A 53,535-nucleotide genomic window follows, 5' to 3' on the forward strand; every position below is an offset into this window, starting at 1 on the left:
AAGGCTGGGACTAGATGGTCTTCGGAGATAGATGGGAGGGGTTGAGGGGAGCTGAAGGCTGGGACTAGATGGTCTTCAGAGATAGATGAGAGGGGTTGAGGGGAGCTGAAGGCTGGACTAGATGGTCTTCAGAGATAGATGAGAGGGGTTGAGGGGAGCTGAAGGCTGGACTAGATGGTCTTCAGAGATAGATAAGAGGGGTTGAGGGGAGCTGAAGGCTGGACTAGATGGTCCTCAGAGATAGATGGGAGGGGTGGGAGGCTGGACTAGATGGTCTTCAGAGATAGATGGGAGTGGTTGACGGGAGCTGAAGGCTGGGACTAGATGGTCTTCAGAGATAGATGGCAGGGGTTGAGGGGAGCTGAAGGCTGGGACTAGATGGTCTTCAGAGATAGATGGCAGGGGTTGAGGGGAGCTGAAGGCTGGGACTAGATGGTCTTCAGAGATAGATGAGAGGGTTTGAGGGGAGCTGAAGGCTGGGACTAGATGGTCTTCAGAGATAGATGAGAGGGGTTGAGGGGAGCTGAAGGCTGGACTAGATGGTCTTCAGAGATAGATAAGAGGGGTTGAGGGGAGCTGAAGGCTGGACTAGATGGTCCTCAGAGATAGATGGGAGAGGTGGGGGGGGGAGGCTGGACTAGATGGTCTTCAGAGATAGATGGGAGTGGTTGACGGGAGCTGAAGGCTGGGACTAGATGGTCTTCAGAGATAGATGGCAGGGGTTGAGGGGAGCTGAAGGCTGGGACTAGATGGCCTTCAGAGATAGATGAGAGGGTTTGAGGGGAGCTGAAGGCTGGGACTAGATGGTCTTCAGAGATAGATGGGAGGGGTTGAGGGGAGCTGAAGGCTGGACTAGATGGTCTTCAGAGATAGATAAGAGGGGTTGAGGGGTGCTGAAGGCTGGACTAGATGGTCTTCAGAGATAGATGAGAGGGGTTGAGGGGAGCTGAAGGCTGGACTAGATGGTCTTCAGAGATAAGAAGGGTTGAGGGGAGCTGAAGGCTGGACTAGATGGTCCTCAGAGATAGATGGGAGGGGTGGGGGGGGGAGGCTGGACTAGATGGCCTTCAGAGATAGATGGGAGGGGTTGACAGGAGCTGAAGGCTGGGACTAGATGGTCTTCAGAGATAGATGGCAGGGGTTGAGGGGAGCTGAAGGCTGGACTAGATGGTCTTCAGAGATAGATGGGAGGGGTTGAGGGGAGCTGAAGGCTGGGACTAGATGGTCTTCAGAGATAGATGAGAGGGGTTGAGGGGAGCTGAAGGCTGGACTAGATGGTCTTCAGAGATAGATGAGAGGGGTTGAGGGGAGCTGAAGGCTGGACTAGATGGTCTTCAGAGATACATAAGAGGGGTTGAGGGGAGCTGAAGGCTGGACTAGATGGTCTTCAGAGATAGATGGGAGGGGTTGAGGGGAGCTGAAGGCTGGGACTAGATGGTCTTCAGAGATAGATGGGAGGGGTTCAGAAAGTATTCAGACCCCTTCAATTTTTCCATATTTTGTTACTTTACAGACTTATTCTAAAACTGAATACATTGTTTTTATCCTTCATCAATCTACACACGATACCTCATAATGACATCACAATACCTCATAATGACATCACATATGGATACAAGCTACAAGCTTGGCACACCTGTATTTGGGGAACTTCTCCCATTCTTCTCTGCAGATCCTCTCAAGCTCTGTCAGGTTGGATGGGGAGCATCACTGTACAGCTATTTTCAGGTCTCTCCAGAGATGTTCGATCTGGTTCGAGTCCGGGCTCTGGCTGGGCCACTCAAGGACATTCAGACACTTGTCCCTTGCTCAGGTCTGTGTACTTAGGGTCGTTGTCCTGTTGGAAGATGAACCTTCACCCCAGTCTCAGGTCCTGAGCGTTCTGGAGAAGGTTTTCATCAAGGATCTCTCTGTACTTCGCTCCGTTCATCTTTCCTTCAATCCTAACTTGTTTCCCTGCCACTGAAAAACATCCCCACATCACAATGCTGCCACCACCATGTTTCACCGTAGGGATGGTTCCAGGTTTCCTCCAGACATGATGCTTGGCATTTAGGCCAAGGAGTTCAATCTTGGTCCCCCGATTGCTCAGTTTGTCCGGGCGGCCAGCTCTAGGAAGTCTTGGTGGTTCCAAACTTTTTCCATTTAAGAATGATGGAGGCCACTTTGTTCTTAAGGACCTTCAATGCTGCAGACATTTTTTGGTACCCTTCCCCAGATCTCTGCCTCGACACAATCCTGTCTCTGAGCTCTACGGACAATTCCTTCAACCTCATGGCTTGGTATTTGCTCTGACATACACTGTCAACTGTGGGACCTTATATTGACAGGTGTGTGCCTTTTCAAATCATGTCCAATCAATAGAATTTACCACAGGTGGACACCAAGTTGGAGAAACATCATAGCAAAGGGTCTGAATACTAAATAAATATGTATGTAATATAATATATATATATGTATTATAGTATTCTTATTATTATAGTATATTATATATAAATAAGGTATTTCTGTCTTTTTCACTTTGTCATTATGGGGTATTGCATGTTGATAAAGATTTTTTTTAAATTAATTTCAGAATAAGGCTGTAGAAAAAATAAATACTTTGCAAATGCACAGTGTGTGTGTGTGTGTATACATACATAGTATATATAGTGGGGAGAACAAGTATTTGATACACTGCTGATTTTGCAGGGTTTCCTACTTACAAAGCATGTAGAGGTCTGTAATTTTTATCATAGGTACACTTCAACTGTGAGAGATGGAATCTAAAACAAAAATCCAGCAAATCACATTGTATGATTTTTAAGTAATTAATTTGCATTTTATTGCATGACATAAGTATTTGATACATCAGAAAAGCAGAACTGGATGCAGTCTATCACAGTGCCATCCGTTTTGTCACTAAAGCACCTTATACCACCCACCACTGCGACTTGTATGCTCTAGTCGGCTGGCCCTCGCTACATATTCGTCGCCAGACCCACTGGCTCCAGGTCATCTACAAGTCCATGCTAGGTAAAGCTCCGCCTTATCTCACCTCACTGGTCACGATGGCAACACCCATCCATAGCACGCGCTCCAGCAGGTGTATCTCACTGATCATCCCTAAAGCCAACACCTCATTTGGCCGCCTTTCGTTCCAGTACTCTGCTGCCTGTGACTGGAACGAATTGCAAAAATTGCTGAAGTTGGAGACTCTTATCTCCCTCACCAACTTCAAACATCAGCTATCTGAGCAGCTAACCGATCGCTGCAGCTGTACATAGTCTATTGGTAAATAGCCCACCCTTTTTCACCTACCTCATCCCCATACTGTTTTTATTTATTTACTTTTCTGCTCTTTTGCACACCAATATCTCTACCTGTACATGACCATCTGATCATTCATCATTCATCACAAAATTGTAATTATTACAGAGATCATACGTTTCCTGTAGTTCTTGACCAGGTTTGCACACACTGCAGCAGGGATTTGCCTATATACACTTGTTCTCCCCACTGTACACACAGTATATATACACATACAAACATACATACACACAGTATATATACACATACACATACACACATATACACATACAAACACACAGTATATATACACATACACACATACAAACACACAGTATATATAGACATACATAGTATATATACACACACATATACACAGACATACACACACACACACACACTGAACAAACATGTAAAGTGTTGGTCATATGTTTCATGAGCTGAAATAAAAGACCCCAGAAATATTCCTTACCCACGAAAAGCTTCTCAAATTTTGAGCATTGTCCTGTTGAAAAACAAATGATTGTCCCACACCTCCTCCTCCATGCTTCACGGTGGGAACCATGCGGAGATCATCCGTTCACCTACTCTGCGTCTCACACAGACAAGAGTCGGAACCAAAAATCTCAAATTTGGACTCATCAGACCAAGGAAGGACAGATTTCCACCTGTCTAATGTCCATTGCTCGTGTTTCTTGGCCCAAGCAAGTCTCTTCTTCTTAGTGGTGTCCTTTAGTAGCGGTTTCTTTGCAGCAATTTGACCACGAAGGCCTGATTCATGTAGTCTCCTCCTGTGTCAAGAGAGACAGTTTCATCATAGCGCTTGATGGTTTTTGCAACTGCACCTGAAGAAACTTTAAAAGTTCTTGAGATTTTCCAGATTGACTGACCTTCATGTCTTAAGAGTAATGATGGACTGTCGTTTCTCTTTGCTTATTCGAGCTGTTCTTGCCATAATACGGACTTGATCTTTTACCAAACAGGGCGATCTTCTGTATACCAACCCTACCTTGTCACAACTCAACTGATTGGCTCAAATGCATTAAGGAGGAAAGAAATTCCACAAATAAACTTTTAACAAGGCACACCTGTTAATTTGAATACATTCCAGGTAACTACCTCATGAAGCTGGTTGAGAGAATGCCAAGAGTGTGCAAAGCTGTCAAGGTAAAAGGTGGCTACTTTGAAAAATCTCCAAAAATATTTTTTATTTGTTTAACACTTTTTTGGTTACTACATGATTCCATATGTGTTATTTAATAGTACAATTAATTAAAACCCTTGAATGAGTAGTTGTCCCCAAACTTTTGACTGGTACTGTATATATTTACAAAAAAATATGGGGTATTGGAAATGATGCAATTACATTGTTAGAACAAAAAACATGATTAGAGGACAATGGAATTCAATAATAGTGGTGTGGGGCTGTGCTTTGGCACAAGATGGTAAGTTGGTGGTTGAAGATATCCCTCTAGTGGTGTGGGGCTGTGCTTTGGCACAGGATGGTAAGTTGGTGGTTGAAGATATCCCTCTAGTGGTGTGGGGCTGTGCTTTGGCACAGGATGGTAAGTTGGTGGTTGAAGATATCCCTCTAGTGGTGTGGGGGCTGTGCTTTGGCACAGGATGGTAAGTTGGTGGTTGAAGATATCCCTCTAGTGGTGTGGGGGCTGTGCTTTGGCACAGGATGGTAAGTTGGTGGTTGAAGATATCCCTCTAGTGGTGTGGGGGCTGTGCTTTGGCACAGGATGGTAAGTTGGTGGTTGAAGATATCCCTCTAGTGGTGTGGGGCTGTGCTTTGGCACAGGATGGTAAGTTGGTGGTTGAAGATATCCCTCTAGTGGTGTGGGGGCTGTGCTTTGGCACAGGATGGTAAGTTGGTGGTTGAAGATATCCCTCTAGTGGTGTGGGGGCTGTGCTTTGGCACAGGATGGTAAGTTGGTGGTTGAAGATATCCCTCTAGTGGTGTGGGGGCTGTGCTTTGGCACAGGATGGTAAGTTGGTGGTTGAAGATATCCCTCTAGTGGTGTGGGGGCTGTGCTTTGGCACAGGATGGTAAGTTGGTGGTTGAAGATATCCCTCTAGTGGTGTGGGGGCTGTGCTTTGGCACAGGATGGTAAGTTGGTGGTTGAAGATATCCCTCTAGTGGTGTGGGGCTGTGCTTTGGCACAGGATGGTAAGTTGGTGGTTGAAGATATCCCTCTAGTGGTGTGGGGCTGTGCTTTGGCACAGGATGGTAAGTTGGTGGTTGAAGATATCCCTCTAGTGGTGTGGGGCTGTGCTTTGGCACAGGATGGTAAGTTGGTGGTTGAAGATATCCCTCTAGTGGTGTGGGGGCTGTGCTTTGGCACAGGATGGTAAGTTGGTGGTTGAAGATATCCCTCTAGTGGTGTGGGGCTGTGCTTTGGCACAGGATGGTAAGTTGGTGGTTGAAGATATCCCTCTAGTGGTGTGGGGCTGTGCTTTGGCAAAGTGGGTGGGGTTATATCCTGCCTGTTTGGCCCTGTCCGGGGGTGTCATCAGATGGGGCCACAGTGTCTCCTGACCCCTCCTGTCTCAGCCTCCAGTACTTACGCTGCAGTAGTTTGTGTCGGTGTGCTAGGGTCAGTCATATCTGGAGTATTTCTCCTGTCCTATCCGGTGTCCTGTGTGAATTTAAGTATGCTCTTTCTAATTATCTCGGAGGACCATGCCTCAGGACTACCTGGCATGATGACTCCTTGCTGTCCCCAGTCTTCCTGGCCATGCTGCTGGTCCAGTTTCAACTGTTCTGCCTGAGGCTATAGAGCCCTGACCTGTTCACCGGACATGCTACCTGTCCCAGACCTGCTGTTTTCAACTCTCTAGAGACAGCAAGAGAGGAAGAGATACTCTCAATGATCAGCTATGAAAAGCCAATTGACATTTACTCCTGAGGTGCTGACCTGTTGGCCATTTATGAAGATTTGAACATCTTGGCCATGTTCTGTTATAATCTCCACCCGGCACAGCCAGAAGAGGACTGGCCATCCCTCATAGCCTGGTTCCTCTCTAGGTTTCTTGCTAGGTTTTGGCCTTTCTAGGGAGTTTTTCCCTAGCCCCCGTGCTTCTACACCTGCAATGCTTGCTGTTTGGGGTTTTAGGCTGGGTTTCTGTACAGCACTTTGTGGCATCAGCTGGTGTAAGAAGGGCTTTAAAAATAAATTTGATTAGAATAAAAAGGCATATTTGATGGGTGCAGGATTATGCTCCAGCCAAGCAGTAGTAATACCTGGATGAAACTAAACTACACCCAGGTATATAAGTCCCTCCCATCCAATCATGTGACAAACACATCTAAAACAGACACATGGGAGTCAGGATTCATGTTTAATCAAGGCATCATTTGAAACGAGCATCTGTCTGAGAATGTCCCCGTTCAACATAACACAAATGGAAATCGAGAGGTGGGCATTACAGCATCAACAGTCATTATTCATGCCAGATAGATACACCCAACTGGCAGAACCGGCCAATACAAGGCCAGTCATTATTCATGCCAGATAGATGCACCCAACTGGCAGAACCGGCCAATACAAGGCCAGTCATTATTCATGCCAGATAGATACACCCAACTGGCAGAACCGGCCAACACAAGGCCAGTCATTATTCATGCCAGATAGATACACCCAACATAAGGCCAGTCATTATTCATGCCAGATAGATGCACCCAACTGGCAGAACCGGCCAACACAAGGCCAGTCATTATTCATGCCAGATAGATACACCCAACTGGCAGAACCGGCCAACACAAGGCCAGTCATTATTCATGCCAGATAGATGCACCCAACTGGCAGAACCGGCCAATACAAGGCCAGTCATTATTCATGCCAGATAGATACACCCAACTGGCAGAACCGGCCAACATAAGGCCAGTCTTCCCTTCCACAGTTTTCATTATACCGCTTGAATAGAACAGGACAAATAAACACATTTGTCAAACAACATTTCAACCAATCACTTTCAACCAATCAATTTCAACCAATCACTTTCAACCAATCAATTTCTACCAATCAATTTCAAAGGGCAAACGTTTCCATAATGCTTCAAATGTCAAACTACAATCCTCATTATTTAGCAAAAGGCAGTTGTATGTCTGAGAAAGCCTGACAATACTTTAATCTCATTGTTTTAGAGAGAAAGACCCTGTTTTAGAGTCACAGTAAAGAAGTTAGAAAACAAACTAACTAGAATTCTAGTTTTAGAACAATGTAGATGTGTAGAGGTGTTCTGAAACTATCATTCTAGAACACAGTTAAAACAGAGCTGTTCTAGAGGTGTTCTGAAACTATCATTCTAGAACACAGTTAAAACAGAGCTGTTCTAGAGGTGTTCTGGAACTATCATTCTAGAACACAGTTAAAACTGAGCTGTTCTAGAGGTGTTCTGAAACTATCATTCTAGAACACAGTTAAACCAGAGCTGTTCTAGAGGTGTTCTGAAACTATCATTCTAGAACACAGTTAAAACAGAGCTGTTCTAGAGGTGTTCTGAAACTATCATTCTAGAACACAGTTAAAACAGAGCTGTTCTAGAGGTGTTCTGAAACTATCATTCTAGAACACAGTTAAAACAGAGCTGTTCTAGAGGTGTTCTGAAACTATCATTCTAGAACACAGTTAAAACAGAGCTGTTCTAGAGGTGTTCTGAAACTATCATTCTAGAACAGAGTTAAAACAGAGCTGTTCTAGAGGTGTCCTGAAACTATCATTCTAGAACACAGTTAAAACAGAGGTGTTCTAGAGGTGTTCTGAAACTATCATTCTAGAACACAGTTAAAACAGAGCTGTTCTAGAGGTGTTCTGAAACTATCATTCTAGAACACAGTTAAAACAGAGGTGTTCTAGAGGTGTTCTGAAACTATCATTCTAGAACAGAGTTAAAACAGAGCTGTTCTAGAGGTGTCCTGAAACTATCATTCTAGAACACAGTTAAACCAGAGCTGTTCTAGAGGTGTTCTGAAACTATCATTCTAGAACACAGTTAAAACAGAGCTGTTCTAGAGGTGTTCTGAAACTATCATTCTAGAACACAGGTAAAACAGCTGTTCTAGAGGTGCTCTGAAACTATCATTCTAGAACAGAGTTAAAACAGAGCTGTAGAAGAGACAGTTTGATCATTCGTAAGGCACTTCCCTGTACCTTCAATATGTCCTGATTCAGTGCAAACAAGCTTGTCAACAACAATATGTACATATCAGTATCAATAACAACAATCACGGATTATTATCACGAAACTCCCCAAAGACACAAACATCCATCTCACCCCATTCTAGTCTTGTTCTGAGGGAAAGAAAAGTTCCTCTCCTTTTAATTGCACATCTTCACCTTTCCTCTGAGAAATGAAAACAGCTAAATAAAAGTTGGCTCTTGACTGTAATAACGACCAGTGGCAGAACGACTAGACTTCATATTTTACTACCTAACCAGTAAAATACACAGGAGGCCTTTCAAAACTAATGCTGGCATCTGGCTCACGGTTGAATATTTTCAACGTATTTCACAAAATGTTCCATCCTGAGAATAAATCACTTTCCTACCGACTAAACTGGCATTTCCAGTCCAAACTGGAACGGTCCTTCAAAAGCATTATAGAGCATAAAAACAGGCCTGTCTGGATTTGATTAGAGCTTTGATTAAAAAATTCAAGCCTGATGAGCCCAACATTAAAGACATTTACTGAGCCCTACATTAAAGACATTTACTGAGCCCTACATTAAAGACATTTACTGAGCCCTACATTAAAGACATTTCATGAGCCCTACATTAAAGACATTTCATGAGCCCTACATTAAAGACATTTCATGAGCCCTACATTAAAGACATTTCATGAGCCCTACATTAAAGACATTTCATGAGCCCTACATTAAAGACATTTCATGAGCCCTACATTAAAGACATTTAATGAGCCCTACATTAAAGACATTTAATGAGCCCTACATTAAAGACATTTCATGAGCCCTACATTAAAGACATTTCATGAGCCCTACATTAAAGACATTTCATGAGCCCTACATTAAAGACATTTCATGAGCCCTACATTAAAGACATTTCATGAGCCCTACATTAAAGATATTTAATGAGCCCTACATTAAAGACATTTAATGAGCCCTACATTAAAGACATTTAATGAGCCCTACATTAAAGACATTTAATGAGCCCTACATTAAAGACATTTCATGAGCCCTACATTAAAGACATTTACTGAGCCCTACATTAAAGACATTTACTGAGCCCTACATTAAAGACATTTACTGAGCCCTACATTAAAGACATTTAATGAGCCCTACATTAAAGACATTTCATGAGCCCAAGCCCCAAAACAGTCCAAAATATTGTGCCGTTATCCAATACATACATGCACGACAGAAAAACAGAAAAGCCCATAGATGTAGCCAGCTATGTCCTCTGTTGGGTAAATAAATGAAACTCGCTCCAGGAGGCTTGTTGAGTGTGAACTGTATTACTATACTGTATATTATATGGACTGGAATCACATTGTTCAAACCATGATACAGCTGGAAGAGACATGCAGCTAGTATACATATATATATAGTAGAGGCGAGCTGATTTTATTCTAACTTTGGTAATATAATAATAGGGCCTTACGTATAATTAACAGGCTGATAAATACCTTTCATAACATTTAGTTGATTTAAAGCAACGATATTCGAGTGACAAGCGGTTTTAAAACTCTGCAGCCGCAATAAAAATGACAAATCTTTACAATTAAAAAAACAAGGTGACCCTGAAAGCCAGCTAGAGATGGGTCAATGAGACGCTTATTCAGTCTTTATATTACTGTAGCGTAGGCTGTGCCTCAGTAAATGTAGGCCTACCTGTCACATGGGGGAAAAAAATACTATCACCACCACTATAAAGCTTCACAGAGACTATACCTGTCCCAAATGGCCCCCTATACCCTATATACACAAGGGCCCTGGTCATTAGTAGTACACTATAGGGAATAGGGTGGTATTTGGGACAGACTATTTTTGGCAGTTACAGCAGACAGGAAGGAAGTCGTCCCCTAGACCAGGGGATCGTCAACTAGATTCAGACAGGGAGGAAGTAGTAGTCCCCTAGACCAGGGATCATCAACTAGATTCAGACAGGGAGGAAGTAGTCCCCTAGACCAGGGGATCATCAACTAGACTCAGACAGGGAGGAAGTAGTAGTCCCCTAGACCAGGGGATCATCAACTAGATTCAGACAGGGAGGAAGTAGCCCCCTAGACCAGGGATCATCAACTAGATTCAGACAGGGAGGAAGTAGTCCCCTAGACCAGGGATCATCAACTAGATTCAGACAGGGAGGAAGTAGTAGTCCCCTAGACCAGGGATCATCAACTAGACTCAGACAGGGAGGAAGTAGTAGTCCCCTAGACCAGGGATCATCAACTAGATTCAGACATGGAGGAAGTAGTAGCCCCCTAGACCAGAGATCATCAACTAGACTCAGACAGGGAGGAAGTAGTAGCCCCCTAGACCAGGGATCATCAACTAGATTCAGACAGGGAGGAAGTAGTAGTCCCCTAGACCAGGGATCATCAACTAGATTCAGACAGGGAGGAAGTAGTAGCCCCCAGACCAGGGATCATCAACTAGATTCAGACAGGGAGGAAGTCGTCCCCTAGACCAGGGATCATCAACTAGATTCAGACAGGGAGGAAGTAGTCCCCTAGACCAGGGATCATCAACTAGATTCAGACAGGGAGGAAGTAGTCCCCTAGACCAGGGATCATCAACTAGACTCAGACAGGGAGGAAGTAGTAGTCCCCTAGACCAGGGATCATCAACTAGACTCAGACAGGGAGGAAGTAGTAGTCCCCTAGACCAGGGATCATCAACTAGATTCAGACAGGGAGGAAGTCATCCCCTAGACCAGGGATCATCAACTAGACTCAGACAGGGAGGAAGTAGTCCCCTAGACCAGGGATCATCAACTAGACTCAGACAGGGAGGAAGTAGTAGTCCCCTAGACCAGGGATCATCAACTAGATTCAGACAGGGAGGAAGTAGTAGTCCCCTAGACCAGGGATCATCAACTAGATTCAGACAGGGAGGAAGTAGTAGTCCCCTAGACCAGGGATCATCAACTAGATTCAGACAGGGAGGAAGTAGTAGTCCCCTAGACCAGGGATCATCAACTAGACTCAGACAGTCTAATGGTTCAGGTTAGGATTGTAGGAGGGTAATCTGGTCCTAGGTTAGTATCTAATGGTTCAGGTTAGGATTGTAGGAGGGTAATCTGGTCCTAGGTTAGTATCTAATGGTTCAGGTTAGGATTGTAGGAGGGTAATCTGGTCCTAGGTTAGTATCTAATGGTTCAGGTTAGGATTGTAGGAGGGTAATCTGGTCCTAGATCAGTGGTTAGGTTGGTATCTAATGGTTCAGGTTAGGATTGTAGGATGGTAATCTGGTCCTAGGTTAGTATCTAATGGTTCAGGTTAGGATTGTAGGAGGGTAATCTGGTCCTAGATCAGTAGTTAGGTTAGTATCTAATGGTTCAGGTCAGGATTCAATCCCACCCGGAGCAACATATAGTGTGTCCTACAGTGAGCGTGTTTTGAGCCCTGGTAGTACACTATATAGGGAATAGGGTGCCATTTGGGTCACGGACGTGGGGCGTAAAGCAGTAGAGACGGTCAGGGAAGGAAAAACCATCAACATTCCAAAAGGTCGGAATTCCCAATTTTGGGGGAAAAGCTGCTAGATCCAACTGATGGTGAAGTTCTGGCTGAGATTCAATCCCAGATCTGTTACAGTCAACACCTAGAGGGAGACGAACAGGAGAAACAGAGATACATAAATAACAAAGCACAGATGTCATTTCCCTCTAAACATGGGGAGACTCCACTACTACCAGTCAACTCACACATTTCCCTCTAAACATGGGGAGACTCCACTACTACCAGTCAACTCACACATTTCCCTCTAAACATGGGGAGACTCCACTACTACCAGTCAACTCACACATTTCCCTCTAAACATGGGGAGACTCCACTACTACCAGTCAACTCACACATTTCCCTCTAAACATGGGGAGACTCCACTACTACCAGTCAACTCACACATTTCCCTCTAAACATGGGGAGACTCCACTACTACCAGTCAACTCACACATTTCCCTCTAAACATGGGGAGACTCCACTACTACCAGTCAACTCACACATTTCCCTCTAAACATGGGGAGACTCCACTACTACCAGTCAACTCACACATTTCCCTCTAAACATGGGGAGACTCCACTACTACCAGTCAACTCACACATTTCCCTCTAAACATGGGGAGACTCCACTACTACCAGTCAACTCACACATTTCCCTCTAAACATGGGGAGACTCCACTACTACCAGTCAACTCACACATTTCCCTCTAAACATGGGGAGACTCCACTACTACCAGTCAACTCACACATTTCCCTCTAAACATGGGGAGACTCCACTACTACCAGTCAACTCACACATTTCCCTCTAAACATGGGGAGACTCCACTACTACCAGTCAACTCACACATTTCCCTCTAAACATGGGGAGACTCCACTACTACCAGTCAACTCACACATTTCCCTCTAAACATGGGGAGACTCCACTACTACCAGTCAACTCACACATTTCCCTCTAAACATGGGGAGACTCCACTACTACCAGTCAACTCACACATTTCCCTCTAAACATGGGGAGACTCCACTACTACCAGTCAACTCACACATTTCCCTCTAAACATGGGGAGACTCCACTACTACCAGTCAACTCACACATTTCCCTCTAAACATGGGGAGACTCCACTACTACCAGTCAACTCACACATTTCCCTCTAAACATGGGGAGACTCCACTACTACCAGTCAACTCACACATTTCCCTCTAAACATGGGGAGACTCCACTACTACCAGTCAACTCACACATTTCCCTCTAAACATGGGGAGACTCCACTACTACCAGTCAACTCACACATTTCCCTCTAAACATGGGGAGACTCCACTACTACCAGTCAACTCACACATTTCCCTCTAAACATGGGGAGACTCCACTACTACCAGTCAACTCACACATTTCCCTCTAAACATGGGGAGACTCCACTACTACCAGTCAACTCACACATTTCCCTCTAAACATGGGGAGACTCCACTACTACCAGTCAACTCACACATTTCCCTCTAAACATGGGGAGACTCCACTACTACCAGTCAACTCACACATTTCCCTCTAAACATGGGGAGACTCCACTACTACCAGTCAACTCACACATTTCCCTCTAAACATGGGGAGACTCCACTACTACCAGTCAACTCACACATTTCCCTCTAAACATGGGGAGACTCCACTACTACCAGTCAACTCACACATTTCCCTCTAAACATGGGGAGACTCCACTACTACCAGTCAACTCACACATTTCCCTCTAAACATGGGGAGACTCCACTACTACCAGTCAACTCACACATTTCCCTCTAAACATGGGGAGACTCCACTACTACCAGTCAACTCACACATTTCCCTCTAAACATGGGGAGACTCCACTACTACCAGTCAACTCACACATTTCCCTCTAAACATGGGGAGACTCCACTACTACCAGTCAACTCACACATTTCCCTCTAAACATGGGGAGACTCCACTACTACCAGTCAACTCACACATTTCCCTCTAAACATGGGGAGACTCCACTACTACCAGTCAACTCACACATTTCCCTCTAAACATGGGGAGACTCCACTACTACCAGTCAACTCACACATTTCCCTCTAAACATGGGGAGACTCCACTACTACCAGTCAACTCACACATTTCCCTCTAAACATGGGGAGACTCCACTACTACCAGTCAACTCACACATTTCCCTCTAAACATGGGGAGACTCCACTACTACCAGTCAACTCACACATTTCCCTCTAAACATGGGGAGACTCCACTACTACCAGTCAACTCACACATTTCCCTCTAAACATGGGGAGACTCCACTACTACCAGTCAACTCACACATTTCCCTCTAAACATGGGGAGACTCCACTACTACCAGTCAACTCACACATTTCCCTCTAAACATGGGGAGACTCCACTACTACCAGTCAACTCACACATTTCCCTCTAAACATGGGGAGACTCCACTACTACCAGTCAACTCACACATTTCCCTCTAAACATGGGGAGACTCCACTACTACCAGTCAACTCACACATTTCCCTCTAAACATGGGGAGACTCCACTACTACCAGTCAACTCACACATTTCCCTCTAAACATGGGGAGACTCCACTACTACCAGTCAACTCACACATTTCCCTCTAAACATGGGGAGACTCCACTACTACCAGTCAACTCACACATTTCCCTCTAAACATGGGGAGACTCCACTACTACCAGTCAACTCACACATTTCCCTCTAAACATGGGGAGACTCCACTACTACCAGTCAACTCACACATTTCCCTCTAAACATGGGGAGACTCCACTACTACCAGTCAACTCACACATTTCCCTCTAAACATGGGGAGACTCCACTACTACCAGTCAACTCACACATTTCCCTCTAAACATGGGGAGACTCCACTACTACCAGTCAACTCACACATTTCCCTCTAAACACGGGGAGACTCCACTACTACCAGTCAACTCACACATTTCCCTCTAAACACGGGGAGACTCCACTACTACCAGTCAACTCACACATTTCCCTCTAAACATGGGGAGACTCCACTACTACCAGTCAACTCACACATTTCCCTCTAAACATGGGGAGACTCCACTACTACCAGTCAACTCACACATTTCCCTCTAAACATGGGGAGACTCCACTACTACCAGTCAACTCACACATTTCCCTCTAAACATGGGGAGACTCCACTACTACCAGTCAACTCACACATTTCCCTCTAAACATGGGGAGACTCCACTACTACCAGTCAACTTACACATTTCCCTCTAAACATGGGGAGACTCCACTACTACCAGTCAACTCACACATTTCCCTCTAAACATGGGGAGACTCCACTACTACCAGTCAACTTACACATTTCCCTCTAAACATGGGGAGACTCCACTACTACCAGTCAACTCACACATTTCCCTCTAAACATGGGGAGACTCCACTACTACCAGTCAACTCACACATTTCCCTCTAAACATGGGGAGACTCCACTACTACCAGTCAACTCACACATTTCCCTCTAAACATGGGGAGACTCCACTACTACCAGTCAACTCACACATTTCCCTCTAAACATGGGGAGACTCCACTACTACCAGTCAACTCACACATTTCCCTCTAAACATGGGGAGACTCCACTACTACCAGTCAACTCACACATTTCCCTCTAAACATGGGGAGACTCCACTACTACCAGTCAACTCACACATTTCCCTCTAAACATGGGGAGACTCCACTACTACCAGTCAACTCACACATTTCCCTCTAAACATGGGGAGACTCCACTACTACCAGTCAACTCACACATTTCCCTCTAAACATGGGGAGACTCCACTACTACCAGTCAACTCACACATTTCCCTCTAAACATGGGGAGACTCCACTACTACCAGTCAACTCACACATTTCCCTCTAAACATGGGGAGACTCCACTACTACCAGTCAACTCACACATTTCCCTCTAAACATGGGGAGACTCCACTACTACCAGTCAACTCACACATTTCCCTCTAAACATGGGGAGACTCCACTACTACCAGTCAACTCACACATTTCCCTCTAAACATGGGGAGACTCCACTACTACCAGTCAACTCACACATTTCCCTCTAAACATGGGGAGACTCCACTACTACCAGTCAACTCACACATTTCCCTCTAAACATGGGGAGACTCCACTACTACCAGTCAACTCACACATTTCCCTCTAAACATGGGGAGACTCCACTACTACCAGTCAACTCACACATTTCCCTCTAAACATGGGGAGACTCCACTACTACCAGTCAACTCACACATTTCCCTCTAAACATGGGGAGACTCCACTACTACCAGTCAACTCACACATTTCCCTCTAAACATGGGGAGACTCCACTACTACCAGTCAACTCACACATTTCCCTCTAAACATGGGGAGACTCCACTACTACCAGTCAACTCACACATTTCCCTCTAAACATGGGGAGACTCCACTACTACCAGTCAACTCACACATTTCCCTCTAAACATGGGGAGACTCCACTACTACCAGTCAACTCACACATTTCCCTCTAAACATGGGGAGACTCCACTACTACCAGTCAACTCACACATTTCCCTCTAAACATGGGGAGACTCCACTACTACCAGTCAACTCACACATTTCCCTCTAAACATGGGGAGACTCCACTACTACCAGTCAACTCACACATTTCCCTCTAAACATGGGGAGACTCCACTACTACCAGTCAACTCACACATTTCCCTCTAAACATGGGGAGACTCCACTACTACCAGTCAACTCACACATTTCCCTCTAAACATGGGGAGACTCCACTACTACCAGTCAACTCACACATTTCCTAGGGGGCAAAGGTCAGGATGGATAGTGTCATTTATCAGCCTTGTCGGTGTAGTAACAAACCCCCAGTTCACAACCCATGCGACCCTAAACTGTTCACACACTATTTGATTGGTGAACACACACACACACACACACACACACACACACACACACACACACACACACACACACACCATTTGGTTGGTGGAAACACACACACACACCATTTGGTTGGTGGAAACACACACACACACACACACACACACACACACTCTCTTTTTTAATGAGTGGATTTGGCTATTTCGGCCACACCCCTTGCTGACAGGTGTATAAAGGTGTATCAAGCACACAGCCATGCAATCTCCATAGACAAACATTGGCAGTAGAAAAGCCTTACTGAAGAGCTCAGTGACTTTAAACGTGGCACCGTCATAGGATGCCACCTTTCCAAAAAGTCTAAATGTCAGCCCTGCTAGAGCCGCCCCGGTCAACTAACTGTAAGTGCTGTTATGGTGAAGTGGAAACATCTAGGAGCAACAACGGCTCAGCAGAACGGGAGCACCGAGTGTTGAAGCGTGTAAAACAGCATCTGTAACACTCACTACCAAGTTCCAAACGGTCCTCTGTTGCATCACTACCAAGTTCCAAACTGCCCTCTGTTGCATCACTACCAAGTTCCAAACTGTCCTCTGTTGCATCACTACCAAGTTCCAAACTGTCCTCTGTTACAACACTCACTACCAAGTTCCAAACTGTCCTCTGTTACAACACTCACTACCAAGTTCCAAACTGCCCTCTGTTGCATCACTACCGAGTTCCAAACTGCCCTCTGTTACAACACTCACTACCGAGTTCCAAACTGTCCTCTGTTGCATCACTCACTACCGAGTTCCAAACTGCCCTCTGTTACAACACTCACTACCGAGTTCCAAACTGTCCTCTGTTGCATCACTACCGAGTTCCAAACTGTCCTCTGTTGCAACACTCACTACCGAGTTCCAAACTGCCCTCTGTTACAACACTCACTACCGAGTTCCAAACTGCCCTCTGTTGCATCACTCACTACCGAGTTCCAAACTGCCCTCTGTTACAACACTCACTAGCAAGTTCCAAACTGCCTCTGGAAGCAACGTCGGCACAAGAACGGTTCATTGAGAGCTTCAAGCTTCAAGCGTCTAACATCAGCATGCAATGCCAAGCGTTGGCTGGAGTGGTGTGAAGCTCGCCGCCACTGGACTCTGGAAACGCCTTCTCTGGAGGGATGAATCACGCTTCACCATCTGTCAGTCCGACGGACGAATCTAGGTTTGGAGGATGCCAGGAGAACGCTACCTGCCCCAATGCATAGTGCCAACTGTAAAGTTTGGTGGAGGAGGAATAATGGTCTGGGGCTGTTTTTCATGGTTCGGGCTCCTTAGTTCCAGTGAAAGGAAATCTCAACGCTACAGCATGCAATGACATTCTAGATGATTCTGTGCTTCCAACAGTTTGTGGAAGGCCCTTTCCTGTTTCAGCATGACAATGCCCCCCCCCCATGCACAAAGCGAGGTCCATTCAGAAATGGTTTGTCGAGATCGGGTGGAAGAACATGACTGGCCTGTACAGAGCCCTGACCTCAACCCCATTGAACACCTTTGTGATGAATTCGAACGCCGACTGCGTGCCAGGCCTTATCGCCCAACATCAGTACCCGACCTCACTAATGCTCGTGGCTGAATGGAAGCAAGTCCCCGCAGCAATGTTCCAGCATCTAGTGGAAAGCCTTCCCAGAAGAGTGGAGGCTGTTATAGCAGCAATGTTCCAACATCTAGTGGAAAGCCCTCCCAGAAGAGTGGATGCTGGGGGTCTCCCAAGTGTCGGGGCAGGCTAAGGCAGTACATGTGTCACACTGGGAGACCCACGAGGTGACGCACAATCGGCCCAGCATCGTCGACGGTTAGGGGAGGGTTCGGTGCGGTTGGCTTCCGGGTTCAGCGACCAGTGTGTCTAGAAGCAGTGGGACTTGGCAGGGTTTCAGAGGACGCACGGCTCTCGACCTTCGCCTCTCCCGAGTCCATATGGGAGTTGCAGCGATGGGACAAGACTAACTACCAATTGGATATCACGAAATTGGGGAGAAAAATATCATCATCAGAGGAGAACTGTCCGTGCACGACGACTACATTTACAAATGGCACCTTGTGCTTTTCTACTATTATAACTCAACGACTACATTTACAAATGGCACCTTGTGCTTTTCTGCTATTACAACACGACGACTACATTTACAAATGGCACCTTGTGCTTTTCTACTCTTACAACTCTCAACACGACGACTACATTTACAAATGGCACCTTGTTCTTTTCTGCTATTACAACTCAACGACTACATTTACAAATGGCACCTTGTGCTTTTCTACTATTACAACTCTCAACACGACGACTACATTTACAAATGGCACCTTGTGATTTTCTGCTATTACAACTCTCAACACGACGACTACATTTACAAATGGCACCTTGTGCTTTTCTGCTCTTACAACTCAACGACTATATTTACAAATGGGACCTTGTTCTTTTCTACTATTACAACTCAACACGACGACTACATTTACAAATGGCACCTTGTGCTTTTCTGCTATTACAACTCTCAACACGACGACTACATTTACAAATGGCACCTTGTGCTTTTCTGCTATTACAACTCTCAACACGACGACTACATTTACAAATGGCACCTTGTGCTTTTCTACTATTACAACTCAACGACTATATTTACAAATGGCACCTTGTTCTTTTCTACTATTACAACTCAACGACTACATTTACAAATGGCACCTTGTGCTTTTCTACTATTACAACTCAACGACTATATTTACAAATGGCACCTTGTTCTTTTCTACTATTACAACTCTCAACACGACGACTACATTTACAAATGGCACCTTGTGCTTTTCTGCTATTACAACTCAATGACGACATTTACAATGGCACCTTGTTCTTTTCTACTATTACAACTCTCAACACGACGACTACATTTACAAATGGCACCTTGTGCTTTTCTACTATTACAACTCAACACGACGACTACATTTACAAATGGCACCTTGTTCTTTTCTACTATTACAACTCAACGACTACATTTACAAATGGCACCTTGTGCTTTTCTACTATTACAACTCAACGACTACATTTACAAATGGCACCTTGTTCTTTTCTGCTATTACAACTCAACGACTACATTTACAAATGGCACCTTGTTCTTTTCTGCTATTACAACTCAACGACTACATTTACAAATGGCACCTTGTTCTTTTCTGCTATTACAACTCAACGACTACATTTACAAATGGCACCTTGTTCTTTACTATTACAACTCAATGACTACATTTACAAATGGCACCTTGTGCTTTTCTACTATTACAACTCTCAACACGACGACTACATTTACAAATGGCACCTTGTTCTTTTCTACTATTACAACTCAACGACTACATTTACAAATGGCACCTTGTGCTTTTCTACTATTACAACTCAACACGACGACTACATTTACAAATGGCACCTTGTGCTTTTCTACTATTACAACTCAACGACTACATTTACAAATGGCACCTTGTTCTTTTCTACTATTACAACTCAACGACTACATTTACAAATGGCACCTTGTTCTTTTCTACTATTACAACTCAACGACTACATTTACAAATGGCACCTTGTTCTTTTCTGCTATTACAACTCAACGACTACATTTACAAATGGCACCTTGTTCTTTTCTGCTATTACAACTCAACGACTACATTTACAAATGGCACCTTGTTCTTTTCTGCTATTACAACTCAACGACTACATTTACAAATGGCACCTTGTTCTTTTCTACTATTACAACTCAACGACTACATTTACAAATGACACCTTGTTCTTTTCTACTATTACAACTCAACGACTACATTTACAAATGGCACCTTGTGCTTTTCTACTATTACAACTCAACGACTACATTTACAAATGGCACCTTGTTCTTTTCTACTATTACAACTCAACGACTACATTTACAAATGGCACCTTGTTCTTTTCTACTATTACAACTCAACGACTACATTTACAAATGGCACCTTGTGCTTTTCTACTATTACAACTCAACGACTACATTTACAAATGGCACCTTGTTCTTTTCTACTATTACAACTCAACGACTACATTTACAAATGGCACCTTGTTCTTTTCTACTATTACAACTCAACGACTACATTTACAAATGGCACCTTGTGCTTTTCTACTATTACAACTCAACGACTACATTTACAAATGGCACCTTGTTCTTTTCTACTATTACAACTCAACACGACCACGTTCCTTATTTTATTTGTATTTTCTTTACCCTCTTCTTCATGATAGCCAATTGGTAGTTACAAGTCTTGTCTCATGGCTGCAACATCTCGTAAGGACTCGGGAGAGGCGAAGGTCGAGAACCAATGCGTCCCTCCGAAACACGATCCCGCCAAGCCGCACTGCTGCTGGACACAGTCGGAAGAAACACTGTACCAGCTGGCGACCGAAGTCAGCGCGCACTGCGCCCGGCCCGCCACAAGGAGTCGCTAGAGCGCGATGAGACAAGGACAACCCGGACGGCGCTGGGCCAATTGTGCGCCGCCTCATGGGTCTCCCAGTTGCGGCTGGCTGCGACACAGCCCGGGACCAAACCCGGATCTGTAATGGCGCCTCTAGCACTGATCAAAGCCTTAGACCCCTGCGCCACTCGGGAGGTCCCTACATTCCTTTAAAAAAAACAATTGTTGTGAGTATGGCTGCTCTAAAACATTATCTGAACTTTAAAAAACACTTAACCTTTGACTCCTGACACCAAGTCTCACCTGATTGGCTCTGTAGGTGAATGCAGCATCATGGGAGTTGACCATAACCCTGGTAGGCTCCATCTTCACGCCATAGAAGGAGGCTGTTTCCACGGTGATGTAGGAAGCCTCCACGTGGTCGTGCAGCACCTCCGATGTCATCGTGTTCTAGAACACAATAGGTAGAGAAGAGGTGAAGGTAATAGTGTTAGTAGAACCAGCTGTCATGGTTATAGTGGTTAGAGCGTTGGACTAGTAACCGGAAGGTTACATAGTGGTCGGAGCGTACTGGTCTGTAGTGGTCGGAGCGTACTGGTCTGTAGTGGTCGGAGCGTACCGGTCTGAGCGGAGCGTACCGGTCTGTAGTGGTCGGAGCGTACTGGTCTGTAGTGGTCGGAGCGTACTGGTCTGTAGTGGTCGGAGCGTACTGGTCTGTAGTGGTCGGAGCGTACTGGTCTGTAGTGGTCGGAGCATACTGGTCTGTAGTGGTCGGAGCATACTGGTCTGTAGTGGTCGGAGCGTACCTTCACCACAGTGAACACTACGTGAGCGTACTGGTCTGTCTCAAAGGTGTCGATGCTCTCTCCGTCGTCCCAGAACAGTTCTCCTCCGGCCGAGCCGTCTTCAGACAGACTGGACACGAGGTGGAGCGGCTGACCACTGCTCACAAACAGGGTTGTGTTGGGACGCTACAAAGGGAGCAACACACAGAGAGACAAACAGAGAGAGAGAGACGCACAGACACAGAGAGAGCGAGAGACACAGAGAGAGACACAGAGAGAGAGAAAGAGAGACACAGAGAAAGAGACACACAGACAGAGAGAGAGACACAAACAGACAGAGAGAGACACAAACAGACACAGACAGCGACACACACAGACAGACAGCGACACACACAGACAGACAGCGACACACACAGACAGACAGCGACACACACAGACAGACAGCGACACACACAGACAGACAGCGACACACACAGACAGACAGCGACACACACAGACAGACAGCGACACACACACAGAGAGAACGAAAGAGACCGAGGGAGAGACAGAGACAGAGGAATAGAGAGACACACAGTGATTAATTATTTTCGATATGGATGCCTGACCATCCACTTTGTGCCATCTTCCTATTAACCCTCTGAAACTCTGTAGTCGTCATTGTTCTGACTTATCATTTATTTAACTGGACAAGTCAGTTAAGAACCAATTCTTATTTACAATGACGGCCTACCCCACGGGCCAAACCCGGACGATGCTGGGCCAATTGTGTGCCGCCCTATGGGACTCCCAATCACAGCCGGTTGTAATTCAGCTTGGAATCAAACCAGGGTCTGTAGTGACGCCACTAGCACTGAGATGCAGTGTCTTAGACCGCTGCACCTCCTCGGGAGCCCCAATAACATGATGATCCAGCTACCTGACGGTCTATTGTCTCAAATCAAATCCAATTTAATTTGTCACATACACACGGTTAGCAGATGTTAACGGTCCGACAGTGAACAGGTGCCCCTCACAGCAGAGACACAGGTAGGGAGGAAATGTGTTCCTCCCTACAGTAAAACACTCTCACTCTGGTATCAGTGGTACAATGTGTTCCTCCCTACAGTAAAACACTCTCTCTCTGGTATCAGTGGTACAATGATTAAAACGTTTGGGTCTTGTTAAGATGGGGACATATTTAGATGTGGCACACAGTATGTCTTATGTTTGGGGGGTGAGCAGAGTTAGATGTCGCACACAGTATGTCTCTGGTTCGAGGGGGGATTATTTCGGCGTTGCACACAGTGGACACCTAGTTAGAGACGGGATTATTTAGTTGTTACACACAGTGGACACCTAGTTAGAGACGGGCTTATTTAGTTGTTACACACAGTGTCTCAAGTTTGGGGGGGGGGCAGATTTAGATGTCGCACCCCTGTGGTAAATTTGATTACATTTGGCAGGATGTGACGGTCCGACAGTGAACAGGTGCCCCTCACAGCAGAGACACAGAGGAAATGTGTTCCTCCCTACAGTAAAACACTTTCTCTCTGTCCCTCCTCTCTCCCTCTCTCTCTCTCAATTCCAAAACTACTACCTTATACACACAAGTGTAAAGGGATAAAGAATATGTACATAAAGATATATGAATGAGTGATGGTACAGAACGGCATAGGCAAGATGCAGTAGATGATATTGAGTACAGTATATACATATGAGATGAGTATGTAAACAAAGTGGCATAGTTTAAAGTGGCTAGTGATACATGTATTACGTAAAGATGCAGTAGATGATATAGAGTACAGTATATACATATACATATGAGATGAGTAATGTAGGGTATGTAAACAAAGTGGCATAGTTTAAAGTGGCTAGTGATACATGTATTACATAAAGATGCAGTAGATGATATTGAGTACAGTATATACATATGAGATGAGTAATGTAGGGTATGTAAACAAAGTGGCATAGTTTAAAGTGGCTAGTGATACATGTATTACATAAAGATGCAGTAGATGATATAGAGTACAGTATATACATATGTCTGTTTACCTGTGTAGGTATGACAGCTCCTTCTCTCAGGTGAAGGTTGATATGCTCTAGAGGAGCCTTGAGCCTCAACTCTTCTCCTTTACTACGGATAGAATCACCCTGAGAGAGGAGAGAGAGAGGCAAGGGAAGTTGGGGAGAGAAGGAGACCGAGGGAGGGAGAGGAGAGAGAGCAGGCAGAGGGAGGGAGAGAGAGGAGAGGGAGGGAGAGGAGAGAGAGCAGACAGAGGGAGGGAGAGAGAGGAGAGAGAGCAGACAGAGGAAAGAGAGACGGGAGAGACAGAGAGGAGAAAGAGAACAGACAGAGGAAAGAGAGACAGGGAAGTTGGGGAGAGAGGAGACCGAGGGAGGAAGAGAGAGGAGAGAGAGCAGACAGAGGAAAGAGAGACATGAGAGATTCAATATTCAGCATGTGAATTTATACACTGAACAAAACATTAAGAACACCTGCTCTTTCCATGACACAGACTGACCAGGTGAATCCAGGTGAAAGCTATGATCCCTTATTGATGTCACTTGTTAATAAATCCACTTCAATCAGTGTAGATGAAGGAGAGGAGACGGGTTAAAGAAGGATTTTTAAACCTTGTGAGAATGTGTGCCATTCAGAGGGTGAATGGGCAAGACAAAATATTAAAGTGCCTTTGAACAGGGTGAGGTAGGTGCCAGGTAGGTGCCAGGTGCACCGGTTTTTGTCAAGAACTGCAACGCTGCTGGGTTTTTCCCTGCTCACCAGTTTCCTGTGTGTATCAAGAATCACCACCACCCAAAGGACATCCAGCCAACTGGACACAACTGTGGGAAGCATTGGAGTCAACATGGACCAGCATCCCTGTGGGACGCTTTCCACACCTTGTGGAGTCAACATGGACCAGCATCCCTGTGGAAACGCTTTCCACACCTTGTGGAGTCAACATGGACCAGCATCCCTGTGGAAACGCGTTCCACACCTTGTGGAGTCCAGACAAATCAAGGCTGTTCTGAATGGGGGTGGAACTCAATATCAGGAAGGTGTTCCTAATGTTTTGTCCGCTCAGTGGAAGTGACGTTGTCCGAAGCCTGAAACAAAAGCCTTGTAACTACCATCACATTCTATTTGTCATTACCCAGAATTCCTACTAGTTGTGTCCTGTGTGGTCCCGTGGTTCCAGCTGGTCCCGCCCACTGCCCTTAGACTCCACCTCCCAATCATCTGGCACATTTCCGTCCTTCATTAATAAAACTCTCATCCACTTTCAGTAGTGAGAGACAGAGTTTTCCATACTGGTCCCCCGTGGGAATCGAACCCACAACCCTGGCGTTGCAATGACACCGCCCCACTACCAACTGAGCCCCACGGGACCATCTTTATCCAACACTTTGCCGTCTCATCAATAAAGCTGAACATATATAAATACTAAGAGGACTGTCCCCAGTCCTTAAAAAAATACCCCCATTATCTTGAATAATTACTGTAGCTGTGTTCTTACCGTGTAGTAGAGACCTGGGGTTAGGGTTATTAAGGGTTATTAAGGGTTATTAAGGGTTATGTATAGTTAATATATATAGCTGTGTTCTTACCGTGTAGTAGAGACCTGGGGTTAGGGTTATTAAGGGTTATTAAGGGTTATTAAGGGTTATGTATAGTTAATATATATAGCTATGTTCTTACCGTGTAGTAGAGACCTGGGGTTAGGGTTATTAAGGGTTATTAAGGGTTATTAAGGGTTATGTATAGTTAATATATATAGCTATGTTCTTACCGTGTAGTAGTCGTACCAGAGACCCTGAGGGAAGTAGCCCACAACATAGTCCACACCTGGATCTAATACTGGTGTCACCATCAAACTCTTCCCCCATAGGAACTGTCTGTCTATCCCATACGTTCTCACATCCTTGGGGAACCTAAAAATATGAACACACATTGGTCAGGAACATCCTGAAAGAGCTGTGTGTGTGTGTGTGTGTGTGTGTGTGTGTGTGTGTGTGTGTGTGTTAAAATCCCCCACGAGGAGAGTGAAACAAGGAAAGTTCTCCCTTGTAGCGACATTTCCCACATCCCCATGAGGACAAAGGCCATTTTAAACTCAGGGATTAGGTTTAGGGTTACAATTAAGGCCTGAGGGGGGTGTGATATATAACCAATATACCGCGGCTAAGGGCTGTGTCCAGGTACAACGTAATGGGCCGTCCTCTGTGGAGCCTTATTGCTATTATAAACTGGTCACCAACGTAATTAGAGAGGTGAATATACATGTATACAGTCTGATATACCACGGCCGTCAGCATTGAGCTCCAACCACCCAGTTTATAATTAGGGTTAGGGCTTAGGGGGAAATAGGATATCGAACAGAAATTAATTTTAGGAATCCATGACGATAGAAGAACATAACGTGTGTCCCAGTGTGTGTGTGTGTCCCAGTGTGTGTGTGTGTCCCAGTGTGTGTGTGTCCCAGTGTCCCAGTGTGTGTGTGTGTCCCAGTGTGTGTGTGTGTGTGTGTGTGTGTGTGTGTGTGTCCCAGTGTGTGTGTGTGTGTGTGTCCCAGTGTGTGTGTGTGTGTCCCAGTGTGTGTGTGTGTGTGTCCCAGTGTGTGTGTGTCCCAGTGTCCCAGTGTGTGTGTGTGTGTCCCAGTGTGTGTGTGTGTCCCAGTGTGTGTGTGTGTGTGTGTGTGTCCCAGTGTGTGTGTGTGTGTGTCCCAGTGTGTGTGTGTGTGTGTGTGTGTGTGTCCCAGTGTGTGTGTGTGTGTGTCCCAGTGTGTGTGTGTGTAACTCACTCGAACAGCAGAGGGCGAGCGACGGTGTGTCCGTGTGTGTGTGCGCGGTGGAACAGCGTGTAGAGCAGAGGGAACAGAGAGGAGCGGAGCAGCAGAGACTGTTTCATGGCTGAACGGGCTGCAGGGCTGAACGCTGGGGGGTCCTGAGGCTGGGAGGAGAGACACAGAATATACAGGCTGCAGGGCTGAACGCTGGGGGGTCCTGAGGCTGGGAGGAGAGACACACAGAATATACAGGCTGCAGGGCTGAACGCTGGGGGGGTCCTGAGGCTGGGAGGAGAGACACAGAATATACAGGCTGCAGGGCTGAACGCTGGAGGGTCCTGAGGCTGGGAGGAGAGACACAGAATATACAGGCTGCAGGGCTGAACGCTGGGGGGTCCTGAGGCTGGGAGGAGAGACACAGAATATACAGGCTGCAGGGCTGAACGCTGGGGGGTCCTGAGGCTGGGAGGAGAGACACAGAATATACAGGCTGCAGGGCTGAACGCTGGGGGGTCCTGAGGCTGGGAGGAGAGACACAGAATATACAGGCTGCAGGGCTGAACGCTGGGGGGTCCTGAGGCTGGGAGGAGAGACACAGAATATACAGGCTGCAGGGCTGAACGCTGGGGGGGTCCTGAGGCTGGGAGGAGAGACACAGAATATACAGGCTGCAGGGCTGAACGCTGGGGGGTCCTGAGGCTGGGAGGAGAGACACAGAATATACAGGCTGCAGGGCTGAACGCTGGGGGGTCCTGAGGCTGGGAGGAGAGAGACAGAATATACAGGCTGCAGGGCTGAACGCTGGAGGGTCCTGAGGCTGGGAGGAGAGACACAGAATATACAGGCTGCAGGGCTGAACGCTGGGGGGTCCTGAGGCTGGGAGGAGAGACACACAGAATATACAGGCTGCAGGGCTGAACGCTGGAGGGTCCTGAGGCTGGGAGGAGAGACACAGAATATACAGGCTGCAGGGCTGAACGCTGGGGGGTCCTGAGGCTGGGAGGAGAAACACACAGAATATACAGGCTGCAGGGCTGAACGCTGGAGGGTCCTGAGGCTGGGAGGAGAGACACAGAATATACAGGCTGCAGGGCTGAACGCTGGGGGGTCCTTCGGCTGGGAGGAGAGACACACAGAATATACAGGCTGCAGGGCTGAACGCTGGAGGGTCCTGAGGCTGGGAGGAGAGACACAGAATATACAGGCTGCAGGGCTGAACGCTGGAGGGTCCTGAGGCTGGGAGGAGAGACACAGAATATACAGGCTGCAGGGCTGAACGCTGGGGGGTCCTGAGGCTGGGAGGAGAGACACAGAATATACAGGCTGCAGGGCTGAACGCTGGGGGGTCCTGAGGCTGGGAGGAGAGACACAGAATATACAGGCTGCAGGGCTGAACGCTGGGGGGTCCTGAGGCTGGGAGGAGAGACACACAGAATATACAGGCTGCAGGGCTGAACGCTGGGGGGTCCTGAGGCTGGGAGGAGAGACACACAATATACAGATAAAATGACTATTCTATGACAGTTTGTGTCAGGGCCACATTGGTGGAGGGGGGAACATTGAGGGGGGGGCCACATTGGGCGTCTTACCTTCTGGTCGATAGAGTTGTGGTTGCGTGTGAAAGGGTAGAAGGCTCCTAGCTGAGTCCAGCGGACACACAGCTCCTCCTCAGTCTGCTCACTGAAGCCACAGATATCAGCCCCCACCAGGGGAACACCCAGGAGGTTAAAGGTTAACATACCTGGAGGGGGAGGGAGAGAGAGAAGGCACAGATATCAGCCCCCACCAGGGGAACACCCAGGAGGTTAAAGGTTAACATACCTGGAGGAGGAGGGAGAGAGATGAGACATGATTAGATACCAGCCTAGTTCCATGTGATCTCTAGAGAGAGATGAGACATGATTAGATACCAGCCTAGTTCCATGTGACCTCTAGAGAGAGATGAGACATGATTAGATACCAGCCTAGTTCCATGTGACCTCTAGAGAGAGATGAGACATGATTAGATACCAGCCTAGTTCCATGTGACCTCTAGAGAGAGATGAGACATGATTAGATACCAGCCTAGTTCCATGTGACAGAGGGAGAGATGAGACATGATTAGATACCAGCCTAGTTCCATGTGACCTCTAGAGAGAGATGAGACATGATTAGATACCAGCCTAGTTCCATGTGACAGAGGGAGAGATGAGACATGATTAGATACCAGCCTAGTTCCATGTGACCTCTAGAGAGAGATGAGACATGATTAGATACCAGCCTAGTTCCATGTGACCTCTAGAGAGAGATGAGACATGATTAGATACCAGCCTAGTTCCATGTGACCTCTAGAGAGAGATGAGACATAATTAGATACCAGCCTAGAAAGAACAGAACCTAATACCCTCGTCATTAGCTCTTTTGACAATACCATCTATAAAAAGAAATTTTTCTACAGTCCTAAAGAAATGAAAACCTGTATCCATTTTTACAACGTTACTGTCAGTTTAGTCCTAGTTTGGTTGAGTAGAAAACCATCAGAATGTCCTAGTTCCATGTGACCATGTCTCATCTCCCTGCTATCTGTACATAGATTTTTATTTTACATGAAATGTTTATTTTCTTTTGTGTTATTGACTGTGCGTTTGTTTACTCCATGTGTAACTCTGTTGTTGTCTGTTCACACTGCTTTGCTTTATCTTGGCCAGGTCACAGTTGTAAATGAGAACTTGTTCTCAACTGGCCACCTGGTTAAAGAATGGAGAATGGTCCTGCACTACTCAGAAAACATATTTACAACTTTTACCAAGTAGAAACATCAAATACTGTAAAACCGTCCAAAACAACACAAATCCTGATAGGATATTTTGGACATATCGCCCAGCCCTAGTGTGTGTGTGTGTGTGAGTGTGAGTGAGTGTCTGTGTGAGTCTACCTGCTATCGAGGTGTACATGTCCTTCCAGTGACTCCTGTTGTCTCCTAGCCAGTGTCCAGAGTATTGGCCTTGACTGGGGAAGGTGGAGCGAGAGATCACAAACGCTCTCTTCCTAACATACGCTTCAGGGCACTGGGGAGGAGGGAGAGAGGGAGGGAGAGAGGGAGGGAGAGAGAGAGGGAGAGAGAGAGGGAGAGAGAGAGAGAGAGAGAGAGAGAGAGAGAGAGAGAGAGAGAGAGAGAGAGAGAGAGAGAGAGGGAGGGGAGGGAGGGAGGGAGAGGTGGAAAGAGAAGAGAAAACATATGTATTGGAGAGTGAGGGAGGGAGGGAGGGGGAAAGAGTGAGGGAGAGAGTGAGGGAGGGAGTGAGGGAGAGAGTGAGGGAGGGAGAGAGTGAGGGAGAGAGTGAGGGAGAGAGAGAGAGAGAGAGGGAGAGAGTGAGTGAGTGAGTGAGTGAGTGAGTGAGTGAGTGAGTGAGTGAGTGAGTGAGTGAGTGAGGGAGGGAGGGAGGAAAGAGTGAGGGAAGGAGGGAGTGAGGGAGGGGGAAAGAGTAAGGGAGAGAGTGAGGGAGAGAGTGAGGGAATGAGGAAAGAGAAAACTCAAATGTATCCTAGTTAGGTGGTGTATTGGTCACGTCTGACTGTATCCTAGTTAGGTGGTGTATTGGTCACGTCTGACTGTATCCTAGTTAGGTGGTGTATTGGTCACGTCTGACTGTATCCTAGTTAGGTGGTGTATTGGTCACGTCTGACTGTATCCTAGTTAGGTGGTGTATTGGTCACGTCTGACTGTATCCTAGTTAGGTGGTGGCTATAGTGTGTTGGTCACGTCTTTAAAAGTGAGAGTGAGTCAGTGACAGAGTGTGTATGTGTCGTACTGACCGTGCCTAGTTAGGTGGTGTAACAGAGTGTGTATGTGTCGTACTGACCGTGCCTAGTTTGGTGGTGTAACAGAGTGTGTATGTGTCGTACTGACCGTGCCTAGTTAGGTGGTGTAACAGAGTGTGTATGTGTCGTACTGACCGTGCCTAGTTAGGTGGTGTAACAGAGTGTGTATGTGTCGTACTGACCGTGCCTAGTTAGGTGGTGTAACAGAGTGTGTATGTGTCGTACTGACCGTGCCTAGTTAGGTGGTGTAACAGAGTGTGTATGTGTCGTACTGACCGTGCCTAGTTAGGTGGTGTAACAGAGTGTGTATGTGTCGTACTGACCGTGCCTAGTTAGGTGGTGTAACAGAGTGTGTATGTGTCGTACTGACCGTGCCTAGTTAGGTGGTGTAACAGAGTGTGTATGTGTCGTACTGACTGTATCCTAGTTAGGTGGTGTAACAGAGTGTGTATGTGTCGTACTGACCGTGCCTAGTTAGGTGGTGTAACAGAGTGTGTATGTGTCGTACTGACCGTGCCGAGGCCTTAGCTTCTAGAAGTCCATACAGGCTGTGCATGTTGTAGTGAGACGAGGTCTTCTGGACAGCAGAGGCACACAGAGTCTTAGCCCTCAACAACCCCCCTAATATACCTAGAGGGAGAGAGAGGAGGGAGAGAGAGAGAGGTGAGAGAAATGAGAGAGGTGAGAGAGAGAGAAATGAGAGGAGAGAGAGAAGTGAGAGAGAAATGAGAGAAGTGAGAGAGAAATGAGAGAGGTGAGAGAGAAGTGTGAGAGAAATGAGAGAGAGGAGAGAACGAGAGGTGAGAGAGGTGAGAGAACGAGAGGTGAGAGAGGTGAGAGAACGAGAGGTGAGAGAGAGAAGTGAGAGAGAGGTGAGAGAACAAGAGGTGAGAGAGAGAGAAGTGAGAGAGAGGTGAGAGAACAAGAGGTGAGAGAGAGAGAAGTGAGAGAGAGAGAGAAGTGAGAGAGAAATGAGAGAACGAGAGGTGAGAGAACGAGAGGTGAGAGAACGAGAGGTGAGAGGGCAGAGAATGAGAGCAAGATGAGAGAGGTGTGTGTGTGTCTCACCAGGTGTGTACGGAGGGTTCTCCAGCTCGGTGTCAGGACAACCAACGGTCGACCCGTCCACGAAGCTAGATGGCTCGTTCATGTCCTAGGCAGGAAGTGAGAGGGGTCAGAGGGCAAAGCCGTTCACAATATCTGACTCCAGATTGAAACAGGAAAACACACACACAAGGTTAGATGACAGCACACACACACACGGTTAGATGACAGCACACACACACGGTTAGATGACAGCACACACACACACACACACAAGGTTAGATGACAGCACACACACAAAGGTTAGATGACAGCACACACACACACAAGGTTAGATGACAGCACACACACAAGGTTAGATGACAACACAAGGTTAGATGACAGCACACACACACACACACAAGGTTAGATGACAGCAAACACACACACAAGGTTACATGACAGCACACACACACACACACACACACACGATTAGATGACAGCACACACACACACAAGGGTAGATGACAGCACACACACACACACACAAGGTTAGATGACAGCACATACACAAAGTTAGATGACAGCACACACACAAGGTTAGATGACAGCACACACACACACGTGGTTAGATGACAGCACACACACACACACACAAGGTTAGATGACAGCACACACACACGCGGTTAGATGACAACACACACACACACACACACACAAGGTTAGATGACAGCACACACACACACACACACACGATTAGATGACAGCACACACACATACAAGGTTAGATGACAGCACACACACACACACACGATTAGATGGCAGCACACACACATACACGGTTAGATGACAGCACACACACACACAAGGTTAGATGACAGCACACACACAAAGTTAGATGACAGCACACACACAAAGTTAGATGACAGCACACACACACACGCGGTTAGATGGCAGCACACACACACACACACAGGATTAGATGACAGCACACACACACACACACGCGGTTAGATGACAACACACACACACACACACACAAGGTTAGATGACAGCACACACACACACACAAGGTTAGATGACAGCACACACACACACACACGATTAGATGACAGCACACACACACACACACGATTAGATGACAGCACACACACATACAAGGTTAGATGACAGCACACACACACAAGGTTAGATGACAGCACACACACACACACAAGGTTAGATGACAGCACACACACAAAGTTAGATGACAGCACACACACAAAGTTAGATGACAGCACACACACAAGGTTAGATGACAGCACACACACACGCGGTTAGATGACAGCACACACACACACACACAGGGTTAGATGACAGCACACACACACGCGGTTAGATGACAACACACACACACACACACACAAGGTTAGATGACAGCACACACACACACAAGGTTAGATGACAGCACACACACACACAAGGTTAGATGACAGCACACACACACACACACACAAGGTTAGATGACAGCACACACACACACACACACACAAGGTTAGATGACAGCACACACACACACACAAGGTTAGATGACAGCACACACACACACACAAGGTTAGATGACAGCACACACACACACACACACACAAGGTTAGATGACAGCACACACACACACAAGGTTAGATGTCAGCACAAACACACACACACACACACGGTTAGATAAAAGCACACACACACACAAGGTTAGATGACAGCACACACACACACAAGGTTAGATGACAGCACACACACACAAGGTTAGATGACAGCACACACACACACAAGGTTAGATGACAGCACACACACAAGGTTAGATGACAGCACACACACAAGGTTAGATGACAGCACACACACACACACACACACAAGGTTAGATGACAGCACACACACACACAAGGTTAGATGACATCACACACACAAGGTTAGATGACAGCACATACACAAAGTTAGATGACAGCACACACAAAGTTAGATGACAGCACACACACAAAGTTAGATGACAGCACACACACACACAAGGTTAGATGACAGCACACACAATGTTAGATGACAGCACACACACACACACACAAGGTTAGATGACAGCACACACACACACACACACACAAGGTTAGATGACAGCACACACACACACGGTTAGATGACAGCACACACACACACAAGGTTAGATGACAGCACACACACAAAGTTAGATGACAGCACACACACACACACAAGGTTAGATGACAGCACACACACAAGGTTAGATGACAGCACACACACACACACACACACACACAAGGTTAGATGACAGCACACACACACACACACACACAAGGTTAGATGACAGCACACACACAAGGTTAGATGACAGCACACACACACACACACACACACGGTTAGATGTCAGCACACACACACACTCTTACGTACGATCCAGAGTCCGTCGAAGGGAACTTTGTCGTGGAACCTCTTGAGATTGTCGTACCACCACTCATGGGTCACATCGTCAGAGAAATCAGGAAACGCTGTCAGACCTGGCCACACCTGAGAGGGGTGAACATCATAGGAGAGGAGAGGTGAACAACATAGGAGAGGAGAGAGAGAGAAGTGAACAACATAGGAGAGGAGAGAGAGAGAGAGGTGAACAACATAGGAGAGGAGAGAGAGAGAGGTGAACAACACAGGAGAGAGAGAGAGAGAGAGAGGTGAACAACATAGGAGAGAGAGAGAGAGAGAGAGAGGTGAACAACATAGGAGAGGAGAGAGAGAGAGAGAGAGGTGAACAACATAGGAGAGGAGAGAGAGAGAGAGAGGTGAACAACATAGGAGAGGAGAGAGAGAGAGAGAGAGGTGAACAACATAGGAGAGGAGAGAGAGAGAGGTGAACAACACAGGAGAGAGAGAGAGAGAGAGAGGTGAACAACATAGGAGAGAGAGAGAGAGAGAGAGGTGAACAACATAGGAGAGGAGAGAGAGAGAGAGAGAGAGGTGAACAACAGAGGAGAGAGAGAGAGAGAGGTGAACAACATAGGAGAGGAGAGAGAGAGAGAGAGGTGAACAACATAGGAGAGGAGAGAGAGAGAGAGAGAGGTGAACAACATAGGAGAGGGGAGAGAGAGAGAGGTGAACAACATAGGAGAGGAGAGAGAGAGAGGTGAACAACATAGGAGAGGAGAGAGAGAGAGGTGAACAACATAGGAGAGAGAGAGAGAGGTGAACAACATAGGAGAGGAGAGAGAGAGAGAGAGGGCAAGGAAAAAGAGGTAGTTGACTTTACTGGTCAACAGAAATGTGCCTTCTGCTTATCCCACAGAAACAAACACACATGTTAAAGAGGCTGGAGCAGAGGGGGGCGCAGTAAACCTTTTTAGAGGTTAATGGTCTTGCTCAAGGGCACAACGGCAGGCAGGATACAGCATGTAGCCATCAGCCCACTTCCTCCAGCTGCTGGTCCATCTCTCTCTAACCTCTAGGAGACCTCCAGCTGCTGGTCCATCTCTCTCTAACCTCTAGGAGACCTCCAGCTGCTGGTCCATCTCTCTCTAAGCTCTAGGAGACCTCCTGCTGCTGGTCCATCTCTCTCTAACCTCTAGGAGACCTCCAGCTGCTGGTCCATCTCTCTCTAACCTCTAGGAGTCATCCAGCTGCTGGTCCATCTCTCTCTAACCTCTAGGAGACCTCCAGCTGCTGGTCCATCTCTCTCTAACCTCTAGGAGACCTCCAGCTGCTGGTCCATCTCTCTCTAACCTCTAGGAGACCTCCAGCTGCTGGTCCATCTCTCTCTAACCTCTAGGAGACCTCCAGCTGCTGGTCCATCTCTCTCTAACCTCTAGGAGACCTCCAGCTGCTGGTCCGTCTCTCTCTAACCTCTAGGAGATCTCCAGCTGCTGGTCCATCTCTCTCTAACCTCTAGGAGACCTCCAGCTGCTGGTCCATCTCTCTCTAAACTCTCTGTCTCCCTACCTTCCTGGTGAGTGTGCTTCCATCTGTGTGTGTGTCTCCCTACCTTCCCGATGAGTGTGCTTCCATCTGTGTGGTTGATGAAGACTCCTCTCCTCAGACCTTCGTCATACGGCCAGTACCCTCCTTCTGGCTGGACACTGCTGATACCTGGGTCCTGTAGAGAGAGGAGAGGGTTAGTACCCCTAGAGGGGGGAGGAGAGGGTTAGTACCCCTAGAGGGGGGAGGAGAGGGTTAGTACCCCTAGAGGGGGGAGGAGAGGGTTAGTACCCCTAGAGGGGGAGGAGAGGGTTAATACCCCTAGAGGGGGGAGGAGAGGGTTAACACCCCTAGAGGGGGGAGGGAGGAGGAGAGCGTTAGTACCCCTAGAGGGGGGAGGAGAGGGTTAGTACCCCTAGAGGGGGGAGGAGAGGGTTAGTACCCCTAGAGGGGGGAGGAGAGGGTTAATACCCCTAGAGGGGGGAGGAGAGGGTTAACACCCCTAGAGGGGGGAGGGAGGAGGAGAGCGTTAATACCCCTAGAGGGGGGAGGAGAGGGTTAATACCCCTAGAGGGGGGAGGAGAGGGTTAATACCCCTACAGGGGGGAGGAGAGGGTTAATACCCCTAGAGGGGGGAGGAGAGGGTTAATACCCCTAGAGGGGGGAGGGGAGGGTTAATACCCCTAGAGGGGGGAAGTAGAGGGTTAATACCCCTAGAGGGGGGAGGAGAGGGTTAATACCCCTAGAGGGGGGAGGAGAGGGTTAATACCCCTAGAGGGGGGAGGAGAGGGTTAATACCCCTAGAGGGGGGAGGAGAGGGTTAATACCCCTAGAGGGGGGAGGATTAATACCCCTAGAGGGGGAGGAGAGGGTTAATACCCCTAGAGGGGGGAGGAGAGGGTTAATACCCCTAGAGGGGGGAGGAGAGGGTTAATACCCCTAGAGGGGGAGGATTAATACCCCTAGAGGGGGGAGGAGAGGGTTAATACCCCTAGAGGGGGGAGGGGAGGGTTAACACCCCTAGAGGGGGGAGGGTTAATACCCCTAGAGGGGGGAGGGTTAATACCCCTAGAGGGGGGAGGAGAGGGTTAATACCCCTAGAGGGGGGAGGAGAGGGTTAATACCCCTAGAGGGGGAGGGTTAATACCCCTAGAGGGGGAGGAGAGGGTTAATACCCCTAGAGGGGGAGGAGAGGGTTAATACCCCGAGGAGGGGGAGGGTTAATACCCCGAGAGGGGGGAGGAGAGGGTTAATACCCCTAGAGGGGGAGGAGAGGGTTAATACCCCTAGAGGGGGAGGAGAGGGTTAATACCCTAGAGGGAGGAGGAGAGGGTTAATACCCCGAGAGGGAGAGAGGAGAGGGTTAATACCCCTAGAGGGGGGAGGAGAGGGTTAACACCCCTAGAGGGAGAGGAGAGGGTTAATACCCCTAGAGGGAGAGAGGAGAGGGTTAATAACCCTAGAGGGAGAGAGGAGAGGGTTAGTACCCCGAGAGGGGAGAGGAGAGGGTTAGTACCCCTAGAGGGGGAGGAGAGGGTTAACACCCCTAGAGGGGGAGGAGAGGGTTAACACCCCTAGAGGGGGGAGGAGAGGGTTAATACCCCTAGAGGGGGGAGGAGAGGGTTAATACCCCTAGAGGGGGGAGGAGAGGGTTAACACCCCTAGAGGGGGGAGGAGAGGGTTAATACCCCTAGAGGGGGGAGGAGAGGGTTAATACCCCTAGAGGGGGGAGGAGAGGGTTAACACCCCTAGAGGGGGAGGAGAGGGTTAATACCCCTAGAGGGGGGGGGAGAGGGTTACCAGCATTAATAACGTACCAGCATCATGACGTAGCGCTGTCCGTGGCTGTGCAGGTCTTTCACCATGTCAGGCAGGGTCGAAAAGGCCGTGGGGTCAAAGGTGAAGTCTAGAGAACGGTCCATGTAGTCTATATCATTCCACTGTACATCCTGGAACACACACACACACGCAGTTATTCCACTGCACATCCTGGAACACACACAGTTATTCCACTGCACATCCTGGAACACACACACACTGTTAATCCACTGCACATCCTGGAACACACACAGTTATTCCACTGCACATCCTGGAACACACACAGTTATTCCACTGCACATCCTGGAACACACACAGTTATTCCACTGCACAGCCTGGAACACACACACACACACAACTGTTATTCCACTGCACATCCTGGAACACACACACACTGTTAATCCACTGCACATCCTGGAACACACACAGTTATTCCACTGCACAGCCTGGAACACACACTGTTATTCCACTGCACAGCCTGGAACACACACACACAGTTATTCTACTGCACAGCCTGGAACACACACACACTGTTATTCCACTGCACATCCTGGAACACACACACTGTTATTCCACTGCACAGCCTGGAACACACACACACACTGTTATTCCACTGCACAGCCTGGAACACACACACACTGTTATTCCACTGCACAGCCTGGAACACACACACACTGTTATTCCACTGCACAGCCTGGAACACACACACACTGTTATTCCACTGCACAGCCTGGAACACACACAGTTAACTCCTGTCAAGGAAGACAGTCCCTGTTCCATGCTGAGGGAGAACTGTGAACACACAGAGTCAGCCAGTATATACACACACACACTGAGTCAGTCAGTATATATACACACACACGGAGTCAGTCAGTATATATACACAACACACACACACACTGAGTCAGTCAGTATATATACACACACACACTGAGTCAGTCAGTATATATACACACACACTGAGTCAGTCAGTATATACACACACACACTGAGTCAGTCAGTATATATACACACACTGAGTCAGCCAGTATATACACACACACACACACACTGAGTCAGTCAGTATATATACACACACACGGAGTCAGTCAGTATATATACACACACACACACGGAGTCAGTCAGTATATATACACACACACACACTGAGTCAGTCAGTTTATATACACACACACTGAGTCAGTCAGTATATATACACACACACTGAGTCAGTCAGTATATATACACACACACACTGAGTCAGTCAGTATATATACACACACACACTGAGTCAGTCAGTATATATACACACACACACACTGAGTCAGCCAGTATATACACACACACACTGAGTCAGTCAGTATATATACACACACACACTGAGTCAGCCAGTATATATACACACACTGAGTCAGCCAGTATATACACACACACACACACTGAGTCAGCCAGTATATATACACACACACACTGAGTCAGCCAGTATATATACACACACACACTGAGTCAGTCAGTATATATACACACACACACTGAGTCAGTCAGTATATATACACACACACACACTGAGTCAGTCAGTATATATACACACACACACACTGAGTCGGTCAGTATATATACACACACTGAGTCAGCCAGTATATACACACACACACACACACACTGAGTCAGCCAGTATATACACACACACACTGAGTTCAGCCAGTATATATACACACACACTGAGTCAGTCAGTTTATATACACACACACTGAGTCAGTCAGTATATATACACACACACTGAGTCAGTCAGTATATATACACACACACTGAGTCAGTCAGTATATATACACACACACACACACACTGAGTCAGTCAGTATATATACACACACACACACACACTGAGTCAGTCAGTATATATACACACACACACTGAGTCAGTCAGTATATATACACACACACACTGAGTCAGCCAGTAAATATATACACACACACGGAGGGAGTCAGTATATATACACACACACACTGAGTCAGTCAGTATATATACACACACACTGAGTCAGTCAGTATATACACACACACACACACTGAGTGAGTCAGTGTATATACACACACACACACACACACACACACACACACTGAGTCAGTATATACACACACACACACAGAGTCAGTCAGTGTATATACACACACACACTGAGTCAGTCAGTATATACACACACACACACACAGAGTCAGTCAGTGTATATACACACACACCGAGTCAGTCAGTATATACACACACACAGAGTCAGTCAGTATATACACACACACACTGAGTCAGTCAGTATATACACACACACACTGAGTCAGTCCGTATATATATACACACACTGAGTCAGTCCGTATATATATACACACACACACACTGAGTCAGTCAGTATATATATATACACACACACACTGAGTCAGTCAGTATATACACACACACACACACACACACTGAGTCAGTCAGTATATACACACACACACTGAGTCAGTCAGTATATACACACACACACTGAGTCAGTCAGTATATACACACACACACTGAGTCAGTCAGTATATACACACACACACACACTGAGTCAGTCAGTACACACACACACACTGAGTCAGCCAGTATATATACACACACACTGAGGGAGTCAGTATATATACACACACACTGAGGGAGTCAGTATATATACACACACACACTGAGTCAGTCAGTATATATACACACACACACTGAGTCAGTCAGTATATATACACACACACACTGAGTCAGTCAGTATATATACACACACACTGAGTCAGCCAGTATATATACACACACACACACTGAGTCAGTATATATACACACACACTGAGTCAGTCAGTATATATATACACACACACACACACTGAGTCAGTCAGTATATATACACACACACACTGAGTCAGTCAGTATATATACACACACACACTGAGTCAGTCAGTATATACACACACACACTGAGTCAGTCAGTATATACACACACACACACTGAGTCAGTCAGTATATACACACACACACTGAGTCAGTCAGTGTATATACACACACACACTGAGTCAGTCAGTATATACACACACACACACACACACACACACACACACACACACACACACACACACACACACACACAGAGTCAGTATATATACACACACACACTGAGTCAGTCAGTGTATATACACACACACACACACACTGAGTCAGTCAGTATATACACACACACACTGAGTCAGTCAGTATATACACACCCTGAGTCAGCCAGTATATATACACACACACTGAGTCAGTCAGTATATATACACACACACTGAGTCAGTCAGTATATATACACACACACTGAGTCAGTCAGTATATACACACACACACACTGAGTCAGCCAGTATATACACACACACACTGAGTCAGCCAGTATATACACACACACACTGAGTCAGCCAGTATATACACACACACACTGAGTCAGCCAGTATATACACACACACACTGAGTCAGTCAGTATATACACACACACACTGAGTCAGTCAGTATATACACACACACACTGAGTCAGTCAGTATATACACACACACACACACACACACTGAGTCAGTCAGTACACACACACACACTGAGTCAGCCAGTATATATACACACACACTGAGGGAGTCAGTATATATACACACACACTGAGGGAGTCAGTATATATACACACACACACTGAGTCAGTCAGTATATATACACACACACACTGAGTCAGTCAGTATATATACACACACACACTGAGTCAGTCAGTATATATACACACACACACTGAGTCAGTCAGTATATATACACACACACACTGAGTCAGTCAGTATATATACACACACACTGAGTCAGCCAGTATATATACACACACACACACTGAGTCAGTATATATACACACACACTGAGTCAGTCAGTATATATACACACACACACTGAGTCAGTCAGTATATATACACACACACACACACTGAGTCAGTCAGTATATACACACACACACTGAGTCAGTCAGTATATACACACACACACACTGAGTCAGTCAGTATATACACACACACACTGAGTCAGTCAGTGTATATACACACACACACTGAGTCAGTCAGTATATACACACACACACACACACACACACACACACACACACACACACACACACACACACTGAGTCAGTATATATACACACACACACTGAGTCAGTCAGTGTATATACACACACACACACACACTGAGTCAGTCAGTATATACACACACACACTGAGTCAGTCAGTATATACACACCCTGAGTCAGCCAGTATATATACACACACACTGAGTCAGTCAGTATATATACACACACACTGAGTCAGTCAGTATATATACACACACACTGAGTCAGTCAGTGTATACACACACACACACTGAGTCAGCCAGTATATACACAACACACACTGAGTCAGCCAGTATATACACACACACACTGAGTCAGCCAGTATATACACACACACACTGAGTCAGCCAGTATATACACACACACACTGAGTCAGTCAGTATATACACACACACACTGAGTCAGCCAGTATATACACACACACACTGAGTCAGCCAGTATATATACACACACACTGAGTCAGTCAGTATATATACACACACACTGAGTCAGTCAGTATATATACACACACACTGAGTCAGTCAGTATATACACACACACACTGAGTCAGCCAGTATATATATACACACACACACTGAGGGAGTCAGTATATACACACACACACACTGAGTGAGTCAGTATATATACACACACACACTGAGTCAGTCAGTATATACACACACACACACTGAGTCAGTCAGTATATACACAAACACACACTGAGTCAGTCAGTATATATACACACACACACTGAGTCAGTCAGTATATACACACACACACACTGAGTCAGTCAGTATATACACACACACACACTGAGTCAGCCAGTATATATACACACACACACACTGAGTCAGTCAGTATATATACACACACACACTGAGTCAGTCAGTATATATACACACACACACACACACACACTGAGTCAGTCAGTATATATACACACACACACACACACTGAGTCAGTCAGTATATATACACACACACACACACACTGAGTCAGTCAGTATATATACACACACACACACACTGAGTCAGTCAGTATATACACACACACACACTGAGTCAGTCAGTATATACACACACACACTGAGTGAGTCAGTATATACACACACACACACTGAGTGAGTCAGTGTATATACACACACACACACTGAGTCAGTCAGTATATACACACACACACTGAGTCAGTCAGTATATATACACACACACACTGAGTCAGTCAGTATATATACACACACACACTGAGTCAGTCAGTATATATACACACACACACACTGAGTCAGTCAGTATATATACACACACACACTGAGTCAGTCAGTATATACACACACACACACTGAGTCAGTCAGTATATATACACACACACACACACACTGAGTCAGTCAGTATATACACACACACACACACTGAGTCAGTCAGTATATACACACACACACACACACTGAGTCAGTCAGTATATACACACACACACACTGAGTCAGTCAGTATATATACACACACACACTGAGTCAGTCAGTATATATACACACACACACACTGAGTCAGTCAGTATATATACACACACACACTGAGTCAGTCAGTATATACACACACACACACTGAGTCAGCCAGTATATACACACACACACTGAGTCAGCCAGTATATACACACACACACTGAGTCAGCCAGTATATACACACACACACTGAGTCAGCCAGTATATACACACACACACTGAGTCAGTCAGTATATACACACACACACTGAGTCAGCCAGTATATACACACACACACTGAGTCAGCCAGTATATATACACACACACTGAGTCAGTCAGTATATATACACACACACTGAGTCAGTCAGTGTATATATACACACACACTGAGTCAGTCAGTATATACACACACACACTGAGTCAGCCAGTATATATATACACACACACACTGAGGGAGTCAGTATATACACACACACACACTGAGTGAGTCAGTATATATACACACACACACTGAGTCAGTCAGTATATACACACACACACACTGAGTCAGTCAGTATATACACAAACACACACTGAGTCAGCCAGTATATATACACACACACACTGAGTCAGTCAGTATATACACACACACACACTGAGTCAGTCAGTATATACACACACACACACTGAGTCAGCCAGTATATATACACACACACACACTGAGTCAGTCAGTATATATACACACACACACTGAGTCAGTCAGTATATATACACACACACACTGAGTCAGTCAGTATATATACACACACACACACACACTGAGTCAGTCAGTATATATACACACACACACACACACACTGAGTCAGTCAGTATATATACACACACACACACACTGAGTCAGTCAGTATATACACACACACACACTGAGTCAGTCAGTATATACACACACACACTGAGTGAGTCAGTATATACACACACACACACTGAGTGAGTCAGTGTATATACACACACACACACTGAGTCAGTCAGTATATACACACACACACTGAGTCAGTCAGTATATATACACACACACACTGAGTCAGTCAGTATATATACACACACACACTGAGTCAGTCAGTATATATACACACACACACACTGAGTCAGTCAGTATATATACACACACACACTGAGTCAGTCAGTATATACACACACACACACTGAGTCAGTCAGTATATATACACACACACACACACACTGAGTCAGTCAGTATATACACACACACACACACTGAGTCAGTCAGTATATACACACACACACCACACTGAGTCAGTCAGTATATACACACACACACACTGAGTCAGTCAGTATATATACACACACACACTGAGTCAGTCAGTATATATACACACACACACACTGAGTCAGTCAGTATATATACACACACACACTGAGTCAGTCAGTATATATACACACACACACTGAGTCAGTCAGTATATACACACACACACACTGAGTCAGTCAGTATATATACACACACACACACTGAGTCAGTCAGTATATATACACACACACACACTGAGTCAGTCAGTATATATACACACACACACTGAGTCAGTCAGTATATATACACACACACACTGAGTCAGCCAGTATATATACACACACTGAGTCAGTCAGTATATACACACACACACACTGAGTCAGTCAGTATATATACACACACACACTGAGTCAGTCAGTATATATACACACACACTGAGTCAGCCAGTATATATACACACACTGAGTCAGCCAGTATATATATATATACACACACACACACGGAGTCAGCGGAACGTACCTGAGGTATTCCATAGTTCCTCATGTTCTTGACGACGTCCCAGGTGGCATTGCTACTTCCGTAACCCCAGCGACAGAGATGGTAGCCCAGCGCCCAGTAGACCGGCATGGCGGGGTAACCTGACAGAGATGACGGCGAGAATCAGACAGTGACGGCTTCCAAGGACACGAGGAAGAAATAGGTCCTTATCTTTCTGTAGACTGACCTACGACCTCCAAATACTGTCCAATCACAGAGGTCGGATCGGGACCCAGAAAGACGTAGAAGTCCAGGATCCCACCGATGGTACGCCAGGTGATGGCAGGGCCCGGCTGGAGGACCACGTCTACAGAACCAACATCCACAGAGCATTCATAAACAAGCCATAAAGACCACACAGCATCACTCAGACATCAATGGAGATTGAAGATACTGAACGTAAAAGGTGGTTGAAATGGAACAGGCCAGCGCCTGACCCATCACGTCCCAGTAAACAGGAGCTAGAGTAAAGATAGTAATGGTAGTAATGGGACGTGGCCACTTACCCATCGTGTCCCAGTAATCAGGAGCTAGAGTAAAGGTAGTAACGGTAGTAATGGGACGTGGCCACTTACCCATCGTGTCCCAGTAATCAGGAGCTAGAGTTAAGGTAGTAATGGTTGAAATGGAACAGGCCAGCGCCTGACCCATCGTGTCCCAGTAAACAGGAGCTAGAGTAAAGGTAGTAATGGTAGTAATGGGACGTGGCCACTTACCCATCGTGTCCCAGTAATCAGGAGCTAGAGTAAAGGTAGTAACGGTAGTAATGGGACGTGGCCACTTACCCATCGTGTCCCAGTAATCAGGAGCTAGAGTTAAGGTAGTAATGGTTGAAATGGAACAGGCCAGCGCCTGACCCATCGTGTCCCAGTAAACAGGAGCTAGAGTAAAGGTAGTAATGGTAGTAATGGGACGTGGCCACAGACCCATCATGTCCCAGTAAACAGGAGCTAGAGTAAAGGTAGTAATGGTAGTAATGGGACGTGGCCACAGACCCATCATGTCCCAGTAAACAGGAGCTAGAGTAAAGGTAGTAACGGTAGTAATGGGACGTGTCCACTGACCCATCGTGTCCCAGTAAACAGGAGCTAGAGTAAAGGTAGTAACGGTAGTAATGGGACGTGGCCACTGACCCATCATGTCCCAGTAAACAGGAGCTAGAGTAAAGGTAGTAATGGTAGTAATGGAACAGGCCAGCGCCTGACCCATCACGTCCCAGTAAACAGGAGCTAGAGTAAAGGTAGTAATGGAACAGGCCAGCGCCTGACCCATCGTGTCCCAGTAAACAGGAGCTAGAGTAAAGGTAGTAATGGTAGAAATGGGACGTGTCCACTGACCCATCATGTCCCAGGTAAACAGGAGCTAGAGTAAAGGTAGTAATGGTAGAAATGGGACGTGGCCACTGACCCATCGCGTTGCTGTTGAGCAGGAAGAATCCATGTGCTGTCCCCGTCCCTCCCTCATCCATCGCCAGGTAGAAGGGATGAACCCCGTACAGGTTAGTCAGCTCCTACAGACACAGGATATAGAATAGAGTCATGGTCAAGTAGAAGGGATGAGGTCCTACAGACACAGGATATAGAATAGAGTCATGGTCAGGTAGAAAGGATGAGGTCCTACAGACACAGGATATAGAATAGAGTCATGGTCAGGTAGAAAGGATGAGGTCCTACAGACACAGGATATAGAATAGAGTCATGGTCAGGTAGAAGGGATGAGGTCCTACAGACACAGGATATAGAATAGTCATGGTCAGGTAGAAGGGATGAGACCGAGACGGTCAATATGTGGTCTGGAGACGGGAGCCGTTACCGTGGGCGCCACGTCTCTAGCCCACATGGTGAGGGTGTTCCAGTGGATGTCGTGTAGGAAGGAGGAGCGGTGTTCTCCCAGCCCATAGATGTACTGACTGGACAGACTGCTGGACAGCTGGAGGAACTGGTCACAGTAGAACAGAGGAGCTACCGTGGTGTTGAGGCTGGGGGGACAACAACATGAAGACAGACACACAAGCACAGACATTATGTTAAATCAAAAGAAACTATCCCAATTCCCAGATTACTCCAACCAGACTACAGAGAGAGAGAGAGACGGAGAGAGAGAGACAGAGAAAGACAGAGAGAGAGAGAGAGTAGAGACTACCGAGAGAGAGTAGAGACTACAGAGAGAGTAGAGACTAGAGAGAGAGACCGAGTGACAGAGTAGAGACTACAGAGAGAGAGAGATGGAGAGAGAGAGAGACAGACAGAGAGAGTAGAGACTACCGAGAGAGAGTAGAGACTACAGAGAGAGTAGAGACTAGAGAGAGAGAGAGACAGAGAGAGAGTAGAGACTACAGAGAGAAAGACAGAGTAGAGAGTAGAGACTACAGAGAGAGAGAGAGACAGACAGACCGAGTTGAGACTACAGAGAGAGACAGAGAGTAGAAACCACAGAGAGAGAGAGAGACAGAGTAGAGACTACAGAGAGAGACAGAGAGACAGAGTAGAAACCATAGAGAGAGAGAGACAGAGAATAACTCATGCATACAGCACAGCTCCTGTGGAAGTTCTCTTAACGATGATGCCAAACGGCTCATTGGACAGCTCCACAGAGTAGGCGGGACTAGAGGCCTTCTCTGTGGCCTTGGGCACGGCGATTGGCACCTCGAACCGCGACTCAGACGGGTCGGTGATCTGAACATAACAAAAGAGAGATGAATGATATGACGGCCAAAGACCCCAGAGATCTGACACAGGGACTGAATTCATGTGTGTGTGCACTTCTGCCTGTGTGTGTGTGTGTGTGTGTGTGTGAGAGCGAGCATTAATGTGTGTCTATACAGTACTTTCATGTGCATCTGTCTGTATTTATGTGTGTGAGCATTAATTTGTGTGTGTACAGTACATTCATGTGCGTCAGTATGTATGTATTGGTGTGTGTGTGTGTGTACAGTACATTCATGTGTGTCAGTATGTACAGTGGGGCAAAGAACTTAAAACGATGAGAGAGGCCTGTAATTTTCACCATAGGTACACTTCAACTATGACAGACAAAATGAGAAAAAAAATCCAGAAAATCACATTGTAGGATTTTTAATGAATTTATTTGCAAATTATGATGGAAAATAAGGGACCATTTTTTTCTCATTTTGTCTGTCATAGTTGAAGTGTACCCATGATGAAGATTACAGGCCTCATCTTTTTAAGTGGGAGAACTTGCACAATTGGTGGCTGACTAAATACTTTTTTGCCCCACTGTATGTATTGGTGTATCCTCCCTGCCTCCTCACCCTGACTCGGAGCCTGTTGTCTGTCTCATAGAGGAGCCCCAGCTGTAAGGTCAGAATGTCTTTAGGGTAGTAGGTCTTCACCGTCTTCACCAGAGTTCCCGTCTGACCCAAGTCTGTGGCGTTAACAGACACCAGGGAGTAGGAGGGGAACCCAGGAGGGTAGAAACACCAGGGAACACCGTTCCTCCCCAGGGCAGGGGGGGAGGAGGAGGCAGGGATGAAGCAACAGTTCCTCGCCTCACACAACTCCCTGGTCACCACCACCCCTCTCTCTGGGTAGCAGTCAAACCTCCAGGCCTCTGGGACCACTCCACAAGCCTGGGGCTCTGGTAGGGCTCTACCCCCGTCTCCCCCACCCGTCCCTGGGGAGCCCCTGGGCGGCGGGGCCCTGTGGGGGACGCTGTTGGAGGGGGCTTGGAGCCAGAAGATGGTCACCAGAAGCCAGAGGCCACAGACCAGGAGCAGCAGGGAGCCCAGGGAGATGAGGGCCGTGGTGGCAGAACAGGAGGGCCTCCGGGGCAGCAGGGGGCGCTCTGTCTCCTCTGGGTCCTTCCCCTGAAATCACAACGACAGTTACAGTTTGACTGCAATACGACACAATACTAAACAGTAGAGTACAAGACAGTACAAAACACTGGTGTAGTCTGGGTAAGAACGTGAGCCTTGGCCTGTGCGAGTCAGAACGGCTCATAGGGGCAGGAGCCCATCTCCTGTTTCTGCAGTGTGAGGCAGCTTGATATACAGTACACCCCCTGCAGGGGTGCAGGACACAAGTCAATCACCTGCCAGTCTGTTTCTGCTCTTTTGTAAAAATGCAGGGGTGCAAAGCAGTTGAGGTACTGTACCAGTCAAAGGTTTGGACACAACTACTCATTTAAGAGTTTTTCTTTAATTTTTTACTATTTTCTACATTGTAGAATAAGAGTGAAGACATCAAAACTATGAAATAACACGTATGGAATCATGTCGTAACCAACAACAACAACGTGTTGAACAAATCCAAATATTTGAGATTCTTCAGAGGAGCCACCCTTTGCCTTGATGACAGCTTTGCACACTCTTGGCATTCTCTCAACCAGCCTCACGAGGTAGTCACCTGGAATGCATTTCAATTAACAGGTGTGCCTTGTTAAAAGTTGTTGTTAAAAGTTGCGGAATTTCTTTCCTTCTTAATGCGTTCGAGACAATCAGTCGTGTTGTGACATGGTAGGGTTGGTATACAGAAAAAAGCCCTCTTTGGTAAAAGTCCATATTATGGCAAGAACAGCTCAAATAAGCAATGAGAAACGACAGTCCATCATTACTTTAAGACATGAAGGTCAGTCAATAAGGAACATTTTCAGAACTTTGAAAGTTTCTTCAAGTGCAGTCGCAAAAACCATCAAGCGCTATGATGAAACTGGCTCTCATGAGGACCGCCACTGGAAAGGAAGACCCAGAGGATCAGTTCATTAGAGTTCCCAGCCTCAGATTACAGTCTAAATAAATGCTTCACAGAGTAACAGACATCTCAACATAAACAATATTTTGATTTGTTTAACACCTTTTTGGTTACTACATGATTCCATATGTGTTATTTCATAGTTTTGATGTCTTCACTATTATTCTACAATGTAGACAATTAGTAAAAAAATAAAGAAAAACCCCTTGAATGATTAGGTGTGTCCCAAACTTTTGACTGGTACTGTAGGGTTGGGGTAAAATGTGACTACATGACACTACATTACTATACATGACAGAATCCCACGAGAGTGTCAGGTAGTTCTCACCTCCTCCCGTACAGGAGCCTCCTCTGAAGCAGCAGCGTTGGTGAACTGGACATCCTCTGGGCTCAGTCGCTTATAAGACACCATCTACACAGAGACCAGGACAACGTAGACGGGTGAGGACACTACAGACACAGGTAGCGGCATATTAAACCCAGTGTTTGGTTTACAGATACTGTAAAGACCTGTGTACACACATCTCCAGTAAGCCGACTGGCTAGTAGATTCGACTGTATCATATAGTTAGATAAGATTGCATACATAGCTTCATAAATTGGACATTGCCGAATAGCCTTGCTAGACTTTCGACCCGTAGACAGCCAACACAAGCGGTGCTGTAAATGCCAAAGGTTAATATATCTGGCCACCTCGGCTGGGGATACTAGCTGAGTTGACCTCAACTACACGATATCGTATTACAGGGATTTAATAAACAAAAACTAGGCTATGAAAGTAAGGTTACCTAAACAACGAGCTAGTTAGTATCCCTCTAACTTAGCTTGCGTGCCCGTTTTACCAAAGTATCCACGATAAATGTGTTATTGATTAAACGTCCTCTGCCACATAACACAGGATGGTGAAGGACGAGGCTTTGTGAGGACAGTAAACATTAGCTGGTTAGCCCTGTAGCCAACATTAGGCTTGTTTGAGTTGCTATCTAACGTTAGTTTCCTTGGATACGGGATAAAAGAAAGCGACACCCACGAACGTTTCTTACCTCAGCTGTTTGTTTCGGGTTTTTCACTAATAAAATGAATAATAATAATACACGTTCCCTCGATGTAGGTTTTTTGAAAACGTGTCTAGCATGCCGTCGTCTCTCCTTCCATAAACAAGTTGTTGTTCTCTCAGGCTGCTGTTCTTCTTCGGGGGATTTAACGGCGGTCGGGATTTACCGTTAACGGTGCACTACCGCCACCTACTGTACTGGAGACAGAGAAACGGAAGAACTAAATCAAATCTGACAGCCCTGTGTCTCTTAATTAAATAAAAAATTAAACAAAAGATTGCATACTATATCTGTGGAGGTTCTACCCAGTCAACTCTTTACACTTTGTGCCCAGGCAAGTCCCAGGCAGTGAGGTCAAAGATGGTGGATAAATGATGTCCCACTCAGGCTGTTTCCCAAAAATATTCAGTTCTGTTCTGCTCGACAGGGTGGCTATCCATTTGACACCAATACATTAGCAGCTAGAGCTAGTCTGCGAAGTTCATTAACCATATATGGACCAGAAAAAAAAATAGGGAGTGGGTTGTCTTGCATTCTCTTCCGTCTCTGCTGAGGTGCGTTGACCGAAAATGGCAGCCTTGCTTGTAGCGCTGTTCGAGTCAAATCAGAGACGGTTAGCGAGCTGAAACATCCGCATCGGGGAATAATTCTAATGTTCAGTATGTGGCAGCACATTAAATGTGTGAACGTCAATATATCAAATAATGTTTTGAAGTGACTTGGTTTCCCTATCAGGCGTAATGACTAATTCAACCGGCTGTTTCCAACCCCAAGACTGGTCAAACAAGGTTTCAACTCGAGTTTGGGAAACCCTGAGGTAAAGGATGCCCCCTCCCCCACCCGATTTGAACATCTCTGGACAGACCTGAAAATAGCTGTGCCGCGATGCTCTCCATCCAACCTGACAGAACTTGAGAGGATCTGCAGAGAAGAATGGGAGAAACTCCCCAAATACAGGTGTGCCAAGCTTGTAGCGTCAAACCCAAGAAGACTAGAGGCTGTAGTCGCTGCCAAAGGTGCTTCAACAAAGTACTGAGTAAAGGGTCTGAATACTTATGGGAATGTGATAATTCTGTTTTGTATTTTAATACATTTGTAAAAAAAATGTTTAAAAATCCTGTTTTTGCTTTGTCATTATGAGGTATTGTGAGGTATTGTGGTGTCATTGTGAGGTATTGTGATGTCATTATGAGGAATACTTTCAGAATGCAGTGTATATCATTTTTTCAAAGGTCCGGCTTTAAACTTACTCTTGAAAGTAGTAATAGTAGAATGTACAAAAGGTGCAACGTAGAAATTGGGTAGTTCATCGTTCAGTTCCTCTTGTCTTGTCAGTCATTACAGACCTTAGAGAGATATGTATAACTGGTCTGAAATGTCCGGGTCAACTAGTCCATGACAGCATGGGATAGTTGGTTTTTTAGCACATAGATAACGTTGTAATTTTTATTGTCACTCAAATGAATACATATTAGACATGGTGAATGTTTCGAATTGCAAGACATTTTTCTTTTAAACAGCAACATTTTCTTTGCACCCCGATGACAAAATGTGTAGAACTGCAGGAAATACACTTTAAACCTGCAAAATCCTCTCCACCACCAAGAGGCGTGTGAACGGTGTGTGTCATGAACAGTGCTGGTGCCCATAGAAATAGACCTGTATCTGATGCTGTCTGGACAGTAGTAGTGTGGCATGAACAGTGCTGGTGCCCATAGAAATAGACCTGTATCTGATGCTGTCTGGACAATAGTTGTGTGGCATGTCATACCTTTTCTGGCCAGACAGCATCAAATACATGGTCTACATATAGTAAGACAGAGGGGCGCTGTTTCGCTGGCTAGTTTCAGCTGAGAGGAAGAGGCGAAGAGAGAGGGCTCACCAGCTAAAAATATGTCCTCAATAAGTCCAATGCGTTTCTATGTGGCATAATATGCAGACCTAAACTTGTCGCCTGCGTTCCCGCATTTGGGATGACGTTTCACATTGTTAGGGCGGGGACATGAGCATCTCGTCGTTATTTACAGATCTCTGGTTTCAGCCATTCGCTAATTAGAAAGGTAAATTGGCAGCTGCGCAGTTTGGATTCTGGCTTCACCTAAAGTAAATGGATCTTTTGTTAAAATATTATAATTACTCCTCCTGTCTAAATAAACGCATTCACAATTCATTACCAGACATCTTGACTCAGTCACAGAGAGTCATTACCAGACATCTTGACTCAGTCACAGAGAGTCATTACCAGACATCTTGACTCAGCCACAGAGAGTCATTACCAGAGAGCTGACTCAGCCACAGAGAGTCATTACCAGACATCTTGACTCAGTCACAGAGAGTCATTACCAGACATCTTGACTCAGCCACAGAGAGTCATTACCAGACATCTTGACTCAGCCACAGTCATTACCAGAGAGCTTGACTCAGCCACAGAGAATCATTACCAGAGAGCTTGACTCAGCCACAGAGAGTCATTACCAGAGAGCTTGACTCAGCCACAGAGTCATTACCAGAGAGCTTGACTCAGCCACAGAGAGTCATTACCAGAGAGCTTGACTCAGCCACAGAGGGCCATTAGCTCCTTCAAATAAATAGCTGTGGATTGTTTCAAATCACAAGTGTATAGGCATGTGCCTATTGGGGGAAGCCAGCAGTTTAGGCAGTGCTGATTATTGACTTGGCCTAGCTGATTATTGACTTGGCCTAGCTAATTATAATCAGGCCGAGCTGATTATTGACTTGGCCTAGCTGATTATAATCAGGCCGAGCTGATTATTGACTTGTGTCTGTCAGTAAAAAGCATTGAGACAGGAAGAAGGGGGGGGTGTGGGGGTCTCTCTCCAGAATGCTCTCAGCTCTCCAGAACGCTCTCAGCTCTGCAGAACGCTCTCAGCTCTAC

At 46.2% G+C, this 53,535-nt stretch overlaps 1 protein-coding gene across 1 annotated transcript; it reads right to left on the reverse strand.

Moving 5' to 3' along the window:
* Positions 1–6,614: 6,614 nt before the first annotated feature.
* Positions 6,615–50,762, reverse strand: LOC109883780 (lysosomal alpha-glucosidase-like). Its single transcript, XM_031814015.1, has 21 exons — positions 50,628–50,762; positions 49,913–49,996; positions 48,144–48,698; positions 47,402–47,547; positions 46,685–46,850; positions 46,280–46,382; positions 45,060–45,179; positions 44,855–44,973; positions 37,455–37,586; positions 35,705–35,815; positions 34,129–34,242; positions 31,744–31,828; positions 31,164–31,305; positions 29,789–29,901; positions 28,464–28,615; positions 26,890–27,038; positions 25,879–26,020; positions 24,140–24,238; positions 22,130–22,294; positions 21,627–21,773; positions 6,615–12,076 (listed from the first exon to the last, which is right to left on the reverse strand). Exons 2-21 carry the CDS (start codon positions 49,994–49,996, stop codon positions 12,014–12,016), a joined length of 2,907 nt encoding a protein of 968 aa, XP_031669875.1. The 5' UTR covers positions 50,628–50,762; the 3' UTR covers positions 6,615–12,013.
* Positions 50,763–53,535: the final 2,773 nt, after the last annotated feature.

This window comes from Oncorhynchus kisutch, unplaced genomic scaffold, assembly GCF_002021735.2.
Source record: "Oncorhynchus kisutch isolate 150728-3 unplaced genomic scaffold, Okis_V2 Okis06b-Okis10b_hom, whole genome shotgun sequence".
NCBI classification, from domain to species: Eukaryota; Metazoa; Chordata; class Actinopteri; order Salmoniformes; family Salmonidae; genus Oncorhynchus; species Oncorhynchus kisutch.

Bases quoted from the DNA above. Each gene is read 5' to 3' on its own strand.
- LOC109883780 (XM_031814015.1), bottom strand. From the start codon at position 49,996: ATGGTGTCTTATAAGCGACTGAGCCCAGAGGATGTCCAGTTCACCAAC. The intron at 46,383-46,684 runs GTAACGGCTCCC...CTGTGTCTGTAG, and splicing joins CTAGAGACGTGGCGCCCACG to GAGCTGACTAACCTGTACGG. The intron at 26,021-26,889 runs GTGAGTTACACA...TCATATTTTTAG, and splicing joins GCTCGCCCTCTGCTGTTCGA to GTTCCCCAAGGATGTGAGAA.